At 35.5% G+C, this 72,089-nt stretch overlaps 1 protein-coding gene across 2 annotated transcripts; it reads left to right on the top strand.

Annotated features, from left to right (window-relative positions):
* Positions 1 to 21,926: 21,926 nt before the first annotated feature.
* LOC145667045 (BTB/POZ domain-containing protein 6-like) lies at positions 21,927 to 71,485 on the top strand. Of its 2 annotated transcripts, none has more exons than XM_081734738.1 (5): positions 21,927 to 21,979; positions 40,238 to 40,371; positions 42,125 to 42,258; positions 61,165 to 61,369; positions 68,730 to 71,485. In XM_081734738.1, exons 1-5 carry the CDS (start codon positions 21,970 to 21,972, stop codon positions 69,792 to 69,794), a joined length of 1,548 nt encoding a protein of 515 aa, XP_081590864.1. In that variant the 5' UTR covers positions 21,927 to 21,969; the 3' UTR covers positions 69,795 to 71,485. The 2 variants fall into 2 exon arrangements, with proteins under 2 accessions (XP_081590864.1, XP_081590865.1); XM_081734739.1 differs by lacking the exon at positions 21,927 to 21,979 and adding an exon at positions 30,892 to 30,967.
* Positions 71,486 to 72,089: the final 604 nt, after the last annotated feature.

Here is a 72,089-nt window from a genome sequence, read left to right as displayed (position 1 = left end):
AATTGTAGTCATTGGTTATTATCAATCAGATAATCATCATTAGTAGAGTTTATACAGAAAATTAAAATAAGCCTTCAACAATTGAACATACCTCCATATACAAGTGTAAATAAGCTTCTATACATACGTGACAGATTCACATGCAGAACTAAAGGTTGTTTAAATATGACTCATCTAAATATGACTCATATTGTCTAAATATGATACAATAATTAATTAACTGTTCAGAATTTATCGCTAAAATATATGTTTTGCTATATAAATTTGTTTTTTATGCAATTTGAATACTTCATATTGTATACATATACTGTATGTGTGATATTTGATTTCATTATGCAAATTTGAAAATAAATTTTCAAAGCTTTCCAATAAAATTAGGTCATTCATAATTAACTGCTCCAGATATCGAACTTATTGTTGTTTAATTATGAATTTTATCTTGGATGTTTACAATCTAAACAGGGATTTTACGATACTGGAACGCTGAAATGTTATTACAGTTATTGTATACAAATGATTTGACTCTACATAAATCACAGTAACTATTTTCAATGGTTTAAGGACGAGGTCGTATGATTCATGACTATATGGAATTGAACATTTAGAAGGTCGAATCTCCAATGAGGCTGTGTTAGCATAGTACATACAATACCAACAAAACAAACAAAATTCAGATGAAACAACTAAGAAATGATGATTAGCTAGAACAGACCACTGGCTAAAGAATTAATTACAATTGATAATTCTAACTAATGGTAAAAGAGTAAAATTTGAACTGGTAAAAGAACAAAAAAAAATAAGATGAACGAAATAGGATTCCGGTGCCTTAAAGAATTACCGTCGTAGGAACACATCCACAAAATGTGATAGTACCTATATTAGCTATATTAGGGATATATGTTGCAATATTGGGGACTGTTGATATTTGCGAAGCTGTTGTGAATGACAACACTACGTATAAGTAGCATATCCACAACAATATAGATAGAAAGGTTTCAATACTGTAATGTAACATATTGAACTCCATTTGTAAGATAAATTCAAAATTATACATACTTAGCATTTACATGAAACATGGCTTGAAACATGAAATCAATTTTCAGCATTTATAATTACTATCATTTTTTTAAAGTTCTCTATAGTTAGCATCAGATTTTAGCATCATCGAAAGATCTAGTAAAATGTTTCTTACAGATTTACGTCGTATTACACAGATAAATGACATTGAATGTATATATGTATAGCTAACATCTTTGTGAGATACACATCTTATGAGGGATCAATAACGACCAACACCAATTTTTGTTGGGTAGGGGCAGATTTGTTTCCATTAATCGTACTAATCATAATAGTATACTACCATGCGGAATCGAGGATAGGACTGTTGTCATTTCTTCTCGTGAATTTTATATCTTTTAATGAAATTAGGATTTTTGGGATTAGTGAAATTAGGAATGAATTAGGATTTTTTAAAGCATCAATATCGGAACTTGCCAATTGAAATGACTATCAGCCTGGGCTTTGAATCAGCATGCCAGTGAATCTATAAGGTTGGAATCCTTTTTCGTTATGATTGGTTTTGTCTCGAAACCGGGGTAATTGGTGTTTCTTTCTCTCTCTTTATCTTTATGAGATTTGGGAGCGTACTCAGAAAGGAGTGAAGAAAGAAAGAGGAATTGTAACATTAATTCGCATCCGGGGAATCGAACCGATATGTATTTGGGCCTGGAAACTCCATAGCAAGTGGTGATAAACTGAATTTGCCAATTGGAGAATATTTTAATCATCTATATTTAGTTTCATAAATTTCTTGCTTTCAATACAGAATTTTGTCGTGGACACTCATTCGTAATCCTGGTTTTAGCTTAAAACCAGAGTTGTTTGATATGTGTTTCCTGTTTATCAGTTATAACGGTATAAGAGGTAACGTGTGCCAAATCAGCTTAGAAAGTGTTTACAAGATTTCCATCTGGAGTGTGATTTCTTTCTTTTCTTGTACTAAATGCAATTATACTTCTTTTCCTGTTTTTGTTTTTATAACGAGTTACCGCTTAATATTGAGTGCTATTACGTTTTTAGAATTCACAGAAAATGTGTTGGGTTGGATACTCATTGCTCGGGACATTGCCCTACAAATGGCGCCACATTCCATGTAAGGAAGGCAAATGGCACTCAAAATTTTGTTGGCACTTAGAATTCAACGGAAGGGGTGGGCAGGAAACTTGCCTGAATCTTTAAGGCAGTGTAAGGCTCTTGACCTCGTAGTCAATCTTTAGTAGTTCGCGTGTCAACATGTTCGAGTGTCGTAAAAAGTTTTTACGAGTGCCAGCGCGTGTGTAAGGTGGAAATGAAATGTTATAAATATATGAGCTACATATAATAAGCAAAAATGTGTTCAATAATTAGTGTCGGAGCTGTGTGGTGATTGTTGTGTTCGTGTCGGGTTGTAGTTCGAATTAATTAGCAGTCATACATTAGGATTACTATGGGGGGTTCACCAAGTGGTAAGTAAGAGTTTCCTTTATCTAATTCTTATGAGTTTTCCATTGTTAAGAGTAAGCGTATTAAGTGGGTCCTCTTTTAGGACATGTCAGTCTTCTTATTAATACATAATATTTAAATAAAATACCACATTTCGTCTGCGTTCCCTTATGCCATTAGGGAATAATTTCTTCCTAGAGTTAGAGTCCGATTTCTCAGAATGCAGCAAGGGTGGCCCCAAGTTTAGTCAATCCCTATTCCTTCGTTAGATGAATCGTTCTTGCATCGACGTCTTTCTTTCAGGGAACAGAGCTCACAAGCAGTAGTCAATCAGAACCATGAAAAACAGTATCATCGAGTTATCAACACAATAAGAAATTTATGTTTCACATATATTATCAATTTTAAGAGAACACTTAACAAAACAGTTTTAAGAAAATGTTAATAAAAAATGAATTTAGAGTAAACAAAATCTACTCATCAGTATTTTACTCGTATTAGTAATTTGTAATTGAGAAATAATTAGAAATCATCACAGATGTAATGTAGAAAACATCACAGATGAGTACACACAGGTATGTACTCACAAAAAATCGATACAATTGCTAGCAATAAAACCGATAGTACTGATGAAGGTATTCTCGCAATATTCAAACGTTAGAATAATGGGTTAAGAGTACAGAAAGCGATGGTTATATTTACTTAGATTTTCTCCAATATTTCTCAATTAGTGTACGTTATTCAATGACCATTCAATAATACAAAGTAGCGAATTCGAATAAGCGTAATTCAACTGTAAAACCAATAAGTGAAGCCAACAAATTTTCTTTGATAGTGGTACTGCTATGTGAAAATGAACCTAATTAAGCCTAATATATATTATTATAGTTATTATATTGTTTCTATTAATGTTTCTATTATATAGTTAGAAGGACATAAAGTAGAGTTTATATATTATTATTATTTAACATAGTTGGAACTACGAAGTTGGTATATGTATTTTATTATTATTGTTATTAGTACTATTGCATGACAACTTGAAATTCGCTCAGCAGTTATTACGAATGGTACTTTTTTGTTCTGTCTAATTGGAATGGAAAATGAGCATGATTTGATACATTGTAGTTCATTAATCTCATTTTTTAACAGCATGCAAAACGTGAATGAAGCGTTGAGTACTCTTGCTTGTGTGTGTTTGACTGAGAACAGTTAGTTGGAAAATTAGATAACACACATCCGGAATTCAGACTGCTATTCAAGACAACATACAATTGCATAATAGCTTACATTTGCGAAATGTTATTGAATGTTATTGTTATTTGGTTATAAAGCTCAATGATGAGATTGCATAACAAGTGTGAAATACATTACAACATATTTAAGGCTTTCGATGTTGGTACAGAACATAGCACGTAGGTGACATTGCAACTTTATATTGCAAGACTAGACTGGAAACGGGAAAAAAGAAAAGGGAAGGAAGGAACCATGGCCTTTCGATATCGTACTATCCCGACATTCACAATTAGTTAATGACTAACCTGCATCAGCCAACACAAACGTATTCTCCATTCGAGAATATTAACTTCTCATCTGTGGTATCCTTTAACAAAAAAATGTAAGTACTTGTTTCAAATAATTCAAACAAAATTGTATAAAAGCTTTATTACTCACAACCGAGGCCAACAATATAAGCTTTATCTGTAAAAGAATCAAAACATGAGTATACATTCAGCATAATGCAGTATAATTGTAATGGAGGTGTATTTCCTCATAATAATTACAGAACTTTAATTTCTCACTGCTTCATTATGAAACCTGTATAATAAGATAATATTAATATAGTGGGATCACACTAAAGTCAGATGGAGGACAAAACAACCAAGGAAGATAAGAAGAGTAAATCGTTGACTAGGTTCATACACAAATGAAAGAGACTTTTAGGGGCTCCTAGATGACCCACCGCCGGAGGTGCTGTCAAGGCAAACGGGTATTTTTAACATCGCTTGCTTTGGATGCACCTCCCGAGGAAAGATTAATACTTCAGAGCCCTTACATGTGTTCATCATCTTCTCGCACAAAGTAGAAGATTGTGCGAGCTTCCCTAAGCAACACACTGCCACTTAAAAAGTATCGATGTCTGTACTGAGTTGGAGCAATGCTTGAAGATCATTTAGCATGGAACCCTGAGCATGTAGCATGAAGCATGAACATGGTGTATGTAAATGTATTAAGTCGCATGTAGCATCAGTGTAGAGCAACGTTTCCCACCGATGTGCCGCGGCACACTGGTGTGCCGCGAGAAAATCGAAACAAATTATTAATTCTATAGGAACCAAATTGCAAGACAGGGAAAAATGTATATTTGTATTTCACATTACTATGAACCTCTACGATAATTCTACAATTTTAAGTTTCATACTGTGTTAGTTTTCTGTACATTTTTAATGTTGAAAAACGTGTTTATCATTGTCATGAACATTATTGCTTCTTTATTGTTGCAGACTATTTCGTAACTTGAAATTTTAACATATCATTCAATAAATTCAACAAAGCAAACATGCATACAAATTACCAACATATGTGTTTTAAAAGTATAGGAGATTTGTTTATTTGTTCGTTATTTAGTGATCTTCTCTTTTAGTTAAAGGTTAGATACAATTGTCGAAAGAGAAAGTGGATTTTTAAAAACCCGAGTCCTATATTTCATTGCTATTGTTTTCTATTTTAAAATTAGAATGAAAAGTAAGCATAATGATTTACCACGGAGGAAAATCAGTGATCGAGCTTTCTTCTCTGTAAGAAGGAAATCAGTAATCACATTCAAACACCACGGTATTTTATATTTACAAATAATAATAGTAATAGTAATAGTAGTAATAGTAATAATTACAAATAATATATATATATATATAATGGGTGTCCCGCGAGAATTCAAGTTATACCTGTACTGTGCCGCACGTTGCAAAAGGTTGGGAAACGCTAGTGTAGAGTATGTAACAGCATCGTAAAGAGGTGTTTCGAAGATTATATAAGGAAATTGAGTAGATATACTTCTTACATATTGCACGTTCCTAACTTTACAAATTGTACGTGTTGCTTTTTGAGTCTAGGAAGAGAATGTAGGGCAGTACATACACTAATCACAATGAACAAACAGTTAATTAAGTTAGTTGAGTAATAATAGGGTTTGAAACAATACCACACAACAATAAACTACAACAATATTAATTGAATATAATTATAATAATAATTTAATATTACTTGAATAATGCTAAAATCTTTGAATAATATACGTTTCTGAAGCATAAAAAATATAGCTTATGTTTATATACATAAGGATAATATTACATATTAATTATTAATAGTGAACATGAATATGAAATAAACTATATATATATATATATATATATATATATATATATATATATATATATATGTGTTGATAAGATATCTATAATAATATAACCTATAGATTCTATAATAAATAACCTACAATATATCAAACTAAAAATACAAATATGGAACATGCATTCCTAGAACACTATATTGTATACATAGTACTAAGGTATTTACATGGTATTAGTACATACTTTATACAATCTATTATTAATAATGAGAAAAATAAAGCCATTAAGTACACGTAAGCATAGACGGCGGCAAGAATGAAGAGAAGGCGTGAGCATGACGGCTTACAAATACCTCTCTCCAGCTATTGAATATGTCCCTTTGTAGTAGGTCTTCTAATTGCTGTGGTACCGAATAACGGTGCCGTACGCCTACTTGCGAAAGACAATCCTTTGTTGCAGCATACACACAGTTATCTTTTAGGTACCCAGAGTTGCACACATTGCATCTTGCATTTCCGGCCATGATTTTTCAATGTGCACCCTTGAGAGATAAAGGAAGGCAGTATAGTATCTGCTACTTCTATTTAAACAACGATAAATTATCTATGCCTATTAATCATAGTATTTAATTATATTTACTTATAGTTATTTATTTATTTATCCATGTATTGATTATGAATAGTGATTATGCTTATTCATACATTCAAAATGATAAAACATGTGTTTTGTTTGTTTCGGTATATTTCAGATTACGGAGGTAGTATTTCACAATATTCAGGTCTTGTAATAAGGATACGAGGTATTCATATCCATCCCCTATATTTTCAGGTTTGGGAAGGGTCTTGGGAGGTCGAGGGAGCTTCCTCAATTTACGATAATACAATGCAGCCGCAATCAGAAGACAACCTAAGATAACATTAACAATTATCCCACAGCTAGAGAGATAATACATCTTAACTCTCATTGTACATATGTGTGTTATGAATCTTCCTTATCTCTTCATTCGTTTCATAATTGGTTATCAGTGTTGGAACTTTTTCCGGTTTATATTTTAACCATGATGATGGGACTATATGTGAAACTTTGGCCATAAAAATTTGCAAGGAAAGACATGGAAATTTAGAAGTCAAGGTTGTGTTTTTATACATTAATCTGCAATCACATCCTAAATGCACAAACACGGCACCTACTTTAGGGGTTGAGTGTAATGGGATTTCTACTGTTGGACACAAAATAGTGAAATCTTGTTCTGCTATTAAAAGATATATTGTAGTGAAATTGATATAAGAAACTGAGATATCAGTGGAATGATTAAAGCATTTCCATTTACAAAATTTGTCGATGTACTTAGTTCTACCAAATACTTGAGCCTTAATACTATCTATATATTGTAACATATGAACAAGGGGGTGGTCAGAATACATAAAAGATCAGTGTGAATATTATAGTTAGTATAAAGGATTTGATCGGTAGTCCTCCGATAAACAATAAACAATGAGAGTACATCTAGATGACAAATTTGATAATATTGTCTAAAGGCGAGAGGGGAAATGATATATGCACTATCATTAGCAGAGAGATCGGTAACCGGAAGTTTTATTCCTAACATAGCATAATGAGGTGATATAAGACATTCAGGCAATGGATAGTTATAAATAGATGCGGGGTCTGATTGTACTATTTTTAGTGTCTTTCCTTTTTGTTGAAGACGAAATTGAATTTGCTGAACTGCAAAAGACAACTCAGTTAATTTAGTCAATTTCGGGTGGATCATTCTTCGCTGGCAGCCAACCAATAATTTTTCAAAATCAGGCTCGGAATTTAACTGACGATTAGATAATTGGAAAAACCAATGTTCTGCATATTGAAGTATCCGGGTATAAATATAATCCAGATTATCCTTAGTCAAGAGCAGTCGTTTAGTATGAAATCTTGTGAAGGTATGAAAGGAAGATCCTGTAGAGAGATCATCAGCTGATATGGTTTCAGATAAAATATTTTGATCAAAGTTTTCGAATTCGTATTTTCCAGTGATATCCTGTTGATAGGTGAATTTTGTGAGAATTACCACTGCCGATTCATAGAGAATAGGTAAGTCAAAGAGAACAATAGACAATCCGCCATGCGCTAACGTAGAAATGATAATGATTTAATAAGGTTATAGATTACCAAAGTCCAGTTACTAGTCATATGACAGTTGTGGTTACGTTAGCTGATGGGTTAGTTCCTCGTCTAGTCGCTCTAGGGGTAGCCACTGGTGTAGCTAATGACCTTATTGAGAAGGTGTCTCCCATAATTTCTGGATCTACATTATTTTGAGGTTTCATTTGTGATAGGATTGGGTGCAATTGTTTACAACAGTAAAACATAGTATAAAGACAAGGAGAATATGGCGGCAGATAAAAGAGTATACGAAGCAATTCCAGCTATGTCATGTAATAGTGTTGCCTCCACGGGTGCTGGCATCAAAATAAGGGTAGCAGATTTCTTAGTTTATAACCAATCCATAAAATAAGCAAGGATATTATGACATTCCATGTGTATAGTATTGATAAATAGTTTCTATTAGATTGAATTCTTTCTAAGGATATGTCCTAAGGAAAGAACAGAGTTATTCGCCAATTAAAAATTCATGCCATCTTATTTTACGTGATAGTACTAATAATACTATTTGTTGAGTGTTCCTATCTATGTTAAACATCAATTTGAAATCAATTCCATACTTTCGTAATTTACGAATTATGGAAACAACGTTTATTTGATTTGTACATAATTTGAAAACACATCGACAGCGGTAATATATTTATAGCCATAAGAGGAGGGCAAAGGGCCAAACATCCAAATTTAGCGTATGAAAAGGTGCTATGGGCTTGATGGATTCATGCAATCCTAATGGTTTAGTGGTTGGGTCTTTTCGTTCTTGACACTCCCGACAGGTCCTGATATAATTTCTGATATCGGTTCCCATCCGGGGCCAATAAAATCGCTCATTGACACGAGAGAATACTTTACGCTCTCCAAAGTGTCCGACTACTAAACATGACGTATGAGCGCTGTATAAAACTTCTGGGACCATGCTTCGGGGAACACATTGTTTTAATTCCTTACCAGACTTACGATATAACACATCATCCACCAATACGTAAGGACGGGCTTCATTATGAGTAGAATCGATCATTATTAACTCACGTATCCTACCAAAATATTCGTCTTCTTCCTGAGCCTTAATTACATCATTAGCGTCAATTTTCATAGTGTTTATACAAAGTCCTCGATCGCATTTTCTTCCTCACTTAAGGTCTGTGTGGGGTATCTTGACATACAATCACTATGCCGATTCGAAGGGTTACCTTTTATCGCTTTAACTGTGAAACTGTTTGTAGCCTAATTAACCAACGCAAAAATATTCCATTTTAGGTTTTTCATATTTCTCAAATAACACAGACAGCAACTGTCAGTGAATGCTGTAAAATGAGGCAATTCTATTAAATATTCATGAAAATGCAACACAGCATGCTCTAAAGCCATGGTTTCTTTTTCTGCGATAGTTAGGGATTTAGCTTCATGATCGGAGATTTTTCTACTATAATAAGCAATAGGTCGTTTTTGTCCTTTGTTAACTTGCATTAATATTGCACCAATCCCGTATTCGCATGCATCTATATACAAATCGGTAGCATCTGCTTCCGGATCGAAGATGGCTAATACAGGAGCAGTGACCAACTTTTCCTTTAAAATATTGAACGCTTGACATTCCTTATCTCCAAAATGAAAGGGTGCATTTGATTAAATCTATTAAGGGTTTCGCGATAGCTAAAAAATTACTGATAAATCTTCGATTGTAACTGGCCATTCCAACGAAGCTACGTACGTACATCGCGAACTGATTTTGTTTCGGGAAATTTAGTGATTGCCTCAATTCGTTAGGGATCAATCTTTACTCCGTCACGTCCTCCTATGAATCAAAGTATCGGTAATTCAGAATACATGAAATGAGATTTTAATGGGTTTAATTTTAGATTAGCTTCCCGAAGACGTGTGAACACCTTCCTAAGCCTATCCAACTTCTCATCTATAGATTTTCCGAAGATAATCAAATCATCCATGTACCATGCATTATGTCAAATTTTAACCCTGCAAACACTGTCGATCATTCTTTGGAATGCTGCTGGGGAGGTGAAAAGTCCTTGAGGAACAACATTGAAGCAAACAACCTGGCACTACAAATGAATACAGCCATCAATTTATCCTCTTCCCCTAACGGAATTTGAAAAAAAGCTTCTGAGATCACACGAGCTTACGAATTGGATATCTGCGAATAAATCTATTAAGTCGTTGATAAGCGGGAGAGCGTAGCAGTCAGGAGAAATGACATCATTCAGTTTATGAAAATCCACTACAAGCCTCTTAGAATTATCTCGTTTATTGACTAAAATAACAGGAGACGCATAAGGAGATCTACAAGGAATAATGATGTTTTGTTTGAGCAACTTATCTATTTCTTCCTTCATGACCTTCTTAGTCTCTAAAGTCTCTCTATAGGGAGGTAAAGATACAAGGATATTCGAAATCAATTCTATGCTATGCTCGTATTCATGCGTTACCGTCATATCTTCTACAGTCCATGCCATAATGTATTGAAATTCATTTAATAGTTCTGCAACCTTTTCCCGATCTTCAGGGGTAAGGTCTGGAGAAATGTCAATTTCCTTGCCCATATGCTGTATTTTAGGTTTCGTTTCTTCAACTTTCCCAGGGGAAAATGGGATGGCTTTAACCATGTTTACTCTTGCTTCTGATATAGGAATACATTTCTCCAAATGTCCTACAACTTGGGATTCGGGTATAGTTACATCCCTTTTGCTAAGATTAAAAACTGGAAGTTTAGCAAACCCTGTTTCTTCCACGTAAATTGTGGGTGGTATTAAACATTTAAGGGTTAGAGGAGCATGACTAGGAGCTATCAAACCTCCCCTGGGTCCCACAATCACCAGATCTGAACAGCATTGAGCCATTGTGGTCTGAGTTAGAAAGCCGTGTTCGGTCTCATTACCCTCCACCAGCATTCCTTAAGGATCTGGAGCATGTTTTGGAGGAACAATGGTACAAAATTCCACACACCACGATTCAGGAGCTGTATATGTCCATTCCACGTCAGATCCAAGCTGTTTTGGACGCAAAAGGAGGCCCCACACCATACTAGGTATGATTTTCACACTTTTGCAAACGTTTTAAATTTTTTGTCCAACCTCTATACATACATACATTTATATATAACTAGCACACAAGTGGAAATGCGTACATAAGATGTTTTATGTATTTAAACAATATGAAGCTCCAGTTTTATAAACATCTTTCTTTTTAAAAATACGTTTTTGAAACAATTCTTATTTTAGATATTAGCCTGTACTCACTAGATTCCAGGGGGCGGTCGACCCGTTCGACCCCCCTGCGGACGCCCATGGGAGATACTCTCCATATTGTAAGTCAAAACAGGCAAAATAAATAAATAAATAGTTTTATGATAAGCTTATGTTGTATTTCCTGGAATATTTATAAATGTATAATGTAAGAAACAAGTGAGAGTATTTGTGTGGAGTCTAAACCATGTAATAGAATACTGAATGTTTAATTTTGTAATTATAATAATAATATAAAAATACATTCTGTTCTGTCTATCAGCACTTTGCCAGATTGGGCTACAAGTAGCGGATTGGGCGATTTTTTAAGTGCCCTCGCTACAAAAATTTCGAATTGGGCGACACGCTACTTTTATGGCTACTTGTAATCATCTGTGGGCTATAAATCTTCAAAATACGCTACTTTTTAGTTTAATATGTAACATGAAGGATTATGTTTGTTTTTAAACATTGATGAATCAACCGATATTTCTTGTGAAGCATTTATACTTATGTAGGCTTACTAGATATTGTAACTCAATGGATATTTGAATAGTATCAATTCCTGTCACGGTTACTACCGTACTACAGAGATACTGCATGATGCTGTTATTTTTTCTCTCGCATTGATATCAATATTCAACAAAGCTTTGGTATTGCACCTGATAGTGCATCTAACCTGTGCGGTAATAATAATTCTCTTTACATACGCACAAAAAAGGATAACTGAAATATAATATTGATAAAGTACATTTGACATTCTTTTACTTATCCTATTCACATGCATCAGAGGAATTGTCTGGAAATGTAAATTATTTGCTCACTTTTCAGAGAAACACATAACTGGTTTCATAGATCTGCTCTGCATAGTAATTCTTAAATGGAGCTATAAAAGTTGATAAACGGTTGCGAGGAACTACTAAATTGTATTCCCTCAAATAAGGGGATTCTACTGAAGATTCGTAGCTTTTCTCCTAAAATATGTTTGTCTCACAGACGCCCACCATTTCCCGCTCTGGAATTATTATCTAAGGGATCTCAGGTTGGTGAGATACAAAATTAATGGCGTTCTCTGCTAACAATGGACTGGGAAAATATTTTTTCTGATGGCATACCGTCAAATGGAGCAGATTTCTAGTGCAAAGTAATAACCATTAAAAATTCTGCTGGTGATTTCGTTCTCAAAGAATTGTCTCAATTTGCACTGATTGTGTACACCTTAGCAATTAGCAATGCAGCTTGTCAAAGAATGTTTTCGAGAGTAACTGTAATAAAAACAAAACTTCGAAACAAAATGGGGTTAGAACTTCTTTCTTCAATTCTCCGTGTTAAAGTGATGTTTGAAGACCGAAATATATGCAATTATAACTTCTCATCATAGCAAAACTGCTCAGATTTAATTCGACAATCTATCACAAAGAACCAGCCGAAAACGAAGATAAGGAGACTACATACATGTTTGCCATACAATTTTGAATAGAAAATGAGTAATAAATAACTTTCTACTTACTATATTATTAATTGATCTTACGTTTTATAAAATATGGCTGTTAGACAAAAATGGATATAAATTAAGCCTATTACTCGGAACTAATCAGCACATGACTTTTATTCGAGTAAGCTGAGTGTGGTTTCATTGAATTTATATTTTATACCTATTGATGAAGAATTGTTCAATTCAAGTACGACTGTAATGTAGTGAAAAATAGGTAAAATACTATTTTGAGTGATAATTAGTATTAAATTATACATATCCTATCCCAATCTAACCTAACCTAAAAGCCAACTTACCCTACCCTAGATTTAACCATACAAAATATAATCTAACCTAACCTAAATAAAAATATATATATTTACGTAAAATAACATATAATTGAAAACAAAGCTGAAGTTCCAAAATAATGAGTCGCCCCACCAAAAAATGTTTCATTTCTTCAAAAAAAAAAAAAAAAAAAAAAATATATATATATATATATATATATATATATATATGTATGTGTGTGTGTGTGTGTGTGTGTGTATCAGGGCATAAAATTCAACGAAATCAGCTCCACACTGGTAAAAATTTTACATAGCATAGAAAAACTAGTTTAGTCAGCATTTGTTTTGACATATAATCAGTGTTCTGTCCAGTACATCATGTTTACCTGCGACCAAAAATATTATTATTATTATTATTATTATTATTATTATTATTATTATTATTATTATTATTATTATTATTATTATGTAGGAAAATTTTGGCATACAGAGCAAACAAAATTAAAGGGACATTAGGATACATATTTAATTGTATTGTATTAAACCATAAAATACAGGAAACAAACCGGTATGAAAAATAGTCACACTGGAAGAAAAAAGTCAATTTTTCTTACATAAAAATTTCACTGTCATTTTTCCATGATCATCACGCTGTCTCAGTCTGTTTTCTGCTGAGGCAAATACATCGTTATACCAGGGCTGTTCCTTTGACTTCCTACCAACTTCAAAACGCCTTTCCTTTCTGGCCAGCCATTTCATAACAGTAGGGGTTGGGCTAAAATGAAAATTCTGTTCACCTGACGTAAAAATATTCTGGGTAGTGCAAAACTTCTAAGTTATTTTCTGAAGCTACCATCGTTAAATCTTTCCGTTCGCTGCCCTGAAGAGTGATAGAAAGCACACAGTCCAGATGCTGCTTGTATGAGACATGAAACTTTTTGGAGACATCTTTCCGTACTAAATTAATGCGATGGGCAGCACAGCAAATTTACAACAGAGGCAACATTTTACCTGAAGCAACTTTTCATCAGTTAACAATTTCCACATTCCTTTGTGTTCTTCTGTATTCATGTTTTCACCATCAGTAACTATCGAAGTCACTCTGGGAAACAGTTCTTTCCATGGCATTACTCTTTCTACTGATTTTCGTAACGCTGTAACATGCACTTTGGAGTCTCTTCCTTCTGCTTCTTCAAAGCTCAGGAACAATAACTTGTTCCTACCCTTTTCGTCAGCAATATTGGCCATAGCGTGATGATTGTGCAACTGCATTCTGTCGACACTACCATTGCTTCTCAGTGAAATAGCTAGTGCGTTTTTAGTGCTTTTCGTCCATTTTCTATATCTGCCTCAACAATGCAATCTAACAGTTCGGCGCGAGATGGTGGATACAAGAAGTCTGAGGACTTGGGTTCACACACTGTGTGTTGTATATTAACATCACTGCTACATGAATCTGCATACATCTGACCTTTCAGGAAAGCCATCTGTCTGGAAGGCCATGACCATGTACTTAATGTTCCACGTTTAGCGTCATTAAACACTGTGTTCATGTATGCATCAATCTTCTTCGCTTTTTCTACATTTTGAGCTGAAAACTTCTTTAGTAGTTGGGATTCTTTACATTTCTCTTCAAATGTTTAAGCCTTAAGAGCTTCTTCGTGATGCTGAGACGACATATGATTGTCGACGATTTCCTGTCTGCATTCTGCTCCAGTTTCTGTACAAATAGGTGGTATCTGTTTGCTAGTTCTAAAGCGCTTGACACTATGCAAATGTTCCATACAGACTACACACCTAATTCGCTTTCTTCCTTCACCGAATTTCTGTAAACATTCTGGTATTTTCACTTTATGTTTTTGAGAGTTTGGTAGCTGGGAACTATGCACTGATGGAAAGATTGCTGCAGCAGCAGCAGAGCCGTCATTTTTCACTCTTTCATAATCTACAACGGAAAGTTTAGAAACAATAGCTGGTTGAAGCATCATCAACGGCATTTGAAACAGACGTGTTTCTGTTTTCTTCTTTGGGTCTGTCATCTTTTGTGAGCCAGGACAGAAGACTCCTTTGAGTACCAGTATCCTAAATTAGAAAGAGAAATGTATCCTAAATTACTAATCCCGATTTGCACTGCGTAAAGTCGTGCCAAAAATTATAGAGCCGCAATTTTGCGACATAAATACTCAATAATGCTGGGGCTAGCGAAGAAACTGAGTTTACATTCAATTTTAAGAAAATAAGTGTTTTTCTGACAGTGCTAATAGATTATATGCAACAGTGGCGGCCGGTGGTTTGTGGTTTCGGGTGTTGCAGTATGAACGATCGGAGACATAAGATATAAAGTGGACTCATTGACTAATCAGCATAACTATAGATGAAAATGCTATGTGACATGTTAAATTAAATAAAAATCTGTTTTTAAAAAATAAAAAATGCAGAACATTTAATCCGATTAATCACCTTATTTAATTAGTAAGTTCATTCTTCTCTCTTTGATTGGAACAAATCCGTCTAATACAAGCTGGTTGAACTCTAGTATTCTTATTGTCAGGTCTTTTTCGATGGAAAGCATAACCAATGGTGATAACCATTCTTGGGACATTCAATTTCTTGAAAGTGTCAATTCTTTTTTATGTGAAAAAGAACTTTTCTTCTTTTACAGACGCCATAGGTACAGTTAATATTAATTGCAGAAGCTTTGTAGATTCACTAAATATTTTTTCTAGATTTTTGTGAACAATTCATTCTAGCAAACTCAGTCCCTGACAGTGATCCGAATTCCTCTTCAGTGTAGACTGAAGAGAGTTCGTAGCAGAGATTAATGTTATAAAAAAAATGTACATTGAACACGCTTTATTGACAATTTATCTAGGAAAATTTAAAATAAATTGAGGAAATGTATCTAGTGCATACAACATTACTGCCATAAGATGTCCTGTAAACTTAAACCGTTTTTTTTTCGAATTACACTTTGCTTGTTTTGTCTAAGCCTTAATTGTAAGTTTTTCCTCAGTTGAAAGCTGGACATTTTTTTTGTAAGTTATTTACAGAAGTCATGATATGCAATTCATTCAGAATTTGTAGGTTATGTACAGAATTAAAGCACACACAATAAAATTAAATATAATAACTAATAACCAAAACAGCTGATACAAAAGAGATACTAGTATATGAATTGCGAATGTCACATATTCATACATAGGGCTGTAAACTGGCCAGCTTTTCATTGGCCTGGCCGGAAAAATTGATATTATTTTGATTAAAGCCGGTGACGGGTACAAACTTCTCACCAGCCCCTTTATAACCTTTTTTTTTTCAAATTTGTATCTAGTTCGAAGTATAGTTATTGAAAAGTAGCTGTCATTCTGTAAACTCAAACTGTTACCTTTCACTATGTATCAACGATTAATATATTTTGTTCACCTGTTTAGAAAATTTTAGAGAGATGACAGGGACTGTATCAGGGAAAATTTGAAATTTACTTTCAAGGAATTTTATACATTTATTAAGAGTGGAAAAGGACTTCTTAAAGCAATTTCCTATAGTTGAAGTAGAGACTATATGTTTAAAGAGTGGATTTCATTTTCCAAATCCAAAATTGTCACGTAAAGATTATTATACTTTTGTTCATCTGTTTCGATAATTTTAAAGGAATGGTAGTTACTAGTAAATACAATAAATTGATCAATGCCGATTGATCAATTTCAGTTTCTCATTTATAGCACAATGTATCTATTAAGCTTATTAGTGAATGTTCTAAGGACATACAGAATATGTGTGTTAATGCACTTTCGTTCACGATAGTACATTTCCTTTCCATGGATAGGTCCGAACAGAGATACTTCACGCTGAGACCTATATCACAGAGAATTTTGAGGAAGTGTCGTTTTTTTTTATTTTACAGAATTGACAACCCTATTCATATATCAACACACACACACACACACACACACTTGTGCGTAAAAGTAAAAAAGAACTACATTCCAAATCATCCGTCTTGGTTGTTACGCAATGCACGATGAACACAATATACTTCCACATGAGGCGAAACAATGTTTATCAACGTTCTGGAATGCAACCTTGAAACCGCCAGATATAGGAACAACATGTTAGCTGTGAGGGGTCCAAAGTATTTGAGGAAGGTCCAATACGTCTACGTAATAACGAACCTGTCTTTTACTGTACCCGAAAAGATAAGTAATTTTTAATTACTGTCACCTATATTTTTAGAAAAAAATGATAGAACGATCATTTCTGTAAGAAAAGAAAGAGTACATGATGAGGCGTAAAATAAAATATTTAGCTTACATCAATCATTTCTCTGTTAAACAAGTATAGTTCGTTAGGAAAGTCTACAAATGCTAGTCGAGTTTCGAAATTTTAGGGAGGTCCGGACCCGGTGGACACCCCTGGTGGCTACGCCTCTGAGCATTGCTAACTAGTCCCAAATTCAATGTGGCGTTCCCCACAATACAGTTCTATCAAGAGTATAAAATATACTTATTTTATAAAGGAAATATGTATATACTAAAATACTATCCACAGAGGGGGGGGATATTGACTTATTAATATTTGGTTCACAAATTACTGTAGAAGAAATTTTCATTATCTATATAAGCTAAGAATGAACTTGTAAATGAGGATCTACTTTCATTTGATTTCTGCTCTACTATATATTTTCTTTTTTATTTTGTAATTCTGCTGTCACTTTTTTTAATTGTCATTATATTGATTTCCTTCAGTATAAGTACCGCAATATAAAAATATGAATGCATAAAAACAAATTCCATTTGTTAACTGCTAGTGATATAAAATTTAGAAATCTTATTTAGCGCGAAAAACCTTCTCGTTCACTAGAAACCGTGCTGTGTTGCAGAAGCACTGCAACGACCAGACCCTTTAACTTCTGAGATAGGGGAAAGGAGACTTAACATTTGCTCCAATTCCCGCGCTGAAGGAATCTGGTCGTTGCATGCTCGCTGCAACACAATATAAATTAGAGACTCTGTGACGGATTATTTTTCGCTTTTTAAAACGGATTAACGAAACGGGCAGTTAGAGAAGTAAAAAATATGTTATTTAAAGTATATATGGGAGTATTAGAAAGTATTTTTCTGATCTTTACTACTATTGCTAAAAATATTTTTTTCTTGAAATACTTTGGTCGTTGCGCAACGCTGCAACACTAACATTAGCCGCCACTGATATGCAATCATGAATTATTTACGAAAGAATGTGTTTTTGTGATGTTACGAGGCTCTTGCCAACGTTATGTAATAATTTTCAAGGAAACAAGGGGACAGAATAAAATCTATCTACATCCATGTATACCATATCAATTTTACTATATAGGCTGGTATTGTTAGAATTAAATAAAAAATTGATTACATATTTAATTTTACTTAATTCTAACAATGAGAACTAATAGCAAACTTCATTTGTTATATATCTCTGAAAGTAGCCTACGTTTTATACTGCTTATCTGTATTCTTGCAGCAAAAAGAAAGAATCGTAACCGGAAGTCTCGAATCATCACCAAAATCACATTCCCTCCCCCCACACACAGACAGACAATACACTCACGATTGAAAATTATCTGTGATTACTTTATGTTTATATGTTACATAAAAAGTTATTTTCGTCTGCTTAAAGTGCATGTAGCCCCAGCTTTATCGAGTATTAATGTCGCAAAATTATCGCTCTTATTTTTGGGACGAACTCAATAAAGTAAACAGAATTTAAAGGATTTATTTCCAGAGGAGTTTTGGACCTGGAATAACTGCTAATATGAACCATTATATTCTTCTTCACATATAGCAAAATGAATAATCTTCGCATCTTTATTCTGAACTAAGATAACTAATAATTTTAAATTGAGACTGATATGGAGGTCTTGTTAAGATTGAACTGTTGTATATCAGTGCAGGGCGTACTCCCGACTGCCGTACATGTGCCGTGCAGGTTCGTCAGTGTCGAATCTTAACATGAATTTAACAACTGGTACCACTATCATTATCTTATTTGGTAGTTTTCATTATTTATCTATAAATTACATTAATCAGTTAGCCGTCTTGGTTTCCACTCCCCCTTATACCAATATAAGAACCTTTTGTGATGGTACTTTCAAATTTTCAGGATCACCGTGACAACGCGAAAATGCATAGCGAATATGGCATGGCAATTTTCAAAGGCAATTAGTAACAGCTGAGTTGTATTTCAAACATAAATTATTCCTAATTATATTTTTCTAAAGACAAAACTCATGTACTAAACAAGCCAGGCCAAAACCCTGTGGAGACTGTTCCCAGTACAAATGCTTAACTTTATGACTTAAGTACCATGGAAATTAAAAATATTTGTGTGTGTGTTGAACATCGCTGATTAAATCTTAAACTCTGAGTAAAATAAACTAGACGTAGCTGACGTTTGGCGCAACCAGGTATTTCACTATAAACATTGTAAATTTCGCATAATGCTATCATTGATATGAGATTGGGAACTGACAAATACTGTTTAACGTGATGAACTTATTGTGATTTACCAATTACCATATTATGGTCACCGTATTAAATAGGTACAACTAATACAAAAGTTAAGCCCTGAAAAGCCCTTCACAGCACCTGTGACGTGCACATAGTCAAAAAGTATTTATTTCTTGCTTTTTTTTTTTAAAGGGGGAAATGTGGTTTTCTCTTTGACGACTTAGGAATGGGTTTTCAGATTTGACAGGTATTATACTGTTTGCGATTTATGTTATACAGTCAAAAATTCAGATTTTTAACTGTTGTCATATAGATTTTAGTAATTTTGCACTTATTGTGTTTTTGCACTCACATTGACATATGTTGTTTTCAGCCTGTAAAAACACAGTAAGTGGCATTTCGTGAAGAAAAACCATTTAAAAACACGTAACAATATTTAACACTTGTAAACTCAACATAGTCCTATAATTTTGAAAATAATTATATATTATAGGTTCATAAAAGCGAATCGGGGGAGACTAGTCTACAGCATTCTACTTACTCCGCATTATCACAGCAGCATACACAAAACGATGGAAAGTAATAACGAATCAGTAATATGTTACATTTGTTATATTAGTAGGCGTACCTATTTTCAGGGATACCTCCACGTGGGGCGTCGTTTTTCGCACTTAACATCGCCGGGACGCCGCCCCGCACTTAAAATTACCGCGTTAATACGTGAAAAGAATTAAAATACTCCGAGTTGGTGAAGTACTTCTCCACTGACAAGACCATGTACTCTTTTCCTCAACATGCCCAACTTGGCTCAAATTTACTGCGTTATAGGCTACTGCCTACTGTACCTGTTCATACTGCTGACTGTGAGCGCGATTTCTCAAAATGGGTAATACTTAGTCAGTAGTGGGTGCCCACACTAAGAAATTCCTGGAGGGATCCCTGTATAATTTTACTGAGGCTTTAAATTCTAATGTTTCATACAAAAATAAATAGACTTAATGTCCAACGCTCAGCAACATGGAAAATTGAATACCCTATGCTGCTTGTAGGCACAAAACACCTTTAAATCAACTAGATGAGAACCATGTGTCAGGTGTTGTGTCTGCAGGCATAAAGATGAATTAAAGGAACATTGGCTTACCTTTTGTTTCTTTATTTCCTTCCTCTGTTCCATTTTCGTTATTGTTTCTAAAGTAATGAGATTAATTTACCAAAGACAACAGTGCATCGTCATCAAACAGCGAACACTGATCTATACACAAAAGAATTAACCCGGGCGGGCTAGCTAGATTTTTTCCCATGAAACTTACGAACGGATAATATTTCCTGGGTTATGATTGGTTGTTGAGAGTCTACAGTGCTTCGGCTAAATTTGTGGCGGTTATTGATGTATGTTATCTCTGGTAGTACATATTTCTATAACGGATTCAAAGGATCGTGTAATTGTTATCTACAGAACAACACATTTCATTATATCGGAAAAGTGTAATGTCCTATGGAAACAACAGATAAACGTGCAGTTAGTTGCATATTTTAAAACTATATGAATGCAACCGAAAACGTTTGAAAACTAAATAGTTAAAAAGTTCCTTCACCTCAAAATTGGCAATGGTTTTCCCTGAAACTAGGAGACACCTATACGTATTAACTCTTGTTTAATATCATGTACTGGCAGTTATATGGAGTTGAAATGAAATGGAATCTCTGAGTTTTACGTCACATGGGTATGCCGGCTAGGCTAAAGGAGACGGTCATGATGAGAAATGAATGAAATGGTGGAATGAAGAAAGTGGGAGGTAACAGGAGAACCCCGAGGAAACCCACGCACACGGTGTTTATATGGAATTGAGTAACCCATTGCATAATGAATGTATTGAATCAGTAAGACTTAGTTCGACACATAAACGCATGTAAATGCATAATCCGTGAAAAGTAAGGTACTCATATTAATACCACTCCACACTTTAAGAATTGTAGTGCCACACTCCTTTCCTACAGTTCCACAAAGTGTGGAGTATTCCACTCAATTTTAGGCCCTGGTATGTATAATTAGTAAAACTACATAGCTGCAAAGTTTATTTTTATATTTGGGCTACAAGCAGTTCAAACCCGCTACTTTTGAAGCAGGACCACGCTACTTTTTAATCTTCATGTCTGGCAACACTGCGTGCTATCAGAATGACATTTCAAGTACTGTCCGACATGGTAGAAAGTATGGTTCTGGTTGATAGAAATTATGGTTATAGTTCATAAAATATGAGCATCAGAAGAACAACATAACTATACATCAGGTAGAGAAAAAACGTGGCAGGTATTATACTGCAGTGGAATTAAACGTGACGTCATCACTTAACATTCGAAGGAAAACTTACTGTATTGCGCACTATCGGGAAATCCCCGGTTACAATTATGTGCGTGTTTCGTTAGAGAATTGTGCTGACATGCAAGGTTAGCATTAGGTCTTCAAAGTATGATATTGATTATTCGTATGAGTTCAACATGAGTGCTGGTGAGAAGGTGTTAGAATGTTATATATGGGAGTCTAATTCATTAGTTGGTATTCTGAAGTGGATTGTTATAAAAGTAGTTTGGTGACGGCGTACTACATTGTTATTTTAGAGTTTTAGACATTTATTACAATAGTAATGCCAGTGGTTCCCCCCCCCCTTATGTCAATGACGCACCCCCCCAATTGTCTATCCGTAGGTGTTCTTCCATGAAAAAATCTTCTTTTCGATTAATTTTACCCCCCCATCAAACATATTTATATAGATTTTTAACCCCCCAAATATTTCAATGACGCAGTTTGCGTCATAGCCCCCCCTTGTGGGCACCCCTGGTAATGCTATTCTTATTTTGTTTTTGAAAGGGAAATTTAGGCTATGTCTTACCTTGTCATCAATGTCTAGTGTTTCACTTGCTTCTTGTATTTAGTGGGAATGTTTTGTTGTGCAGTGAATATATTTACTTATGAGAGCACCTTTTTTTTACCAATTTCCCTTTTATCAACTTGGTCGTGTTTAAAGCAATTCAATATAATTAAACATTAGGGCCATTCCACGCGAAAGTGAGCCTGAACCCAAATTTTCGAAAACTCAAAACTAATGCATTTTTATGTATATATGAAGTAATGGAACGAAATTTACTTTTTCACAAAGAAAAACTTATTTATACTTAGAATTCACGTAAAATTTTAAGTCTAAGTTGTGAATTAGTAACATGTCAGCTGCGAGGAAATTTTTTATTCTTGTAATCGGCAACATTTTACGGTATATTGTGGATGTTTGGCTGAAGTAACTTCGAGCTATTCAAGATGATTCTTTTTGCTACAAGCTGCAGTTGAGAAAATGTTTACAGGATAAAAATTGTTTATAATATCATTAAAGATATAAACGTCAACATGAGTGTCCTGCCCGTGACAGAAAACTACCAAAAGTTATTGTACTGGAGTACTAAATTTGAGAATGTGGTTCGTACTTCGTAGAAGTAACAATTTGCACGTGTACTTCACATTTACCAAATTTTGGACTAATGCTAATAATATATTTCGATTTATTTCAATTTGAAAACTTGTCCTGCCCGTGACAGTGGGCATGCCACTGGTGAGATAGTTTGTGTACATTGGTTATTCATGATAGGAAATGATTCCATGTGTACTAAAATAAAGTTTTCTAAGCATGAACATTATTTGCTTAAATAGAGGATTATCTATTGTTGTCAGTATGATGTTTTAACTTAAAATAAGTGTCATATAAATATTATCATTAGCGTCAACTTTTTGTTCGTTTCAAGGAAGATGTGGATGGGATTAGAGTACGTACAAAAAGGCCAGTATGGAACTTTGTGAAACAAAAGAAAGTAATGTGCGAATGTGCTGCTGATTTCGTAGTAGATTTAAGCTCTTCGTTTAAAAATATATCTGTTTTACTACTAAAGTACGGGACAAGAATAAACGACCAAAAATGCCTTTAGTTTTAACAACAGAAATTGAAAAAAAAAAAAAAAAAAAAAAAAAAAGACGCATTGAATAAAAGACGGGAAAATGCTCTTGTCAATTGAATGTCTCCAATCAAAACAGTTTTTTCCCTGCAATTTGACAGCGAAAATTTGGTAGTTCGTCGAACTTTTAAATCAGAGCTTCATCCGTGTAAAATCTTTAAATTCCTAACAGACTTTTATTCAGATTCTGAAAATGATGATTCCGAAAGCCATGAAGCTATCCTGAGAGACGATTTAGGTGTGCATGTTAACAAGGCTTATGTTAGACCAGCTGTTGAAGATATAACACAACGAACATTTTTCTTGATGGAATTTTTCCCTAGTGGACAGAAAAAGAAAGTATAGACATGCAACTATCGCACAAAGCCCAGTGGAAGAGGACGAAGAAGTCAAAGAAACTTCGTATGAAGACCGTAAGCGATTGCGGTAAAAAATTTCAAGACTGTTGAAGATGTGCCTTACGTGCATTTCGATTAAATAACACATGTGATACCAGCAGTGCCGTGCCGTGGGGGAAAGGGGCGAGCGGGGTGACGGCCCAGGGCGTCAAAGTAAGGGGGCACAAAATTCAGGAGGAAAAAATAAAAGATCTATATAAAATGGAAGGAAAAAAGTATTAAAAAGTGCTCAAAAATCAAGGAAAAGCAGGGTTTATTTTTGAAAATTTTCTTACGCGTCGCGGCAACCATGGTGACGCTTTGCGGCTGGTCTGTCGACCTCACTCATATTTACGGGGCGCCGTCGCGACGCGTCGTATACTCTCTCCCCGGGCACTGATTTTCCACGGCACGGGCACTGGATACTAGCACCTATTTTATATACTGTTAGACAGTATTTTTTACGAATTTCCCAACAAGGTGGGTGTAAATAGGCAAATAAAACCATTTCCTAAAGTGTAGGTGGTGAGAAATAAGTGTACGACATATTGTTATTTTTATGTGATAAAAGCGAGCCTCAAGTAAATAGAATTATTTGTGTACAATGCTATAACAAAACAGCAAAAATTGACTTATTTTCGATTTTATTTAATTTTTGAAATCATTCTTATATTGAGATTTTGTGTATTGATTCACACGGTGTCCTGCCCGTGACAACCATGTGTCCTGCCCGTGACACAGTCAAGTTTAGTTTGTTTATCAATATAAATATTTGGCAAATTTCTCTTATGTGAGGTTTGTTTAAAAATTTCATCATTTATACATTTTCGTTTAAATAAAAACATTTTGAGCTAAGAATTCACAGAGTTTTGTAACATTCACTTGGTGTGTCGAAAGTCACTTCTCTTTTTTGTCCCCGCCCGTGACAGACGTTTAGGGATTAATATTTTCTCCTCTAAACGGAAAAAATACTGAAAATATCAACTACATATACTCCTAAGTCTGTACTGCTCATATATAATACAATTAGCAGAATTTATGTTGTACTTTTAGAAATATACAACTTTAAAGCATCAAAAATGTAGTGTAAATGTCCTGCCCGTGACGATGGAATGGCCCATTAATTTTGTTCTCTATTGATTGACTCATATTATCTCCGTCACTCCACAAAACCGTTTTGATTCCATTTAATGAGTACAAAAATATTGAAAAATATAGCTATAAACGCTGAAAGATAAATGAAAAGTAGACGTAGAAGTTTACTTTTGGCGCATCCAGGGGCGGATCCAGGACCGCTTCCTCAGAAGAGGAAACTTTATTTTATGTATATAAATAAATCCCATCCCAAAGTTTGGAGCACTTAAAAGTAGCAGTATGACAACCCACCTTCCCCCCCCCCAGAAATTGGTCCTGGATTCGCCCCTGGACGCATCACTAAATAATTGTTGAAAAATTATAATTGTTTCACTTATATTTCCTTATTGTTTCCTAAATGATTGGTACCATGTGACATAAAAAGATCTCCCTTGATATAGATAAAATTAAAGGGGGCCATCAGAAGTAATTATTGAAAAATAAACTTATTTTGCGATTTGCGTATAAATATAGTGTCCGCATGTATAGCGTATATAGTGCAAAAACAAATCAACTTGTGCTAGGTGGCCACTAAAAAGAATGGATGCAATCTAACCGAGTCAGAGCAGGGCGAAGCTGGTTGTCATTAGCGGAGCAAAAAGGTGCTTCGAAGGGAATAGGCGCGTCAGCAATGCTGAGTATAGCTGTAATCGTGGGTAGTGAAAACAGATTAACTGCCGTATCGCCGGACCAATTTTAGGAAATTTACCAAGTCAAATGGAGAATTTATTTAAGTCTGTGAGGATGAATGAGTGAAAGTGAGGTAAGTGGAACACTCAAAAAGTGAAGAAAGTTGTTCTTTTGTTGTGTTTTATTTTTTTAATGTTCTAAGCGGCATTGTATGTGGAGGCGGAAGGACTGTTTAGCGAAGAGGTACATTTCTTATGATATAGTAGTGTAGGAGGCAGTGTGGAAATGGCGGTTCTATGTCAAGGCTGTGACATATCATGTCTTAGTTATATGGAAGTGTATAAGAATAACGAACGACAATTAAAGATAGTAGGCGTGTACAAGAGCAATGGATATAATCCAACAAAATGTTACCGAATGCAGTACATTTTGGTGCTTTTTTTTTAGTTTTCAAAGTGGTGCGGGAATACGACACAAAAGCCGTGAAAACAAATAGGTTTTCGCAGTGATACGAGTTTCAATGGCACTTGTCATGGATTCATACTAGTAGTGCTCCATTTGTAGACATAAACTACATTTTCTATACATTGTGCAGAAATCCTTCGCTGGCAAAAAATAGTATCTAGTACAATCATCTTTCGTATGCACTTATTTATTTTATCCGTCGTAAAAGACATGTAGTATTTTTACATTAGTAATCCTACCCTTGTAAACCGAAGATACAGGTGTATTACTTTGTGTTTATTTGTATCGTTTCTGCAGGAATTTGTTCGACTGCAGGGAAGCAAACTGGTTCACACTGGTTTTTCATGAATCTAGTAAATTGGACCACGAGAAACATGAATCTGAAGGAATTTTGACGATTCGAATTTCGGAACTCGAGATATTCGAATTTGAAGTCACCAGGGAAGCAAACTGGTTCACACTGGTTTTTCATGAATCTAGTAAATTAGACCATGAGAAACATGAATTTGAAGGAATTGTGACGATTCGAATTTCGGAACTCGAGATATTCGAATCTGAAGTCACCAGAGAAGCAAACTGGTTCACACTGTTTTTTCATGAATCTAGTAAATTAGACCACGAGAAACATGAATCTGAAGGAATTTTGACGATTCGAATTTCGGAACTCGAGATATTCGAATTTAAAGTCACCAGGGAAGCAAACTGGTTCACACTGGTTTTTCATGAATCTAGTAAATTAGACCACGAGAAACGTGAATTTGAAGGAATTTTGACGATTCGAATTTCGGAACTCGAGATATTCGAATTTGAAGTCACCAAGGAAGGAAACTGGTTCACACTGGTTTTTCATGAATCTAGTAAATTAGACCACGAGAAACATGAATTTGAAGGAATTTTGACGATTCGAATTTCGGAACTCGAGATATTCGAATTTAAAGTCACCAGGGAAGCAAACTGGTTCACACTGGTTTTTCATGAATCTAGTAAATTAGACCACGAGAAACGTGAATTTGAAGGAATTTTGACGATTCGAATTTCGGAACTCGAGATATTCGAATTTGAAGTCACCAGGGTAGCAAACTGGTTCACACTGTTTTTTTTATTTGTTTTTTCTTCTTGATTATCGTAAATTACACTACGATGAATATTGATTCCAATACTCTCTGTCGATAAGACTTTTGAAGTTGAATACTTGCAAATTTGAAATTTAATATGACATAATGGAGATGATTTTCAGCATAATATTTGAAAGAAGTTTTTTCCTGTTTCTGATTCATAAAAGGTTTCACTGTTCGTATGCAGAGTAACTGGAAATTCGATGTATTAATTAGAGGGTGTATTCTACAACTAATTTGGAACATTTTTGCCTACATGGACCGAGGGTCGCAAGTGAATTAATTTTGAGTTTTTTTTTAACATTTGGGGATTTTTTTTTCAATTTTCGGAGCTATAACTAGAGGCTGCTAGTTGTGAACAAAGTGCCTCTTTATGTCTTTTTAAATTGACACATTTTGAGTAGTCGTCGACTGAAATTATACTGTGAACAAACAACATATCTGAAAGTACCATAACTCCTCGGGAGGCTCAAAGTTATTATTATTATTATTGCTATTGTTGTTGTTGATGTATATCACTACCAGAGTACTGTATTATTGCTTTTTAGATTTTTTGAACAACTACAGGCATTCTAGGATTAGCAATTTGTGACTCAATCGTGTATTTATTCTACTTTCGGGCATGTTGTTTGTTTAGGGTATGGGTATTAACTTTCGTTGAGTCAACAGTTTTTAATGCAAGACATTCAGTCACTTTGTAAACTAATGATAATTTTGCGGTTCTTGATAGGTTGCTTCACATGTTCCTACATATAGATTTGAAAATTACGAATGGCACTTGTTTAAATGCTCATACATCCTCTCTGTATTCTAAATTTATGCATTTTAATTAGATGAATGGCATGCAGGTACAACATAGATATAATATACAGAATAACAAATTACACTATATAGGCTAGGTTTAATGTATAGTGAGTACCAGTCTCAAAATGTTTACAACTCAAGAAAATGAGGATTCAAATCTTCTCGAATCTTGATTAGAGGTTCAATATGTGCGTCAAGAACCCAAATTCTTAAGGGCTCATGTTCATTGTTAACATCAAGTGTATATCGGTTCCCGCACCTCAATAATTCTTCTACTTTTTCTTGAATAGTTTGACATTGATCAATTGCTGGTAATCCTGTTCTTCTACTCGGACTATAACAGTGTATTGGTCTGCAAAGTGCTCTTGCCAGAATGGCCATATGGATATTTGCTCCCCAGCCTTCTCGAGCTATACCTCCTTCATTCATATTTTCGTTAGTGACTTCCTCAGAGCTATGATATATATAGTTTAGGAGATCTCCTTCGTTGTCAATAAAGAATTGGACGCGTTGAAGTTCATCTTGAGGATCTGCTCGAGGAGTGAGTATCCAGTTTCGATTTTCCCACATATATTTGATGGTGTAGAGTCGTAAAAAATAGGCGTAAAACTCATGACCAAAGAGAGCAAAGCTAATTGCGTTGAACAAACAGTTACCCAAACCATTTATATGTGGAATTGTGAAATCACTAAGTAAGAAAGCCAACTGAGGGTGTCGCTGCATATGATGTGTATCTCTTGAGGGATGATTTGGTGGAATTTGCCAGCCGCAGATCTGTTCTTGATGTTGAACAGTTTGGAAAACTTCACTAACCCAATGAAGAGTTGGGAGAAAAGCATTGAGATCTTCAGCTGCGTGATGAAAGCGTATCCATGTGAGAGCATCACGAGATCGGGTGTTCAGCTCTTCCAGAAACTGACCCAATGGCTGGGAAGATGAATGTTGATCTGGCTTGGCTAGTGTTTCAGAGAATGTCACCTCCTTACGTTGTACTTGCGTTCCTAGTGACCCTAAATGAGCTTCAGAAAGATCCATCTCAAGTAAGGAAGGGTTGTGTCGACGAGGCTCCTCGACCAAATAGACATCAAGTTCTTCTTCTACATCTTTAGGGTGTTCATATCGCACTCCACCAATGCCAGGGTAAACGTTCCGAATGTCGATCAAGAACTGTTGAAACATTCGCCGCCAATCTTTTAATGTATAGCCTTTATGATTGTATTTGAAAGGCCTGAGAATATTCTGGAAGTACACAAATTGATCGCAATACGTGGATGCGAATTCGATGAGCTCTCCTTTATTTCTGTATACGCGGACACATTTGATGTGAGGTCTCATTTTCCCCCACATATTTTCGCAGTGATTTGTTGTTACTTTTACAAGGTCGGACTTATATGAATCCCCTTCCCTCGTGATTTTTACATTAAGTTTTGTAAAGCACTGTGAATGATTTACTCTTTTGTGGTTAACATTGCAATTTTTGGATATATTATTATATCCAGACCAATGATCTGTTGTCACTGTTGATCCTTCTTCAATATTATCACGGATTATTTGATCCAGGATTTCTGCATTTCTCGTTTCTGTAATTTCCACGAAGCAGTATCCAGTGTCTTTTTCAACAGCACCAACGGCCCACAGAGAATCTCCTCTCAGTTTCCGGCCTTGATGATTTTTACGAGTATACAGATGACATTCATCCATCTCGATTTCTCCGGTGAGTTTTCGCCGCTTACCGACAGCATAATGACATATTTCTCGGAACACTTTTGTCCACTCTGAAATAACACGTGGGGTAACGTTAGTTCTTTCAAAAGCATCCATTCGTCGTGATTCGTCTCCTTGTAGCCAAATGTAAATGAGATGAAGGATCTCCGTAAATTTCAAATGTGTGTTCTCAAAAACTGTGTTGTGAAGAGGGGAGTATCGCTGTCCACATGGTGGTTTGCACTTTCGCTTGAGACGCTTACATTCTGAACAATTTCGTGATCTGCATCCTTGGTTCGAGCAGCGAAAGCCCCAACCCAATTTCAGATCTTTCTGATTTATGACCCGTAAGTGACTGTGGCACACAAAGCAGGTGAACTCCTCCCTGTACTCATCTTCTGGACGATGAACTAACTGGTATTTCTGCAGAAATTTAATTGCGAACTCTTCAGAGTTGAATATGCTAAGAAAGTTGTCCTTTGTCAAGTTTACCAGTTCGGGTCATATGCCCTCGTCGTTCTTTTCTGTTGTAATCATTGGCTTTCGCCACTGCTTCATCTGTTCTTTTTTGTTTAACATAGTATGAGTTTGTTGAAAAACCAAACTGCTGCCTGAAATCAATCACCAAAAATTGGCATGCACTCTCAACAACAGGAGCAGAGACAAGATTTAAACAACAGAAATTATATACTACCAGGATACTGTAAATATAACAGTTTGTTTTAAAGTAGTTCACATAAACTTCACAATTCATGCAATTTGTATTTAAATATTAATTTCCAGGAAATAACTAATTATTACAAAATAACCTGTAAGTTAGTTACAAATTACATCAAACATGAAGCTGAAACTTTATGTACCGGAAACATTATTTCTTTTCTGCCATCTATACGGCATCATATATAAAATGCTCCTATAGTTAATATTTTCCACTAGTTTCTTGAACTCCACATAACATAAGAGTAAAACAAATTATTTTCATATACAGTGAAATTTGTATTAATCAAAACTTAAATAAGGCGAAAATTTATCTATATCGGAAACCTTTTAAAGTCCCAATGGTTAATTTTATTTCTTCCCAAATTTGTGCAAAACAGAAATCTGACCCAAACGTAAGAAAATGTTGAATCCAATACATTCAGTTTCATACAAGTTTTACTGTAATAATAATAAGAAGGAGGAGGAGGAGGAAGAGAACTTTTACTCCAATATATCCAAAGCAGATGAACATGATTACTTCTGATTGATCGTCACTCGTTTTATTCACTTGTAAATATTTCGATCTTTTTAAGTATATTATGCTTAGGTAGTGCCATTTCCTATTTTCTACGTTTCTACTTATGTTGCTTCAGCGAGCCGCTCAGTCAATAAAATATAAAGGAGTACTTTAAATATAGTAGGCTAGTAGAAAAATATATAGTAGGCTACGTGCCAAAAACTAAAAAGTAGAATATTCGATAAACAAGAGTTATTTGTTATATACACTACTATTTATCAATAAATCAAACAAACTATTACGATTCGGAAAGTCCTAATTACTACATACGAAAGGAAAAGGGAAACAAATTTTCATGTATCGGAGTCCACAGAAAGGTTCATATCAAAATTATGCAGGAAACCGTCGCAACGGCATCCATATTTCAAAATCAAGTATCTTCAGTTTCAAAAGTGTGATCGTCAAATTTATTTCGAATCAATGTTTCTCACAGTTTAATTTACGATAATTGTCAATAACCGGTGTGAATCAGCTTGCTTCGCTTGTGACTTCAAATTCGAATATTTCCAGTTGCGAAATTCGAAACGTCAAAATTCCTTCAAATTCATGTATCTCGTGGTTTAATTTACTCGAATCATGAAAAAACAGTGTGAACCAGTGATACGATGTGAAAAATTTTAAGTGAAGGAATGAGAGAGAAGATTTAAGCAATTGCTGTCAGTGCACAGCATATTAAAATGAATTTTAAGTGATAGTGTTCTTTGTGTAAGAGTGCTATTCTCGTTTATGCGTATACCCCCAGTCGCTCACGCGCCTGCTTCCTACGGGTGCACTCTTCGCCTTGCTGTGCGTTTCCTCAACTTGGTAGGGTGCCATTCATGGTTTCCAGTTGCTGTCTAACGTAAGTTCGTATGTGTTTTGTACACTGTATATTTATGCCATACATCCACACTGTATTTATATTGAACCCTCCTGAAGTCCATCATACAAGTGGTAATGGGGCTCTTCATTTATTGCATGCTCTGTTATGAGAAATATAAAACTTTTACATAACCTGAAAGTGTAACGAAATGTGTCAGAATTTGGTAGAGACGTCTTCTTTAGTAATGTCTAGCTGTTTGCTTTGCACTACTTGGAAATATTTCTTTCTTTAGTTGAGTTGAATTGACTTTGAGTTTAATGTCCCGTTCAGCAGAGAGGCTATATAAGACGTAGACCTACTGATTAACGTGGGATCCGGACCACTTGAGCTCCCGCCGGGAATCAAACCCGGTTCTCCCGCGTCATCCTTTCTGCTTTTAATTTTGGATATTATAGTTCAGAAATATAATTAAATCATTATTATTGCGCCATTCAGATAAAGCTTTTTTTTTTTTTAACTGAGTACCAACGAACGAACTTTAATAATCTATATCTCATATAATCTATATCTGCTGTTCATAAGCACTGATCTAATTTTAAAGTTTTTGATAAGTATACGGTCGACCGTTTGCAAAGGTAGAGCATTTACCCGTTCGTACATAGATGTTTTTTTCATAAATTCAAGGTTAGTATTCGCTCACCTGTAAAAAATATATTAGTTGGGTATACACCGTGTACCCTTTCTATGCCCCATTACATAAATATGAGACATGGAACAAAAATGAAATGAATTGAAATTTTTGAGTTTTACGTCCCACGGTTATGCCGGTTAGGCTAAAGGAGACGGTGATGATGAGTATTGAATGAAATGGTGGAATGAAGAAAGTGGGAGGAAACGGGAGAACCCCGAGAAAACCCACGCACACGGTGTTTGTCCACCACAAAGTTCACTTGGCGGGAGCAGGGTTTGAATCCGAGACCCCTAGCACCAGAGGTGAACGTTCTACCACTGAGCCACCGCGGCCTCTAAGAGACATGGAACAACTATGTGTGTCCGTCTGTCTGTTGACAGGTATCAAAAGCGGAGTAGTATTGTGGATAGTAATCAGCCTCTCAGTTATTAGGTTTCAACTGAGTTAACCCTCTGTCCAAACTAGGGATGGCCAAATATATCCAGATTCTTGATAATTTATTTTCCGGAATCGGAAATTTCACTTTTTGGATTTCGGAAAAATCCGGAATTTAGGAAATTCCGAAATTCAAAAGAATTCCAGAGTCGGAATCTTCTGAATTCCGAATTTTTTCCCAAATGTTTCCGAATATTTCCAAATTCAGGATTTTTTTAAGGTTTTACTTTCCGGATTCCGGAAAGTAAATATTCCTGACTTAACCATTCCTAATTCAAATCAGAGGAGATAGAAAAGAAAGACCCTTTCTGGTTTTAATCGACCATCGTAGCACAAGAACTATAATAGATAGCCAATTGTTTTTGTAAGCAATGTATATATTTCGTTTCAGATTTTATTTTCCTTTTGCAATCTGAAATGAGCACTTCCGGTTTCGGATGGTATTTATTCTCCGCCCCAAATGCATCGATGGTTCCGGAGCCAGTACTGTGACTTAAAGTGATCGCCCTCGTTTATGCGTATACCGAGCATCGCTGACGCGCCTGATCCCTACTGACGCACCCTCTCGCTAACGTACGGGCTCTTCTGCTACGCTGCTGTTATGACTCGGTAGGTAGCATTCGTGCTTTTTTAAGGAATACCTATCACAAGTTGATTCGTGCTTTATGCACTGTAGTTTTATACCATAATCCACACTGTATTTGTACTCATCACAATTACAAATAATAAACCGTAGAGCCAGAATGAATAACAAGTACTTTAAGGGAAAAAGTAAATAATAAACCCGGTTACATTAATGGTATCCTAACTTAAAAGATTAGATAGTAAGAAACTCCCTTTTTATATGGATTCGCTGTCCCAAGAATAAGTTTAGGTGCAAATTAAGAATATGGGCGCGTCTTTTAGAATAAAAGAAAAGTGAAATCTGTTTATTCAGAAGAGTATTGTGTAACAGACTTACTCATGCCAACCTGTAATTCATATATTATCTATATATTTTATGTTTACAAGTATACAGTTTTTATGCATAGCCAGAACTTCTCGTGGGTATGTGTGTGCACCAGAGGCGGCCTTTGGGGGTGGCGACTGGGGCACCCGCCCCAGGCCCCGCGATAGAATATTCTCTTGTCACAGTCAGCTCAAATATGCGGGGCCTCTGCAACATTCTAATGTACCGTAGCTTAGAGTTAAAGTGAATACTTTGGCTAATAATACGGTGTGGTGGATTTCTTCAGAAACCAGTTTTCATAAACCAGAACTTCTTACTCAATATTTTACTTTTAGAAGCCTTAAATTCCCAAAATCTACACCATTTCTATGAAAGCGTTTAGCATGAAATTTTTAGTTTTAAAGTACCGTAATTATTACGCCCTTGAGTTTCGGATTAACAATGGGTCAGCAAACAAGGCGACGCTAATACCATGCACGTGGCTCTAAATGGCATTATCTCAACTTTTCTTTGTTGTCGAAATAGAGTGAGAAGTCATGTTTGTTGCTTTTGGGTCAGAAGAGTGGTCCTGTTGCTACGGACACCTCTGAGTCATCGCTTCCAAGAAATAGCTCCTATTGCACGCCTTGTGTAGCACCTCAAATTGGCTTCGGAATTCGGACCGCGCAGTCGTAGTGAGATGTGGATACGTAATATTATGATTAGTGCGTGAGTGTCTTCCGATTATTCGTTTATTGGGCAAAGAATAAGTGACCATCATGAGTGGTAGAGACAGAGACAAATTCCGTAAATACGAAAGTGGGTCTGCGAAAGCCAAGAAAAGGAAATATAAAGAAGATTTCATTCAGAAGCAAAAGGGATCTTTGGACAAGTTTGTTGTAGCGGTAAAATCAGCGGATCAATACCAAAAACTTGAGAACACGGATGATGATTTGTCTGTGACTGTGAGCGATCGGTGTGATGCGACAGACCAGGTTGTGATGCCAAGTTTTGCGTCCGACGAAGAAAACAAACTAGCCGGCAACAAAACTGTTTCTACGCCCTGTTGTCCCACAAGCAACAATGAAAACCTGGTGCAATTCTCTGGGGACAACGTTGTTGCAACAGACCCAGAAAGTGACCTCTCCTGTGAAAGTGCGTCCATTCCTCTGCATACTTCTGACACTCTTCAAACGACGAGCACACTGTTCGAGGACATATACGATCCAGGTAATTGGAAACATATTAACAGTGAAGTGTGTGACATGTTAGTGGAGAAGGGTCCAATCAGGCTAAGTTACTGTGAATACCCTAAGGACGAAGGTAACAGTCATTTTTCGAACAATTTCTTTACACGGAGGATGCCGAACGGAGAAACAGTGGATAGGCGATGGCTAAGTTATTCGAAGATCAGAGACAGAGTATTTTGCTTTCCTTGTAAGTTGTTTACAGAGTATTTTGCTTTCCTTGTAAGTTGTTTCGCACGACAGCTACTAGAGGCCAGTTAGCAAACGAAGGCTGCTGCGACTGGAAGCATCTTGGCGATAAACTTCAGCACCACGAAGTTTCTGTTAATCACGTTAAGTGCATGACAGCGTGGTTGGAATTAGCTCGTAGAATGTCCAATGGTAGCGCAATAGATAACATGATGCTAGAACGAATTAGAAAAGAAAAGAATTGGCGCGCAGTGTTAACAAGAATTCTAGCGATTGTACAGTACCTTGCCGAAAACAACAGCGCATTTCGTGGGAGAACAGAGAAACTTTATGCGCCGATCAATGGTCAGTTTTTAGGCTTAGGTGAGATGCTGGCCAAATTCGATCCAACCATGCAAGAACATCTCCGCCGAATTAAGAACGACGAGGCTCACGACCATTACCTCGGGCATAGGATCCAAAACGAGCTTATCGATCTGATGGCGTCAGAAGTAAAGGGGGAAATTATTGATAAAGTGAAACTTGCTAAATATTTTGCCGTCATCCTTGACTGCACGCCTGATGTTGGCCACAAAGAGCAGATGTCCATAATATTGCGTTTTGTGGACGTATCAGATCCGGAAGTGAAGGTGGTGGAGCACTTCATCGAATTTCTGGATGTGGACAACGCAACAGGAAAGGGGTTGTCTGAAGCTCTTCTTGCCGCACTGCCGAACCTCGGTCTGGACATCGCCGATTGCCGTGGCCAGGGTGCGAACATGAAGGGAAAACACCAAGGAGTTCAAGCGCACATTCTTCGCATGAACAGTCGAGCATTTTACACTCCGTGTGGCTGCCATAATTTGAACCTTGTTTTAGGAGACATGGCTAATTGCAACTCCCAAGCAGTGACGTTTTTTGGTGTCATACAGAGAATATATAAATGCTTTGCTGCCTCGGCTGAAAGGTGGACAATTTTGGAAGAAACCGTGCCTTTCATGACTACAAAATCACTTTCAGAAACGCGGTGGGAGTGCCGCCTGGAAAGTGTGAAAGCGCTGCGTTATCAGACGAAAGAAGTCAGGGAGGCACTGTCGACTGTCGCAGATACCGCCAATGATCCGCTAGTAAAAAGTGAAGCCGAATGTCTTGCAAATTATGAGCTCGAAAGCTTCGAGTTTATTCTGAGCTTAATCATATGGTATGACATTTTATTTGCTGTGTGATTGCTGTCAGCAAAACTTTGCAATCAGCTGACATGCAGCTCGATGTGGCAATACAGCAAATCAAAGGCCTTGTTACTTTCTTGAAAAAGTACCGGCAAACCGGATTCTCCGATGCTATGATCGCAGCAAAGGAAATTGCGTCCGAAATGAATGTAGCTCAGAAATTCAAGGAACGAAGAGTCAGATGCAAGAAAAAACAATTCGATTATGAGGGTAACGACGAAGAAACATCTTAGTCGGAGGAGTCCTTCAGAACAGGATATTTCTTATGGATAGTGGATCAACCACTTACCTCAATGGAAAAAAGATTCAAACAACTGGAAGAGTATGCTTCAATCTTTGGATTTCTATACAACTTGAAGGGTTTGCGGTCATTGAACGACGATTATTTGTTAAAGTGTTGCATGGATTTGGACAACATGTTACGCGCAGAAGATTCACGCGATTTGGATGGAATTGACTTGTGCGCAGAATTGAAGATTTTTCGAGAAATGCTGATAACATCAATGCCGCCCAAGAGTGTCTTCAGTAAGTTTGGCTCATTCGAGATTAATTTCCCAACATCGTTATTGCATACAGAATTATGTTGACAATTCCTGTTACAGTTTCCAGCGCGGAAAGAAGCTTTTCGAAGTTGAAACTTATCAAAAACTATCTACGATCAACAATGTCGCAAAGCAGATTGTGCGGTTTAGCTATTTTGTCCATCGAAAAGGAAGTTGCCTCAACAGTGGACTACGAGGACCTTATCAACGATTTTGCACAGCGGAAAGCCAGAAAAGTGGACTTCCGTCTGTGACCGTCAAAGCAGCTGCTTCGTGAGTCAGTGATAGTTTTATTATGTGTTCTAGTTTGTTGATCTTGCATGCATGTAAAATGTTTCCGAATCATTAATGTGGTAAGTTATATCGACCCCCATGCCATAAGAACCCCTTACCCCCTCAAAAACTTCACCTATGTTTCCTGGCTTCGGAGGGGGACTTCGCCTAACAAACCCCCCCGCCCGGGGCCCCGCATACTACTAAGGCCGCCTCTGGTGTGCACAAATGTAACTGAAGCTTAGTCACTGACTCGCTATAGCGTTCTCATTTTATTGGCTTTCTTGTGTATTAAAAATTAGATAAAATGTTATTTCAATAAAGTAAAGAACTGCTGATGACAGAATTTTAGAATTCATGGCAGTTGCAAGGGAAAGAAATCAAATCATTTTATTAGGATGTCCACAGGCACACGGAGGAGCACGCTCCGTCGCCATACCTGTGATACGGTAAGTAGTCTAATACTGCCATGGACTTAACCATTACAAGTGCTAAATAATGTTGAAAATAACTGAATACATATAAAACACGACTGTGATAGGAATTGCAGTTAAGCCCCCATTATGCACGAGTGCCACGAAAATCCTTTTTTAATCCTGCTGTATGTCCTTAAACATAAAAATAAATTGCATTGTAAATATCAACATTTTCAACAATAGTTCACGTTTCGAAGTGCAGCTCTACTCTGATAAGCAGAAACTGAATGTTGTAAAGTATGAAAAATGTGAATTCGGAAGAGTGATTTGCGTGGTAGTTCACAGCAGAGTGAGAGTCCGCGGACGATCACTAGAGAGTTGATTATGGACCAAAAAGAAAGAAAAAAAAAACAACCTTAATATACTATAGGCCCTACAGCAGTTTCCCAACCGGTGTGCCGCGAATGGGTTGCTGGTGTGCCGCGAGGAAATCTAAACAAAATTATTAATTCTATAGCAAACAAATTGCAAGACATAGAGAAAAAGGTATATTTGTTTTTCACATTGCTACTATGAATCTAAAATTTAAAGTTTCATACTGTGTTACTTTTCTGTAGAACATTTTTAATTTTCTGTATAACATTTTTCTGCACATTTCTAATTTGAAAAAAAAAAAGTATTTGTTATCATTGTTATGACCATTATTGGTTCTTTATTGTTGCTGACTATTTCCTAACTTGAAATTTTAAAATATTATTCAATCATTCCGACAAAGTAAACATGCATAAGAATTACCTACATTTGTGTTTTAAAAGTAAAAGAAATTTGTTTGTTCGTTCGTTATTTAATAATCCTCCTCCTTAATGAAAGGTTGGATACAGTTTGCGAAAAAGAAAGTGTATTTTTAACAACTTGAGTCCTGTATCTGATTGCAATTCTTTTCTATTTTTAAATTAAAATGAAAAATAAGCATAATATTTACCACGGGGAAAAACCAGTGATCGAGCTTTCTTCTTTGCGAGAAGGATGTCAGTAATCAGAAAAAAAATACTACAGTATTTTATATTTTCAAATAATAATAATAATAATAATAATATGATGTGTGCCGCGAGAATTCAAGTTACCCTGAAGTGTGCCGCAAGTTGAAAAAGGTTGGGAAACGCTGCCCTACAGTGCTCTTCTACTTCCGTAAGGACGTCCTCTAGGTGTCTCTTTACAAATATCAATAAATTTAAGATATACAAACAGAGTATTGGAAGTATATGAAGTTTTAGAAATATTGGTTTGCAGTGATCTTTTGGCTTAGCAGTTTTGCCATCATTCGCGCTATTCAATTCTGTATTGCAAATCTTACTATGGCTTTGTTCCAAAATATAATGTCATATGTTAAATATTAGTGTTAGTAGTAGTAGTAGTAGTACTGCTACTACTAACAGAAATATACTTGATGCATTATAACAAAAATATTATTGAACCTAACCGAACCTATCCTATTCTACTAACATAATATATCCTACCTTCGTCTATTAACCACTCTTGCTCACTGCAGTAACGTTAGCTGACCTCCTCTATCATACCGTATCGTAGCCTTAATGATTTATCTTTAAGCTTTAACGATTTCGATTTTTCTTCAGCATCAACTGTTAAACGTACACTATAAGAATTTTCCTTTAGAAGAAAGTTAATGTTAATTTTTTGTGAAAAAATATAGTTGCTAAACACAAATTTAAAACTGGTTTCTTCATTCTCTGTATATATACTGTATATATATATATATATATATATATATATATATATATATATATATATATATATATATATATATATATATATATATATATATATATATATATATATATATATATATATAGATAGATAGATAGATAGATACTGTATATATATATATAGATATATGGAACATCCTAGTATTCTACTCTATGACTTTCTCTTAGGCTTTTATGAAATGTGAAACAAGTTCTCACAATCAAATATATCACACACAGGTGGAAGAGTGTTACAACTCAAAAGATGGAAATTTTCAGTTATCGCTCAAAAGAGATTAGGCTAGAGGGAGAAGCGAGCTCTGCTTGGTGGTATTTTCGCAGAAACGTAACTAAATACATTAATCCCTAGATGGCAGAAATACCAGTATTTCAGGGAGCGATTTTAATAGAATAACCAACTTTAAAAGTCATGTTCCCACAAATGTGTATTTTTGACTTGTAACATTCTTCCACCGGGTTTCCGATATATATTACCAATATATATTATATTCCTCATTTTAAATATGGATAGTACGTTTTGTTTAAGAACTGCTGCTAATCGAACCATTGGCGTCTCTGGCATGTAAAATTTGGGGGGGACATCAAAGGAAATAATCTAACTGCTAGTGAGTATCTAAATAAATTAAATTAAAATAAAATATTGAATATTTCGTATTTCAAAATATTGGGGGGACGCGTCCCCCGTCCCCCCGCCAGAGACGCCCATGAATCGAACGATATGACTAGATATTGTAATTTATTTCTTCAGATCAATTTATGAATACGTCTGATATGGATTGGCAGAACCAGAAGACAAAATGGCAGGAGAAACTGGGCTATATTATGACAACGTCATTGTTTTCAGATGTACAATTTATTGTGGATGATGAAGTGCAAGAAAAGGTATCATTTTGCTCCTAATATTAATTTTAATGCATTGAAATTACTTATTGGCACGGAACGTGAGACAAGATTAAAATTCAATTCTGTATGATAATGGTTTGAGAGTAGGGTTGCCATATTTCACAAATGAAAATCCAGGACGCTACTATATTATGAGAATCTTTGAAATGCTTAAAATGAAAAGAAGTGTTATATACTAATTTACTTTCTTCCATTAAATAGAGTTGTTCAAGTATTACGTAATCAGATTTTTAGTCATTTTATAGACCTTCTTCTCCCTGGTAAAGCAAACATAGCAGAGCTTCTGTTTGTCCTCCACCTAGTACCTATTTAAAAAAAGAAAAAACTATAATATTGTTGTCTGTTTAATTTTATTAATTAAAACAATATATTTTTCTTATTGAGTGGGCAGCGTAAAATTACCAAAAATATCGGTCAGAGATTATTGATTAAAATATTTCAGAAGCAAGTTGCTGATTGAAACAGGGTACTAAAAATAACAATAAGATTGAGCAGAGCAGTTAAACCTTTTGTCCCTGGCTCAACAAAACGGATGTTTCGTTCAATGTCAAAGTAGTTAAATCGTGAACTTAATTAAATCCATATTTTATGTATTCAAGATTTTGTTTTTAACTTTTGAATTGCCATACTCAGAAATTGAAGAGAATAATTATATACCTAATCTGTGTTAAAAAACCACCTATAATATTCCCTTCCTTTCTTCTTTGCTGAAATCCGGGACATTTAAGCGTCTTTAAGCGTCCGGAGAAATACTTTCGGGACTCCGGAACGCAGATCTCGATTCCGTGAGGGTCCCAGATTTTCCGGGACGAATGGCAATCCTACTTTAGAGTTACAATAAATGAATTTTGAAATGTGGATTTTTGTAGTGTAATAGAAAGGTAATATACACAATGTATTCCGAATTTGGGTTAAACATGTGGATATATTAATAAAAAGGAAAAATGATTAGGTTGACTTATATTTTCTTTTGTTATTGTTTGCCGCTAATTAAATCAGTGAATAATTTAGGAAAATACGATAGTCTATTTGATGATTGAAAGAGCGCCGTGAATGAACTCGAAAGTCGAAATAGGCTGAGGTATTAGTGTCCTCTACATGTTAACAGACGAAATAGCTGCTGTTTTGGGTTGCGCCCATGTGACTGTCTATAGTGTTGTTTATGAACGCCTAAATTTACATTATATGCGTATGAAAGTCCTGCGCCAGATATCTGTCGAATACAAGATGAATAAAGAGTCTAAATCTGCTAGACCTCATGCACTGTAATGCAGAGGGAGAAGGTTTGATCAAACTAAATTGATTGATTGGTTGTGAGTTAATTGGGACGTCAGCAGCTAGGCTGTTTGTGTACAGAGAATAGACGCGTGCAATGAGTACAGCTCAATGGATCTGTACTCACCAAAAGTTTCAAGAGACCTTGTCTTGTAATCTTGTTTATTATGTGCGCAGCATCTAGTTTTACATGGAAGGAAAATTTGATTAGTCATATGGGTACTCCGGGAAAATGAATACCAAACTTTCAGTATTCACTCTATATTACGACTAACATACCCCACCAGGATACATGATTTATCATCAGTGTAGCATGATTTATGCTTTGAACCATCCCAACGATGAACACTCGAGATTTGTGCTCAAAATCTAGGTGAACATTTGAAGACAATTTTAGCCTCATAGGAATATTATTATTATTTAAAAACCTATGTGAAATTGTATTTGTCTTTGGCAGGTTATTCAAGCTCATAAGCTTATTTTGTCAATGGCCAGTCCAGTCTTTCAAGCTATGTTCTTTGGTTCCCTCCCAGAGACAGGTATAATAAACGTAACAGACGTTGATCCTGCTGCATTTGAAAAACTAATTAGGTAAGTAGCATAAGCATTCAGTGATATTTAAAAATAAATAAACATCCAGCTGTGTTAATGATATCTGTTTCCTGCATACTTTGTTAGGAAAAGAAGTAGTAAGGTTTTAACTACTCCCCAACTATACTGGTACACAAAGAGGATAAATATACAATCTTGCTTGCTGGTAAACATGTAATAGAAACATGTAATAGATCAGGGTCAATAATACTCAAAGAAGAAGAAAAAAATGACGTCCTATGATTGTGCCCGTTGGGCTAACGGAGACGGATGATTAAGGCCAATGAACGATGATGGAGTAATTGGTGGAATGAGCATGTGGAAAGAAACACGAATAAACCTTAGAAAACCCACGGACACGATGTCAAAGAAGAAATAATAGAGAAGTAACTAAAAGCTAAATAGTAATAATTTTAGCACTGTATTGTTGCATGGGAGTTCGTGAGTTTTAAAGATAATAAGAACACACGTATAATATTTTATCTCCGTAATATACCAATTCATAATGTAGAAATTTCCCCCGTATCCCCATTTAGGGAGAGAGTTTTCGAAAACACTTAAACATGTTTTCCCTTATTTTTGATGGGAGTTTTTAATGTTGAATTTCAAATTTAATTTCTGAAATTCGTCAAATGCCATACTTTTGAAGGGGGGATCTAACCCCCTGTTTATCCTTTTTAGCCTACGTGTTTCAAAGGTCCTTTCTTATTCCTTTTTTCCTTCTCCAAAATTTTATGTTTATAGCTATAGTAGTATCACGTGGACATTGATAAGTGAGTCTTTTGTATAATAGTATAGAGTAATCTGTTCCTCATACCTAAGCTATTTATGCACTATGTGAGCATTTAAACCTTGCTCTCTTGAGTTGAGTTGAGTTGATTTTAGTTTAGCGTCCCTTTCAGCAGCGAGGCTATATGAGACGTGGACCTACTGATTAACGTGGAATCCGAACCACATGAGCTCCCGCCGGGAATCGAACCCGGGTCTCCCACGCCAAAGGCACGTACGCTAACCGCTTAGCCTCGAAGGAGCTCCTTGCTCTCTCGAATTTTGGATATCTTGGTACTAGTAATATATTTAATAGTAATAGAAGACACGAGAAAATAGGAAAAAATGCATATAAAAGATGTACATGCATAATGTTAATGAATTACGTAAATGCTTTTGTAGTGAAACGATAGGAAGTATCAGATAGTCTAAAAAGTAATGAGTCTTTCGCGCAGGAAATGGCGTTAGTATCTCAAATCTGGGCATATAAGTCGCAGTGGATCAAGCCTAACGTCATTCAACGGGTGAAGCTAGTAGATTTGCAGAATGTGTTCTTGTAAATATACCTAAAGATTTACGGCGTAAAGATGAATGAACTTTTCCGCAAGACTCTGCTACATTTTACAACTAAAGGCCCAGATGCTGCACAGGCCTGTGAAGGAATTTGTGCTCTTCAAGTTAAGTTATCAAGAGCAACAGACAAAAGTTGATTCGATGTCTTACGTTCTGGAAATGTCGATGTTCAAGATGCAGCATACAGAGAGCGACCAATCTGCCATGAGGTCCACAGCCTTATTCAATACAGTTTTCGCATGAATACCCACTTACAACATTTGCTTTCCTTACGCTTACCATATCGTTATTACTAAATTATCGCAATATTTTTAAATAACCTTTTATACAGATCCACAGTATGTTCTATCAATGCAAATAAATCGGTACTGTCCATAGAATATTTTCATCTAATAAAGATTTTCATGTTTTGATATGCTTATTCATTTATTTTACGTAGAGCCCATTTTTTATCCGTTTTGACGCGGAACTCTAGTAGTGGAGCCGTTTAGAGTTGGGCTTTACTGTCCTCGCCCATTTTGTGTGGGCCCTTCTGACGTGACACAAAATTGTGCAGCTGTCTCATGTTTGGCTTGTCTAATATGAAATTTATATCTTTCTGCTATCTTATTTGCAGACACTCCGTAATATGCAGTCGTCATTTCTTTCCGGCGAACACACATGATACAAATTCTCATACGCTTTGGGGCTAATTATTCCTAAGAAAATAGAAACTTTCCTCTATGCTGGAAGTACTTGAATATGTATAGACCTATCTGTTGAAATCTTTGTATGTAGGACTGTGGTCGACTATAATCAGTATCATATGGTTCTAAACAAGAAAAGGATGCGATACTGAATATAAACTAGAGCGTATCTTCCTAACTCTGACTGAGCCAATTTTGTTAATATTTTGTTTTATAGATTATAGTATCAAGCTTAGAAACTCCACTTCAATTATTAGTAATAAAAGAGTTCTTCCACAATATTTTAATGACCATAATGAACTACCAACAGTCTATAAATAATTCACAAATGTATGTTTACTCTTACATACAAACGACCAATGTAACTCTTAGGTTTGCGTATTTTGTTTAATTAACTTACAAGAACTTACTTGCCCTTGTTACTACAATATTTTGTATTTATGATTACTCGATCAACTAACTAGATTACCTTCAGTCATCTAGTTACCATGTTTAACTCTCACAGTTATAATAACAAACAAAAGAATAACTAAATTCTTTGCAATACTTTGCCTGATTATTTTTTCTAGCACCTGGTTCCAACAACTTTAATACTTCGAACAGCCGCGTAACAACATTTCAAATATAGGAGGGGGCAAGTCTTTTTCTTTCGCCCCTCTCTCAACCGCGCTTTCCCCTCCCATCACAGCGCGTAATTTCCACTAATCTTTACAGTAGTACATTCAGGCGCCCCTATACAAAACAGGGGCGACAAAAGGAATAATTAATATATCTACAGCGCCCCTTGGTGCAATATTATCTCCTTTTTTTTTTCAATTCTATCGAAGGTGCCTCTAAACAGTCAGGGGCGACGAAAGGAATGATTAATCGACAGAGTCTCCGTCATTGTAACATTATTTCCTTTTTTAATTCTATCGAAGCAGGCGCTCGCATATAATGAGGGGCGACAAGGGATTAAGAAAATGTTTATATCTCTTCTTGACTTTCATATAGGTAGTTTTTATTTTTTTATTTTATATCAAAGATGCCCTAGACAAACAAAACCGAAAGGAACAGAAGAAGTGTCCATTACTTATAACAATTAAAAGCATAATAATAATATTTTGTCAAAGATTTGTCAGTGCATACAAAACACTGCTTTTGTATAATACATAAACTTTTCATTCTTGAATCGACAGTAAGCTAAGGCAAAGTAATCATTAGGCGCTCCCAATGACCTCTACCAGAACTTAGGGGAGACAATGCCCCCCGTCTTGTTACGCCACTGACTTCCAACATTTATGACTCCTAGCAATAAGTAGGGAACAAGATGATGTTAGATAGTGAAAGGTTTAAAGACCAGCAAGTAAAATCTGTTTCCATTTGAAATTTTGAAGAAAGTCTGTGTATAATTACAACATAACGGAAAACAGAAATTGATGAGTAACAAGTGGTGGCCAATGAGTCCTAATATAATGATATTTGGACACATTTCTTCCAGTATGTAATAACTTGTTTGGAATAATTTTCATTTTCTTAATGTTTAGTGCCTAGGTGTTTTGGTAAGCCTTAAACTGCTGAATCTCTAACGTGTTCTTAAATTCTAATTACTGTGTTCCTTTTAGCCATACTAATGTACACTCATATCCAAAATTGTCTATAAATATGTTGTTGTAAGAATATAATGTGATAATATTTCGCATGTCTATAAATATGTTGTTGTAAGAATATAATGTGATAATGAATTCGCCCGGTATTTCTTATAATGTTAGTATATTTATAATCGGGAAAGACATGTATGTGGCAAATTTAATGTCAAAAGAGCAGTAAATATGAACAATAAAACGAAAATAAAACTTTCTTGTCCATTTAGCAACATTTTGTTTTACTCATTCTAATTTTCGTATTTATAATTGTTTTCCTATGAAATTTACCACAAATACACATTTACCGATTATACACATAGTATCAGTATTAAAAGTACCCTGCAAAGTCATTATCAAATTATATTCTTACAAAAAGACAGTTATAGATATCCGACAATAATTTTGGACATGAGTATACATTGCATATTTTCCGTGAAAGACTTTTGAATATATTGCTTTGCATCTCATCTGAAACCCATATTTCTTTCGCAACTTAACAAACTTAAAGACAGTATAGGCTAAAACGAAATTATTTCACTGACTACACTAAAAATTTATTTTATAAACAACACTACATGCTGGAGTATTCAATCTATTCGTCAGTAATGGGGTGATTCATACTAACCGATAGGTTAAGAAAAAGATAGGAACTGGGATTTATACAAAATATATTAGAGATGTTAATGATCAGGATTCTGCCATTTGTGGTTTATCGAAATACCTAGGAATATTAGACGCTCTTTAATCCAGCATTCTACAGTTTAGTACATCCTGTAATCAGGCCCGTATCCAGGGTGGGCCGGCCTCCCCCTAAATTTTTGATGGTCCCCCTAAAATTTTCACGGTAGGCTTGCAAATGAACTGTAATATGGTTGAATCGCCCCCCCCCCTCATAACTTCAGCCGGGCTCCCCTACATTTTGGAGCTGGCTACCGGCCTGCCTGTAATCCTGCTGTACTAATCGAGCCGCTCGCGTTTTTTTCACTGCGCATTTTTAGTTCGCTCAGTGTTTATCGTGACTTGTCAGTTTTAATTTCAATACAGTGTTTTCTGTTTTCTACTGGGTTACATATCACGTTTGTACAATGTTAGAACTGTGTGCTGTACCATAAAATGATTTTGAAGCCGAACACGTGACAGTTCACACGGGAGGCACGGTGGCTCAGTAGTAGAGCTCTTATCTCTAGTGCGTGGGGCCTCTGGTTCGATCCCGGCCGGGTAAGTTTGTAGTGGACAACATCGTGTCCGTGGGTTTTCTCGGGGTGGCCCAGGTTCCTCCCATAGTCTCATTACACCGATTCTACCGTCATTTACTTGCCTTGATTATTCGTCTCGTGTAGCCCAAAGGCGATAATTGTGGAACGTTAAACTAAAAGATTTTCGACAATTTATGATATAAAAAATGATAAAATATCTTATATACTAGGATATTTATATCGTCTTTACAAGTTTAGAATGTGCGTAAACACATGAAATACATATTTTAAACGTTCGCATTTGTATCCAAATTGAGTTATTTTTGGTATTCCCGTTAGAACTAGATTGACGTTCGGAACTCGGTAATCCGGCACAACCATGGTCCCGAAGGGTGCAGAATTAAACATCGCTTGCTTTACAATACTAAGAAACTCAAAATTATTGGAAAGATGTGAATACGTTGTAACCGCCTGAAGTTCTGTTCGCTGTCCTTGGCTCGTGGTATTACCAATAAGTATACTCCTGATACTTTAACTTACCTGGACAGGACGACGAAGACCTCTCCAAGAAAGGTTACAAACTGTTTCCAAAAAGCTCGTCGGTCTCAATAATGAGATGAGCATTAGGCGCCGAGAGGTTCGGGTGTCTCGTCTCGAAAACCTCACGGACGATCAGACGGTCATCCAGACCATAACGCACACAAACATCACTCATACATACAACGAAAACACACTGGGTTAAATGACACTATACTTATTTATTAGAACACTATTCTGAAAAAAAATAACGAAGAGAAATGAACACAACACTGGACACTAATAAATTTTGCCGCTGAAATTACGTTTTGCCCTTTTCGGGAAATAGAGCCCTTTCTATATATATGATTATAATTCAGGTATCACTATAAATACTTTGCTCACACCATTAACACACTTGGGGGATTCGCACTGGGGAAAAGTTGTCTGGATCGTCCCACGATGAATCCAGTTGTTACGCTGAACAGTCCTGCAGCGTAAAGGTGAATCTTCAGCAAACACACAAAAGAAGATCTTCACAATGGAATACAGATATTGGAGGGCGCGTACGTAACATTTTAAACGCACAAGGTCTGAGGACCTGGGATTTCACTGATTGGGGCTAGCCGTAAGAAATCGTCCTTCACCGGCTAAATAGCTTGTGCCCCTTAACACAACTTATGTTTGAAGTTCAACGCGAGATGCATGGTTGTATCTTCCAGACCTGGAGTCAAACTCCTCGAGCATCCAAGCTCAAGCTACGGGTTGCAATGGTCAACGGAAAAGTGTTGGCAGTTCATTTCAAAAATCACTCGGTTAACTCACCTGTATGCACATACAAACAGAATACGGAAAACAATTTATGTTAATTTTAGTCAACTGCCTATAATGCACTAGACACGGCGATAACACTGGCGTGAGAAAGTACAGATAACGAACTACGAAAATTGTGAGGCTGGTGCCACTTTGGCTACTGGGACATCTGGTCAGCCCGTATTTCTCTAATCTATTGTAATGTTTCCATAAGTGATTAAAGAAAGCACTTAATTCAGTTCCCAATAACTATAGACTATATACTGTGCATATAATAAGTCAGGGAGAAACACTGAAATGGTTAGTCACTAACCGAAATGTTCTCAGCAAAAGCAATGTTTTAAATATATATATGAAAAAACGATGAAAGACTTCTTTGTTCAATTGTGTGGGAAAGAAGCAATTCCCACCAAAGAAAGAACTTATATGCGTTGCAGAATAAAGTATAAATCGAAAATAATAATCACTGTCTTCACGAAATATACAGAGTGTCCACAAAAATTCCTTCTATAACCTGGTAGCGGTTATATATGGTGTCCGAAAGTGGAACGACCTGTCAAGTACACACGTGGACAGGTTGAGAACCCTTGGCCGTATGAAGAAATATGAATAAAATTAGGTTTTTCACCTGAAAATTTAAAATAAGTTAGTTGGCAACACTGTCATATGGTGTGAGACTTACGTGTATAAACGATGAACGGTTTTTCACCTGAAAAAGGGCTATTAAAATAGTTAAATATCTTGTTCACTCACTACAACATGATGAGGTTCCTGCATGAGCAATGTCCAATCCAAATGTTCCATAAAGTAATAAGATCCTCTTGAACAATTGGTGCAGTTGGGTTTCCTTATCTTCCGTTTCTTCACATGTTGAAACCATGCTGTCTTCCTGTGTGAGTATCCTCCATTCCTCCATGGTTCTCCAACGATGAGTTGATGAGGGGAGAAGGGGAGATTTTTTTTTTTTTAACACTGGTGTGAGAAACGAAGTACGGTTACAACACCTGTATGATAACTCTTTTTTTTTTTTAAGTTCGCAGAAAGCGTTTATAGGGCTATTAAAATTCTTATTTTTTTAAAAAAAAAACACAAATACTTTTTGTAAAATGTTTAAGTGTTCCGTTTCGATCACTACATTTTGTATAATATGAAGTAAATATGCACACTCAATAACTATTCAAGAAAACATCGACTTAAAGAATTATCAAATATCTCAATAAAAATTAGTAAATATACTGATATCTGTATTTAAAATATCAAAATGTGAATGAATAAGCAAATAGCAAAACATGTTAAAGGTCCTAAAATATTAAAATTATTGTCAAAGTTTCAATAATACTATAATATATTTGAAAAATACGAAAATCATTGAAAAAGTAAAAATGAATGGAAATGTAAACACGTAATAAACTAACAATATGCAAAGAAAATAAGATTTTCACCTGTATGTCCCTTTTTTTTTAATTGTGCCTCGTGTTGTTTGGCAGAAAAGAACGAAAAATCGTTTTTTCAAAAATAAAAAAATAAACTAAAGTGTCAAAGATGACGTTCATAGTGATTCCAAGAAATAAGCATGATTCTATATATCAAGAAAAAGATCGTGATTTCATTGACATGCATGAAGAAAATTCGGCACGCCATAAGATCAAATGCCATCTGCTCGTCGAGACTTTAGTTCGATAATGCTCAATACAACAAATGGTTTCGTTCTGAAACAAAGGTATTATTAGCTTAGGCCTAGAATAATGGTCGTTGTTCACTTCCAAAAACGTAAACATTGTAGGGTTACCAGAACATATGGGTATTATCTGCAAAAAATTTATTAATAAAGTGTTGAAAACTATTCAATATTGATCCAAGTTTTTCGAAGGTCTGAATCAAGGAAGTTGACTCACTAGTCCAAACATTCCTGAAAATAAATGGTCATTACGCCATGAATTGACCAAAACCATAGGTGGGGAAATGTGTAATACTACACGTACTTACACACGAAATATGCCATCGACACATGCGAGGCAAAACTAGAAACGAGGAAAGGCCTGTAACCATAGGCATTCACAAAATGTTTCTGTACAAAACTGAAATATAAACATTAATATTCAGTAAACTACGCGTATGTTCCCTGGAACATAACATACGTCTTCCACCTAGAAAAAATGTGTAAACACACAAAATACAAATGCTTTTGTAGCATCGTAAAGATATGTCTATAAGACAAAACACATGAGACCTATGAAAAGAAAAACATGAGATACAAACACAAAAATATAGTCAACGACGTTACAACTTTCTGGTTGGTCTGAAACATCCAATTAAATTCCCTACAAAACATTAATGTTATACCACGACAGTTAAACTTTCTTAGGCATCTTCGCTACAAAATATTTAAACTGGTATTATTAACGCATTAAAATTCAAAGTCATCGAGCACATGAAATAATTAACAAAATAATTTTCATAAAACATTATGGCTTCATGCTGTTGGAAAGAAAGAAAATAAGTTTATTTTTCGGGATCTATATCGAATTGGAATAGTTTCTAGGACATACTAGAACAAAAATACAATTTTCTCAAAATTAACATAAAAAATAAAACAACACATTAGCATACAAGTCCACTTAATAGAATTACGGTTCATAAACATTAAAATATTCACTAAAATGTTACTAGACATCAAAATATACTCAAAAAATCTAACCTAAGAATACGCATGCTTAGTTATGGGTTACTATAAAGGAAGAAGAGAAATGAAAAACTATATTTTGCGATTGATGGCGAAAATACAGTTAGCTATGGAATATCCAATGGATTAGCCACATCCATTTTTGCAAGAGATCTGCAATTCCAGGAAATATTGCCTCCCTAAAAAAAATATATTTATCCCCATAAAATATCCTACCCGAAGAAGTTTCCCTACGGTCGTTCAGTGGTCTAGAGAAGACGAAAAAAAATGTTAATTAGAAATTACAAGAAAGTATAGAAGTTAAACATATTTCCGCATACATATTAATATGAGGGGAAAAACGACCGTTCACCATCAGAATATCTGTTCATATAGTTCCTTCTAAAATAAAAAGATTACTGCTTTTGTTCGGAGAATATACTATTCACATAACATTCCTGCACATACTTTTGTCCAACAAGGAAATGCCTGTTATCACTTGTTTAAGGCTTAGCCTACTTTCCGTTCTAAACTTTTCTCTTCGAACAAAATATATCATGTCACATCCTGGAAATTCAAATAAAGTCAAAATCGGGTAAATGACGTAAATGAGGTTCAATCAAATTACAGTAAACATTTCAAAATGAAAACGGGAATCTAAGATTAAAACTAAAAAATAACATTGATAATCGTAAAATTCCATATTTTACGCATGAGATTACATACTAAGTTTCAATGACAAATATACAAGTGTACATATAATGAATAACTAAAAAATTTCTCTTCCTGGGCATCTCGATGCTTTATTTTAAAAAAATCTAAAAGAAAATAAAACATTAATTGTGAGTTATACGTATGATAACATGTTTAAAAATTTGAAAAGTGGGAAGGGATCCTAAAAGAATTTTTAAAATTTTAAAACACAATAAAAATATATATTATAACGTCAAAACATCTTCCCACTAGCTGAGGTACGGATATCTCGCCAAGATATCAAACCGTTTTTGGATAAATACGGTCCCTCTACGTATGTGAATACATACTAAATTTTAATTATAAACGTATAACTATATATATTAGTAACAACTAAAATTTTCTGATCCTGCGCATCTGGATATTTTTTTTGGAAAAAATTCTAAGAAAAGAATCGAACATTAATCATAAATAACATGTAATAACATATTTAAGAATTTCGAAAGTGAGAAGGGATCCAAAAAAGGAATTTAAAATTTAAAATACTTGTAAAATGTATTATAACGCCAAAATATCTTCCCACTAGCTGAGGGTACGGAAATCGCGCCAAGATTTCAAATTGCTTTTAAGATGCAATTCCCCTACGTATGTGATACGTTAATTATTTACTAAAAAATCTAAATTCAAACATCTGAAATGAAAACAAGAAAAAATTAATGACATTAAACTAATAGTAAGTCAGTGATAAGGTTTGCAACACAAATGCACAGCTGACTGAGGTATGAAGTGCTACGTTGAGCAAAGACACACACATACACACACACACACACAAAGAATCAATCAGCTGTGTGTCGTCCGTCATTCGTAACCATAAACACAGGTGATCGAAAATGCAACGACTATCTTATCAAAATAAAGAAAGAAAAGGTGTTATCTGCTCTTTGCTGAACAGTTAAAAACTAGAAGCAAAAGGAGTTTAAAAACAATGCGTAGTTCTCTTTTCATTTTTTCCCTGCATCGCCAAAACTAAAAGCAAAAAGGAAGAAAATGAATACATGTTTATCGCTTAGAAATGCGTCGCTCGCCTAGGAGAAAAATTTGTATCAATGTAGGAATTTTTCTTTTTTAAGTGAACCTCACTTAACATTTGTTTTAATTACTGTTCTCTGTATAGCTTCTACGTAATTGTAGTCCACCGGTAAGGTTAGGTGCGATTAATGGGATACACATAGGCTCCCAATATGTGGAATTGAAGTAATAATGTAACCAAGGATCTCCTAAATAAAGAGATAACAAACGGGTGGTTGATAAGTTATTAACCTGTAAAGGAGTTGAATTATTCTCATCGGACTTGTCGTTTTTGGATTTTGACAAGTTGACTTCTCCACTAGGGGAAAAAGAAATTGGTTCTTGAGTTTCATTAACAGGTGACAAATTAAGGTCATGCAAAAGATCTTCTGGTAGTTGGCGACGTGCCAAGGCCATCCAAATTTCACGGGTTTCAGGGGTAGGTTCCCATAACTTAGTCCTGTCTATCGAATGAAGTCCTAAATATTCACCTGTAGAAGGGTCAACAAGTTCAACAACACGGTCATTAATGACCTTAACACATAAAAGGGGTCCTCGGTACAAATCAAAAAATTTTGATATTTCACCTTTCAATAGACTACTGATGTTACGCTGTTTGAGAAAAATTAAATTTCCTTGTTTTAAACGTCGTCGCTGTTGTTGATTATCGTTCCATCGTGCGTTCCTTTTTTCTATGATGGCTTTTCGTCGGTGGTCTGCCATAAGTAATTTATTCGACCAACTAATCCCGTCTTCCTTATCAAAATCTTCAGATACCTGTAAACCAAAATGCTTAAAAATGGGACGAGAAAAATGAATATTAAGATACAAACTTGCTGGTGAAACACCAAGACTTTCAACGATGGAGTAGTTATGTAACAGAACTGCTTGCGTCAGGTTCTCGGCCCATTTATTATGTGACTGACAACATAATAACCTAAGAGTAGATACAAGAATTTTATTAGAGTGTTCAGTGATGTTACTCATGGGGTGATACGGTGTTGTATGATGGACTTTAATATTGTACTCTTGCATTTTAGATAGAAACTTTTTGCTATGAAACACTGCAGCGTTATCTGTCAGCACCGCCTGAACGATACCTAAATGTAGCATGTATATATCAAATAAACACTTGATGACTGAAGTAGCAGTGGCGTTCTTCAAGGGGTAAGCTGTACAATATTGAGTAAACACATCAACAGTAACCAGTGCGAAACGCGCACCATTTTTGCCTGATGGATATGGGCCTAAAAAATCAAGGGCTAATAAAGCTCTAGGTTCTGAATAAGGATTAGTGGACAAGAAACGAGCTGGTGGGTGGTGATCGGATTTAAATTGCATACATTTCACACAATCCTTTAAATGTTTCTTCGCATCTGATCTCATTTTGCTCCAAAAAAATGATTTTGAGATGATCCGAAGCGTTCTGTCTACTCCCGGGTGATCTAAGTCGTCATGGTAAGCTGTAAGAACGTTATTCACTAATGATCTGGGAATGCAAATTTTATATGAGTCTGGGAAATGAAAATCTCTGTACAAAAGAATACCATTATCGAGTTTGAAAAATTTTTCCCAATTGCGGGAATTCCTTGGAAGCTCTTCTATTTTCTCGCCTGCTAAGAAAGAAATAATGGGGAAATAATCAGGATCTTCCTTTTGTGCGTTTTGTAACTCTTCAACTGAAATGTTTTTGATTTTGTCTTGAATAGCCTGTAAAAGATGAACACGTTTAGTTGGTAATTCTTTGGAAGGGAAGAGACGCGAAAGCGCATCTGCACAAAGGTTCTCGGAACCTTTCTGGAAACGTATTTCGTACTCCAGCTGCTGTAATTCCAGGGACCATCTAAGAAGACGAGTGTTCCAAGGCTTGGCCTTATCCAACCAACTGAGATTTTTATGATCTGTAATAAAAATAACATGGTGACCAATTAGCAATTGACGCCATTTTCGGACCGCAAATACGATTGCAAGACATTCGATCTCACTCACACTATAGCGAGACTCAGCAGGTGTTAAAGTCCGACTAGCGAACTGGATTATCTTTTTCTGTCCATCACTGTACTGATATAGGACTGCACTGACTCCCAAGCGGGATGCATCCGATTCTAAGTAATAAGGTAAATTCAAGTCAGGGTGTGACAAGAGAACATCTTTACAAATATCGTCTTTAACTTGTTGAAAAGATTGTTCATGTTCTTCAAGCCATTGCCACCGTTTTCCCTTTTTGAGAAGCTGAAAAAGAGGTTGCATTTTTTCTGAGAAATGAGGAATAAAATTTCGTGACCAATTAAAGAGACCAATTACAGATTGTAAAGATTTAATATTGGTGGATCTGGGTAAGTTACGAACCGCTTCTATGGTTTTTGGATCTTTTTTGATGCCTTCGGGAGTAATCAAAAAACCTAGAAAAGATATTGAATTAGTGCAAAACGAACATTTTTCAATGTTAAGAGTAAGGTTGTGTTCTCTAAACTTTTCAAAGATTTGTCTCAGCAATGCAAGATGTTCTTCGAAACTATCTGTAAAGCAAGCCAAATCGTCAATGTATCGTAAGATTTTAGCATGTAACTCTGGTCCCAATACTTTTTGGAGCATACTGTTTAAAACACTGCTGCCATTTTTGTAACCAAAACATGTAACTCGATATTGGTAATGCTGGCCTTCAAAATTGAATGCTGTATATTCCTGGGACTTAGGAGTAAGCAAGGCTTGATTATAACTACTTACAAGATCCAGAGAGCTAAGGAAAGGTTTACATTTTACTTTTAATAATAAGTCCTGTATGCCCTCAGATTTTGTTTGGCGAAGTTCCACAAACCGATTCGGCAAGCGAAGATCAACACATATTCTTGGTTTCCCGTTTTTCTTGGGGACTACAAGGATAGGATTGCTGTGAACAGAATTCGAATGACAAATTAATCCTAATTCTAATAACTTATGAATCTAATCTCGTACATCTTGGAGATACTTATGAGGGATGGGATATTGTTTACGTACCAGTGGCTTGTCAGTTTTCACCTCCATCTCATAAACGAAGTCTTTACAGAGACCTGGATAATTCGTAAAAATATCTCTATATTGTGACAAAAGAGAGTATAATTGTTTTTTCTGTTGGTTGTTTAAATTAAAAGTGCGGTTAACAGCATCTCTAATCTGTTCGTCTGTAGCACATTGTTTTACAAAAGTGGCAGCTGAAATAGAAAAATTGTTATCTATCGTATCTCTCTCTTCATCTTCGGAGATTTCCTGAAAGTCAAAATTTTCTGGTAAAAGATTAATAATGGTTTTCAAATTATTATATTCCATGGAAATCGTACCATCCGAAAGATTAATTTGGCTTCTCAAAGCAGTAAGTGCATCAAGTCCTAAAATAAGATCTTGATTAAGAGATTCTGTAACATAAACTTTTACATAAACAGAAATGTTATCAATTTGAATAGTGACTAATGTGTAACCTCTTACTTTTCTTCTGGTTGACCCACTGAAATCCACTAAAAGTACATCATCAGCTGGAGTGAGTTTGGGTGACGTCACATCTGCGCTAATGCGTTTCCAAAGCGCTAAAGACATGAGGCACGTATCGGAGCCTGTGTCCGCCAAACATTCAACTTCAGTATTACAAACTAAAAATTTAAGTTTAGCAGAGATAGGGTTGGGTTGCGCATTAATATAATGGTCTAGACAGTCTGTGTCCGATTCGCAGTCACTTCTAGCTAAATCCGGATTATTTACACTACAAATGTGAGTATGCGATACCAGAAAATGCTTAGTTGGACCTACAGTGGGATAGTATGTATTGGCCGGTACCCGGTCCTCAGTACCGCCTTCTAATTGTTTTCCGAGTGGCCAGAATTCCATTCATTACGTCGGTTTGACTGGTTTGAGTTGTCCCTATTGTTATGATTTTGCCTATTGTTGTTATTTCTACTATTATTATTCCTCCTTTCATTATTTGTACTATTGTTTCGCTGATTCCTAGGATTATTATTCTTTCGTTCAGGTCTAGTATTAGAATTATCGCGCGAGTTGCGATTCCTGTTCCGTTCCTCACTATTTCTCTGATCACGTGATCTCGAGGGTCGGTTCCTATTATTTCTACTATTGTCATGTTGCGTACGACCTCGGTTCTGATTCCTATCAATTCTCATATTATTTACCCGCTGATCCTGGTACCTTTGATTATTACTCTTATTATACGAAAAATTTCGTTGGTTACTTTGAAAACTGAAATTTTGATTACCATTATAATTATTACCCTGCTTGTATCTTTCTTCTCTACGACTTTGCTGAGAATGTAAAGTTTCTAATTTTTGAATTGCGGCCAAAAACTCCCTGATATTGTTACATGAATGAAGAAAGAGTTCAGTTTTAAATCTATCAGGCAAAGTCTGTATTACATCTGTAAGTATGAGAAATTCAGGCAATTGCGGTGTCAATTCACGAAGTTTATTGAATTGATCTAGCGCGAAATCATGTACGGAACTATGTACCTTGGGATCGAACCTAGTACTCTTACAGGTTGATAGCCTGTGTTGTACTGTAGCTTTTCCCGCGAAAGCTTCAATAAGTGCTTGTTTGATTTGCTCATAGTTAGTAAAGTCGTCTTTCCTGATATTGTACCAACTTAACGAAACTCCTTGCAACAAATGTGGAATGAGTTTAAACAGAGCTTTATCAGAAAGGTTGGCTAATTGAGCTGTAAGCTCTAGCTTTTGCAAATAATTGTGAATTGATTCACTGGAAGGATCACCCTGAAATTTAGGAAAACACTGTATTTCCTTAAGCATGACATCGTCTTTTAATTTCGGATTTTTTCTCTGGAGATTAGTGAAAGTAACATTTTTGTCGCGCTTGCGCCTTCGGTCACATACAACCTTGATTTCTGAATCATCACTTGCACTATCACTACTACTGGTGTTTTTACATTCCGAATAAGCCGAATCACTATAGTGCCTATTTCTAACTTGTCTAGGAGTATCTGCTTCTACTCGGGGTTCGAATTCTGACGCTTTATTTTCGGTACTTTCTACTCTCTGGGCGAGCTCTACCATATCACGCCTAATTTCTTTTATGTTCTTATCTATTGCCCGTATTTCGGCGCGACATTCTGCGTTAGATTCATTTTTTACCTTCATATTGTAATCTATCAGTTTCGCCTCTTCATATACCATTTTAATGTCTTTACCTTGCCTTTCTACGCGTTCAGAAATTTCCTCAATACGGTCATGCATCTCATCTAATTTATCGATTGTATCTATATGTAAACTAACGCAGCGTTCCTTATTAGCCTGACACACATCTCGGGCTGATTCCAACTGCCCTTGGAGGGATTGTGTGTAATCGTGCAAGCCTCCTAAATGATTCTGAATTTTACAGACTTTTGTTTCTATTTGTTCTACACGATGACATGTTTCTTCCGTCTGTTGCCTGACTTCGACGCTGGTCTGTGTGGCGAGTTCGATTGCCTGTTTAGTACTATGACTGACTTCGTGAAGCTGGTCATGAATCTTAAGTGTTATGCCATCGTAGTTTTGTTCGAGGATTTCGTTCCTACGTTTACTTTCAGCCTCTACAGTCCTAATACTTTGTTCTAATCTTTGGTTATTTTCGCGACATTCTTTTTGTACAGCGTCTAACTTTTGACCTAACTCACTCTTTAGCTCTTTTTCTAATCTATCGATATTCTCTTTATTTCTATCTACTTTCTGTTCTAATCTAGCTAGGTTTTCTTTATTTTCAGCACGAATTTCTTTATTTCCCTGTTCTAACCTAGCGAAATTCTCTTTATTGTCTCTCATCGATTCTTCGAGAAGTGAACTCATTCTAGTTATAATATCTACTTCCTGATGTTCCATTTTGGACAAGAGTAAAACTTAAAACGTATGATTAGAATAAAATATATTATCACAAAAACATATGATTAAAATCACCTGAAAGAGATTTTTTTTTTAAGTTCCTGGTGCTAAGCTGAAAGAGAAATGGTATATTAAAATATTGATCTTATAATTATATTCGAGCACCAACGGTCTCGATTCGGGTCGGTAGTTCGGGCGTCATTTATTTGTAACCGTCCTGAATTCGGGTCCCTGTTCGGGCGAACATTTATTTGTAACCGCCTGAAGTTCTGTTCGCTGTCCTTGGCTCGTGGTATTACCAATAAGTATACTCCTGATACTTTAACTTACCTGGACAGGACGACGAAGACCTCTCCAAGAAAGGTTACAAACTGTTTCCAAAAAGCTCGTCGGTCTCAATAATGAGATGAGCATTAGGCGCCGAGAGGTTCGGGTGTCTCGTCTCGAAAACCTCACGGACGATCAGACGGTCATCCAGACCATAACGCACACAAACATCACTCATACATACAACGAAAACACACTGGGTTAAATGACACTATACTTATTTATTAGAACACTATTCTGAAAAAAAAATAACGAAGAGAAATGAACACAACACTGGACACTAATAAATTTTGCCGCTGAAATTACGTTTTGCCCTTTTCGGGAAATAGAGCCCTTTCTATATATATGATTATAATTCAGGTATCACTATAAATACTTTGCTCACACCATTAACACACTTGGGGGATTCGCACTGGGGAAAAGTTGTCTGGATCGTCCCACGATGAATCCAGTTGTTACGCTGAACAGTCCTGCAGCGTAAAGGTGAATCTTCAGCAAACACACAAAAGAAGATCTTCACAATGGAATACAGATATTGGAGGGCGCGTACGTAACATTTTAAACGCACAAGGTCTGAGGACCTGGGATTTCACTGATTGGGGCTAGCCGTAAGAAATCGTCCTTCACCGGCTAAATAGCTTGTGCCCCTTAACACAACTTATGTTTGAAGTTCAACGCGAGATGCATGGTTGTATCTTCCAGACCTGGAGTCAAACTCCTCGAGCATCCAAGCTCAAGCTACGGGTTGCAATGGTCAACGGAAAAGTGTTGGCAGTTCATTTCAAAAATCACTCGGTTAACTCACCTGTATGCACATACAAACAGAATACGGAAAACAATTTATGTTAATTTTAGTCAACTGCCTATAATGCACTAGACACGGCGATAACACTGGCGTGAGAAAGTACAGATAACGAACTACGAAAATTGTGAGGCTGGTGCCACTTTGGCTACTGGGATATCTGGTCAGCCCGTATTTCTCTAATCTATTGTAATGTTTCCATAAGTGATTAAAGAAAGCATTTAATTCAGTTCCCAATAACTATAGACTATATACTGTGCATATAATAAGTCAGGGAGAAACACTGAAATGGTTAGTCACTAACCGAAATGTTCTCAGCAAAAGCAATGTTTTAAATATATATATGAAAAAACGATGAAAGACTTCTTTGTTCAATTGTGTGGGAAAGAAGCAATTCCCACCAAAGAAAGAACTTATATGCGTTGCAGAATAAAGTATAAATCGAAAATAATAATCACTGTCTTCACGAAATATACAGAGTGTCCACAAAAATTCCTTCTATAACCTGGTAGCGGTTATAACGTATTGAAAGAATTTATGTATGCTTTTACGAGTATTTAGGATTAAAACATCCACCGTTAAATTTGGATAAAGAAATTTCGACAAGAAATGGGATCGTGTTTCTAGGAGTTCTATTCAAAGAAATACTAATCCCAGAGACATTAATGTCAACAAGTAGCTCAATTTTCTCTACGGCTTCAGATGCTGCATGAAGGGGCATTTTATTTCATTCTTACGTAATCACAAGATGCACGAATTTTAATGGTAAAGAAATTTTTGCCAATAGCTGCTACGTTTTTTTTATTTTTTATTCGTGTATAATAATTATTTTTAATTTTTATTAGCAAGACGTTAAAGAAGATTATCACCATGGTGTTACAGCAATGAATGATTTTAGTTTCGAATGTGTTGTGACAAGAGGACATTAAACTTCATGCGAATTTTAAAAGCAAAAGTTTTTTTTAGTTTAAAAGTGGATGAGGTAGGCAGATGGAAGAAAATGGGCTACGAAAATGACATCAAGAGTAAGCTTCATTGACGCACGAAGAGTTTAAATGGTTCTTTTTATTGGGGGCTCGGTGGCTGTGGTGGGGCGCTTACCTCTGATGCTGAGTCCCTGGTTGGGTCCCCGGCCAATGAAGTGGTGGACAACCTCGTGTCCGAGAGTTTTTTCCGGGGTACTCCACTTTACTTCCATCATTATTCACTTGCCTTAATCGTGGGACGTTAAACTGGAAAATTTCATTTTTAATATATATATATGCGAGACATTTTCTGTATTACATTTTATTAATAATGTTTATTTTTTTTATCCGATACAGCTGGATTTATAAATCAGAGTTGAAATTAGAAAGCATGGAAGAAGCTTGTAACGTGATTTTTGCAGCCAAGAAATATCTGATCCAGCAATTGATAGACGAATGTGGAAACTACATCAGAGAAAATCTAGATCCTGTCAGCGCCATCCAGTTGTACGAATTCAGTGACTTCATCGATGACCAGTCACTCCGAGCATTAGCTATGAAGGTACTTATTAACTATATCTACGAATATTGGGTGTCTCAAAATTTCCCGGGCATACGGTAACTCTGTTATTATCAGAGCTATAACAAAATGTAAGAGGGGAAACCGTCTCCAAATATGACGTTTTCAATCTAAAGTGAGGGAATCTTTAAAATCGGATAAGCTGTTTGGACTGTACACTCTTTATGCGTCCAATGTTAAATGAAAATGAAACGTTGCCATTTACCTGGACCTACAACATAAGTGAATGAAGTTACTGTCTACTACACTAACGTGTCGATGGCCAGACTCCATTTCAAACATGCCCCCATTCACCATACTCTTACAAAATTTGTCCACCTCCCGTCCCGTCTTTCTCTCCCGCAGTCCCAGGTAAATTGCAACGTTGCATTTCATTTAACAATGGGCGCGTAGAAGAGTGTACAGCCCAAACGGCTCATCTGATTTAAAAAATTCTTTCATTTTAGATTGAAAACATTATATTTGGAGATGGATTTCCCTGTTACATTTTATTGTAACTCTGATAATAACCCTATGTCAGGAGACTTTTGAGACTGTATATTGTATAACGTGGTTTTGAACAACATAGATTTTCCACGAACGTTATTTAAATTACTACTCTTATTTGAGGTATTTATTTTCAAAATGAAACATTTCCATCTCCAGTTTTATTCGGGCAGGTTTTAGAAGAAATCACGGTGTAAAGAAAAACTGGAGATAAAAATGTTCCCTTTTTTGAAAGTTGTGTTGTTTGTATAGTCAAAAGAGCAAGTTATAAAAATTTGATAGGAGTATTTTAAAAATTGATTGCAAAAAGTGACACAAACATACGGTTGGCATAATTTTCTTCCAAAATACGAGGACAAAGTTTAGGGACTTGTGGTCCGTGGGCGCAATTTTTAGAACACCTGATATATATATATATATATATATATATATATATATATATATATATATATATATAGGTAGATAGATAGATAGATGATGGATTATTTATATTGATATATCCTTCTATCTTTTCAACAAATGGGCAAAAAACGCTTAATTTTTTTACCATAGCAGGGGGACATCGTTTGCCATATCCTGTCAAATCACAAGGTTAAGTTGTGGCTTTTCAAATAGCACTGGGTCAGGTTATTACCTACAATAGACTCCCGAGTATCTGGCCTAATGTGTCGGAAGGGCAGGCCGGACAACAAACTATGAACTCATTTCTTTGCCCCACCAACATGGGCGGCGATTAGGGGGCAGTTGCCCCCCACCCCATTAATGTATATAGATTCATTTGGAAGTGTAAAGTTTTTGTGTGTATTACTGGTTCATAGAAATAAATGGTGCCATATAATGATTTGGCGTTGCGTGAGTACGTATTGGTTGTCTTCCCGTAAAGTTAAGAAAGTACAGGAATTGCATTTTAACTTCCACGGAATATGGTCCAAAAATTAATCCATTGGAGTGGAGCAGCTCCAGCGTACTTTCATTTCCTCTTACAAGGGTTCAATATGTTAGTCAGTCGCTTTGAAACTAATTGAGAGAACATTTCGCAAAACAAGAAAAGTCTTTCACAAGTTATTCTTTAATTGCACACAAAAATCGACAGTTATTAAAATGTCTTTTCTTCTTTCTAATAGTAAGGAATATAGATTAAAAAGAGAGTAATAAGAATCATCATCTACCTTTTTCATTGTTTTGCCTACAGCATTTATGATATTCCGCAGTTACAAATTGGTAGTGAAAGATTTTTTTTTTTTTTTTTTTTTGCTGGCAGACGCAACAGAGCCTTTTTCGTTGGCTTTTTTCTTTGAACAGAAAACAAGAAAGAAACAGTTGAGAATGCTCGAAGAGGATTGCCAGAACGAATTTAAAAGAATTATTTTTTCGAAATATATATGAAATTGTATATTAAATGTATTTCAATAAATTCAATAGATAATACATTTACATATTTGAAACCTGTGTATTACGGAATCTGTTGAATTAGCTATATTGAGCTGTCACTTTTATCACCGTATATATATATAGGATGTTAATTAACTATACCGACAAACTTTAAGAGGTGATTCCTTACATCAAAATAAGAGAAAAAGTTCATTTGGACCTATGGCGAAAAGTGCATAGTTTCAAAGCTAGGACTGTCCAAAATCGCGAAAAAACCAAATTTCAAGAGGCCCTATTTCGAATTCGAGAGACTGTGGATGTGGTACTTAATCAGCGTAAAGAAATCACGCATACGCAATCCAAAAATGAATATTTCATTAATGTTCAATTAGTGTACAGAGTATTCCCTGCAGGGTGAAATTCCCAGACAAGCCATCAACCGAATTTTGAGATATGCTCTGACTTTGTATGATTGGTCCAAAGTAGGCAAACGATAAGCCTTGATAGCAGTGAATACAGAATCCTTTGGCGCGATGTCGGAAGTGTTAAGGATCGTCAGCAGCACGGTCTCTCGTATTCAGGAAAACGCATGGTGCGATGTTTTCTTTCACGCTTATAAGTGAAGAAACCGTAAAATATACCGTGACGTAATACATACCACACGTTATTCCGAACACAAAGAAACATGGAGCTACCGGTTCCTAACACTCCCGCCTTCCCTCCGACGTATTGGATGTCCATTGTTGTCAAGGTTTACCTCCTGCCTAGTTTGGACCCTTCTTGAAATCGGTATATATGAAAACTATTGAAGACATATCTGAGAATTACACCCTATAGGGAATGCCACCTACACCTATTGACAATTGATAAAATATGCACTTTGGATTGTGTAGCAACCGGTTACTATTTAACAAAATGTTTACCATCCTCGTAGATATTGATCAACACCAACATCATCTCTCAATGACTTATGGTTCCCGAGATATTGCTTCTTAAATCTCCCGAAATTGGAACTTCTTTGGCCAATATCTTGGGGATGTTAAGTCATAGAGAGATGATACTGGTATTGATCAATATCTTAGAGGATGGTGAACATTTTGGTAGCAAATAGTGAGCGGTGACTACTGGTAAAATCACACAATTTTCCAGATGTTCATGAGCAAGGAATCAAATTCTCTTATGAGATCTTTGTTGTTTAAGTGTACAAAGGGCTAGTACCTACTTGCGTTGCTCTTCTCAATCTATTTAATAAAATATGAAAAACGACATGTGGTATTTTAAGTGAAAAAATAGTATCCTATCAATTATACAACCTTTCGTTAAACAAAGTGTTAGAAACAATCAAGAAAACTAGCATTAATATAAAAATATTCAGAACATGTCTTTTCCCCCTTCCCACTTTTAACGTCCAAACGCCGCCACTGTAGTCTATGTATGTAATAGAGACTAGTAAATGCGATGTGACTATGAAAGTACATTATCACTCTAAATAAAAATCACTCACTCTTAAGTTTACACTATCTAAGTATTTGCTGCTTTTTAGTTCATTTTATGTGAGCTGGATTAAATTTAGAAGAAATATATTTTTTGTGTGGTACCTAATATGAAATTCTGCTTTCTGTTTTTGTATGTCAAATATTGTCCTTATATCTAATATACGCTATTACAATGTTGAGCATTTCATTATTCTGAAAATTCCTGATAAAATATAAGAAGTGTGTCCAAAAGTATCGGTATCGGGTATCGGTTTTAAAAAGTGGTATCGGTACATCCCTAATGACAATGACGGTCGCGCTTGCTTGGGCCCTGGACTCAATGCATCCTTCCATTGAATCTCTTTTGGTATATCGTAACTGAAAATGAACAAACTTCATGGCTCTGGATAAGTAGAGTAACAAATAAAACACAGTTCTGACCAGAGCAGAATGAAATATATTAAAAACTATACTTACAATGTGTTACAGTTTCAAGGACCTAACGTCCTCTTCATCAGACACAAACACTGAGAAAAGACAGGTGACAGCAGATCTTATATACACAAGAAAGTGAAAGGCCATGCCCTTTTCCTCTCTCTCATTTGTCGGAGGGAAGCAATGAGGATAAAGGCAATTTCGCGCCAACAGAAAAATATAATGAGCCCTTTCACTTTTTCTAACAGTTCTTTAAACAGATGACATACAAAGAAAAGTAAATAACAAATAGAAAATATTAAATGAGAAAAATAAATAACTAAATATATATATATATATAATTTTTTTTAAATAAATAAATATTAATAGCCTATATGCACTTTTCTTGTTCCTTTTCTATCACATCCAACAATTTCTCCCATTGCTCGTGTATATTCATACCGCTTGTCCAATTCATTAAGTTCTCCTCTTGTTCTCTCTTTATTCTTCTAGCCTCTTTCCATTTTCTAATAATCTTCCTGTTCTCTCTCTCTAAACCCCTAGTCCCCTCCCAGTCTATTTTATGCCCCGTTTCCTTCACATGTTTGTATATAGCGTTATTATCTCTTTTCAGTCTAACATCATCCTTATGTTGTTTTAATCTGTCCATAAGCCTTTTCCCCGTCTCCCCTATGTATTTCATGTCACACTCACTACACTTCACTTCATATATTACTCTTTCTTCCTGCTCCTCTATATGATTTTCCTTCCTTTTCCTTTTCTTCCTTATGCACTTCAACAAAGTTTCCCCTCCTTTTCTATAAGTCTTCACACCACCTTTTCTTAATAATTTCTCCAGCACTTCGGTCTTTTCACATATGCTCTGAATTCCATACCACTTCTTGTCTTCCTCTTCTTTTTTATCCATATTATCTTCTTTTCTCTTTCTCCTAAACTGCTCTATCCTATATCCATTATAGTTCAATTGTTTGTAGAATTTTTCCAAATCTTTTTTCTTTCCCTCTTCTTCGCTGTTGATGTTGTCTATCTTCCTTTCCATGTTCCTAATGAAATTCTTCTTAGTTGCTTTGTCTACATCACTTCTCCAGTGGCAATAAATACCTGCCCAACACGGTTTCTGATACCAACTGGTAGTCACTTTCTCACCTTGCTTTTCTATCTTCATATCCATGAAATTGATAGAGTTATTTTCTTCAACTTCTAATTCTAACCTTATGCCTTTCTCTTGGTCTTCTATACTTTCAACATATTTCTCCAGTTGATTTCTATTCCCTGTCCATATGCCTAAACAATCATCAACATACCTGCAAAAGAACAGTAACTTTCCTCCTGCTTGTTCTGTCATTTTTTCCTCCCACTTGTTCATTACTATTTCCGCTAGAACTGGACTCAGCTTGGATCCAATGCTTAAACCTTCTTTTATCTTCACTAGTCTTTCTCCAATTATGCAATAGCTATTTTCCCACAAAGTCTTAAGCGCTCTTATGACTTTTTCTTTTTTCCACTGACGTATAACTTTCCCTTCCATCTCCTCTTCTATTGCCTTTACGACATAATCCCTTCTTATACTGGTGAACATGGCTTTAACATCTACACTAAACATTAACACCTTCTCCTGATTCCACTTAATCTCATGTATCCTCTTCCTCAATTCTTCGGTGTTCTTCACTCTGCATGTCTTTTGTCCTTCTCTGATGTCGTCCATTATCTCTCTTAATTTCTCCTCTAGTGGTTCAAAATAGTTACCTCTGCAGTCCAGTACTGGTCTTAGCTTCACGTCCTTCTTATGTATTTTAGGAAAACCTTTCATAACAGGAATCCTTCCTTTTTCGTTGATCATCTTTTTAATCCCCACCTTTTTCCCTTCTTGTACTATCTTCTTCAACACTTCATCTTTCATGTCCTTGTTACCGACTTCCTCATATGTCTGATCACATAACTCCCCAAGCTTCTCCTGGTACCATCCTTTCTCCATTACTACCAACGCGCCTCCTTTGTCCGCTTGTTCCACTACGATATCCTTTCTTTTCCGTAATCTTTTTAGTCCTTCCTTCTCTTCTTTCCTTAAGTTACTCTCCTTCTTGTTCATATTCTGCCTAACAATCTACAATGCTTTTCTCCTTACTCTCTCTCTCTCGTCCTTATCCTTTATGTCTACAATGGCTTTTTCTACTGTGTACACCAATTCTACTACTGTGTTCTACTGTGTACTGTGTAAATTTGTCACTAAAAGTTACTTTTTTTTTTTCAAATTTGTCACTAAAAGTTACTTTTTTCAAATTTGTCACTAAAAGTTACTTTTTTTAGAAGGTAAAGTGACTTTTCCGTGTGATTTATGTTTTGCGTTGACAGTTTTCTAGGAAAATATTATAAAAATAAATGGAAAAAGGCAAAACCTTGTTACTCATTACTCTTCTGAAAGCTTCAGCACTTGCTGTCACATGTGAAACAGTCAGCTTTATTCTCACTTCAGGTTTCATTCTTTCTAAAGCACAATGGATGGTTTGTGGATGCTTAAGCTCTCAAGGTGGGGTTGAGAACCCTTCTGTGTCTATTCTTTCTTCTATCATAATAATCTTTTAGTTTTCTTTCGTAATAGTTAATGCTCCGTTCAACGTTGTGTGAGTGTTTGTGTTTGTGTGGTTCATTGTGTTCGTATTGTGTTATGCTTCTTGTATGTTCTTCTTAAGAGTAGGTGATGAATTTGAATATTTCATGGCTTTCAGAACTCTCAATGCTAAGTTAAATATATTGTCCGGGATAAAGAAATTCAAAAATAGGCCAGAACTGGTTCCACTTACTCAGAAGCTTCTTACATCTGCTAAGGCTGCTTACCGTAACTACAAAGCATACTTAGAAAACCTAAGAAAGGAGGAAACTCAAAGAAGAAAAGATAAAACAAAACAACAAACAAAGAGAGAGGTGATGGAGAAATTGACAAAGGGAAAAAGGAGCATGATGAGATTTTGGTCACTTTTTGGTGTGCTTTTGGTCACTTTTCAACTATTTACAAGAGACCAGACCGCTATGAGCCCTGTAAATCCTTATTCTTGCTTTTAGAACATTCCTTTGTCTTTTAAAAGCTGTTTTCCAAAGGTGTGCCCTGTTTTAAGTTAACCGTGATAATATAGTATTTTCCATCATTATATTAAATTTGATTTGTGATAAGATGAATGAAATTAAATTAAATGAATTAAATAATAATAACTATGTAAAATTACTAGAAAATCACACATCACTAAACTTACACGACTCTTTGCGCCATCTTGTAGCCTCGAATCCCCGAAGATCACTATTCATATTTCATAAACTTCAAAATACCTGAATATCTATCGATTCTTAATGTCCCATTCAGGGGTCAGGGATTTTTAATATCCCACTACCTACTTACTAAACCTCCAATGGTTTCTATTTCTACATGGTTGGCATTTGAAACTGTGGTACATGTACTCCCATTAAGCGTTTTATTAAAATATTAACATTGATAATGGTTTAATTAGAAAAAAGTTTTCATTAATTTATCCTGAGATTATCTATACACAGTATTTACATGCATCTTTTTCTCACTATTTCAGTACATGCAAGTAGGAGCTCAGCTGATTATAGATGACCAGAGTTTTGTGGCCATGAAACGTGAAACTCTGTCAGCATTTCTGGATCAGGATGATTTGAATATAAAACGAGAAGTGGATCTCTGCAAGGCTGTTATCAAGTGGGCTGATAGACAGTGTGCAAAACAACGTAATGTGTATACACTAAAGGGCAAACAAAATGAACTCAGTCGGCGAAGAGTGTTAGGAGATGAAATTGTTAAGAAGATCAGATTTCTTGTTTTCTCTCAGGAAGAGTTTGCTGAAGCTGTTGGTGACTCCGATCTATTAACTGCTGAGGAAGAGTTAAATGTTTACAACTGTTTAATACAACCAGAAAAACATGCACCTTGTGATGTCATTAACAAGTCTAAAATGGTACGAATATGTCCTACTAGAATGATAAATTGGCTACCAAGTCTTCAAAATCCTCGCCGCTATGGATCTATGGTACCAAATTCAAGTCCATTTATCCGGGTTGGGAGTCTTGCCCCTCCTGTTAGACTCTTTGGTATCCATGACAATGTAGGAAATGACAGAAGTGTCTTTTCATTAGAATTTGTAATCAAGAGCAACTTCATGTTGCATAAGGTGTTACTTTCTTCATGCCAAAAAATCGATGATAATTATGATTGGCCTATTCAGGTTCAGGTTTATTCATCAGGAGAATGGAGTGTTCCTAATCATATTTCACGAAGTACTCGAATCACAGTAGAGCTCAAAAGGAAGTGTAAAGATAATATTGAGCAAGTTATACACTCACATTCCGTACCATTAAAAGAATGTGAAAATCAATCAAAAGATTTTACCGTGTGTGCAGGTATACTACCCGAAGGATTAGTTTGCAGTAAAAATTCCTATGTTAATTTCAAGATAGTATTTCCTAAGCCCATTTTCCTGTCAGTTGGTGCGAATTATATCTTAGAAATTACAGCAGGTTTGAGACTCAAACGCTTCCCTGTAACGTATCAACCATACGAAGAATTGTTCACAATTGTTAGTCAGGAATTACCAGGTGTTGCTGGATTCATTATCTCCGAATTTAAGTAAGTATTACTTGTGCAATAGCAGAAAAGCACAAGTTCTTAATGGTATGTGATGAGCTTATACCTTGTATTTTCAAGTTGTTCTAGTGTAACTTAATTTCAGTATTTTTAAATAGTGAAGAAGCCGACCAAAATTGTTCGGACGATGAAAGTATATTTACCAATCTAAAGAATTCGTGTATCAGAAAAACTACATTTAATAATGTATCAATAGAATTAAGCGATTTTGTTGATTAGCTGAAGAAGTTGTCGCATCAACCAGAGATGTTTATAAAGTACATAAGCGCTTGATACAAGAGTGTATTAAATAATGTATTTTCGTATGTAGACTAAGCATGGGAGACAAAGTACTCTGGAGGCTAAACAGAATTTTGCTCTGCGAGGAGACGAGACATATCTATGATGTTGATTCACGACAAATTAAATAAACCCTTTTTATTTTCTTAATCAACCATTAATATTAAATAGATATAACTGTTGTAAAATGCATGGTTTAGGAGAAAGTCTTAACCAGTTCGTGCTTTACATGATTGCAACACTGACAGTAATATCTAATTCTGTCTACTTTATAACCTGTGGAAAAGCTGAATAACACGCACATACTCTAAATTTATAAGTCATATCGATATAGATATATAATTAAAAAGACTGTTTTTATTATTGTCGTGGTATTGTAAACTATGTACAGAGGACCAAATGTCGTTATGTTATTATTAATATTATTAAGTAAAATCGTGTAAAATGTTGCCAATATATAAGGCAGTGATAAAATGAGGTCATGTTTTTATATCTATTTGAGGAAAAAAAATTGAATGCACCTTGTGATGTCGTGTAACAAGTCTAAAATGGTCCGAATATGTCCTACTAGAACGATAAATTGGCTACCAAATCTTCAAAATCCTCGCCGCTATGGATCTATGGTACCAAATTGTGTTATGGGTCCAACTTTACAAGTTAGGAGTCCTACCCCTCTAGAATTTATGGTATCCATGACAATGTAGGAAATGACAGAAGTGTCTGTTCATTAGAATTTGTAATCAAGAGCAACTTCATGTTGCATAAGGTGTTACTTTCTTCATGCCAAAAAATCGATGATAATTATGGTTGGCCTATTCAGGTTCAGGTTTATTCATCAGGAGAATGGAGTGTTCCTAATCATATTTCACGAAGTACTCGAATCACAGTAGAGCTCAAAAGGAAGTGTAAAGGTAATATTGAGCAAGTTAAACGCCCATATTCCGTACCATTAAAAGAATGTGAAAATCGATCAAAAGATTTTAGCCTGCGTGTAGGAGCAAATCTCGAAGATCTTACTTGTAGTCAAAATTCCGATATTAATTTCAAGATAGTATTTCCTAAGCCCATTTTTCTGTCAGTGGGTGCGAATTATATCTTAGAAATTACAGCAGGTTTGAGACTCAAACGCTTCCCTGTAACGCATCAACCATGCGAAGAATTGTTTACAATTGTTAGTCAGGAAGTACTAGGTTTTGCTGGATCGATTATCTCCGAATTCAAGTAAGAATATTCGCACAATAAAATAAATAATAAAAAAAAAGTTGCTAATGGTATGAGATGAACTTATACCTTGTATTTTCAAATTGTTTTAATGTAAATTAATTTCAATATTTTTAAATAATGAGGAAACTGACGAAAGTGATAACTCTGCATAAGTACGTTTACCAGTCTAAAGAGTTCGCCTATATATATATATATATATATATATATATATATATATATAATACACGAACTCTATATAGACAGATAGATATATATAGAATTTAATAATGTATGAATGCAATTAAATGATTTTGTTGATTAACTAAAAGAGTTGACGCGTGAACCAAAGACTTTTAAAAACTATGTAACCACTTCATACAACAGTGAATTTATGTGGTATTTTCATTTGTAAGCAAAGCATGGGAGACAAAGTACTCTGAAGGCTAACAGAATTTTGCTTTGCGAGAAAACGAGACATATCTGTGATATTGATTCACGAGGATTGAAATAAACTTTTTTTTTTTTAAATATCAGTGTTGCAAATCCAGTAAGCTATGAATATTATTAATAGCAGTAACTTTGATTTAGGAGAAAATCTGAACCCGTTGGTGCCTTACATGGTTTTGTAACACAGAGTATATTATGTCTATATTATAACATGTGAAAAGGCTTAATAACACGCACATACTCTAAACTTGCAGGTCAGGGTATCAACCTTAATGTTAATATAGTTAAAAAGATAGAAATGTATTTTTATTGCCGTGATATTGTAAGCTATGTACAGAAGACCAATGTCGTT

Source organism: Thermobia domestica, chromosome 12, assembly GCF_964235325.1.
Source record: "Thermobia domestica chromosome 12, izTheDome1.hap1.1, whole genome shotgun sequence".
In the NCBI taxonomy this organism is placed as follows: Eukaryota; Metazoa; Arthropoda; class Insecta; order Zygentoma; family Lepismatidae; genus Thermobia; species Thermobia domestica.
This window is presented reverse-complemented; position numbering and strand designations above follow the sequence as displayed.

Excerpts from the sequence above, each read along its gene's own strand:
- LOC145667045 (XM_081734738.1), top strand. Across the intron at positions 42,259-61,164 it reads GCATTTGAAAAACTAATTAG|CTGGATTTATAAATCAGAGT; the intron begins GTAAGTAGCATA and ends TATCCGATACAG. Across the intron at positions 61,370-68,729 it reads TCCGAGCATTAGCTATGAAG|TACATGCAAGTAGGAGCTCA; the intron begins GTACTTATTAAC and ends TCACTATTTCAG.